Source organism: Coregonus clupeaformis, chromosome 23 (assembly GCF_020615455.1).
Source record: "Coregonus clupeaformis isolate EN_2021a chromosome 23, ASM2061545v1, whole genome shotgun sequence".
NCBI classification, from domain to species: domain Eukaryota; kingdom Metazoa; phylum Chordata; class Actinopteri; order Salmoniformes; family Salmonidae; genus Coregonus; species Coregonus clupeaformis.
Window position 1 is genome coordinate 35,310,381 of NC_059214.1, and position 72,089 is coordinate 35,382,469.

Here is a 72,089-nt window from a genome sequence, read left to right on the forward strand (position 1 = left end):
TGACCAGCTTTTCAAAGCACTTCATGGCTACAGACGGTAGTCATTTAGGCAGGTTATCTTAGTGTCTTTGGGCACAGGGACTATGGTGGTCTGCTTGAAACATGTTGGTATTACAGACTCAGTCAGGGACATGTTGAAAATGTCAGTGAAGACACTTGCCAGTTGGTCAGCATATGCTCGGAGTACACGTCCTGGTAATCTGTCTCGTGAATGTTGACCTGCTTAAAAGTCTTACTCACATCGGCTACGGAGAGCTTGATCACATAGTAATCCGGAACAGCTGGTGCTCTCATGCATGCTTCAGTGTTACTTGCCTCGAAGCGAGCATAGAAGTGATTTAGCTCATCTGGTAGGCTTGTGTCACTGGGCAGCTCGCATATGTGCTTTCTTTTGTAGTCTGTAATATTTTTCGTGCCCTGCCACATCCGACGAGTGTCAGAGCCGATGTAGTACGATTCAATCTTAGTCCGGTGTTGACTCTTTGCCTGTTTGATGGTTCGTCGGAGGGCATAGCGGGATTTCTTATAAGCGTCCGGGTTAGAGTCCCACTCCTTGAAAGCGGCAGCTCTACCCTTTAGCTCAGTGCGGATGTTGCCTGTAATCCATGGCTTCTGGTTGGGGTATGTACGTACGGTCACTGTGGGGACGACGTCATCGATGCACTTATTGATGAAGCCAGTGACTGATGTGGTGTACTCCTCAATGCTATCTGAAGAATCCCGGAACATATTCCAGTCTGTGCTAGCAAAACAGTCCTGTAGCTTAGCATCTGCATCATATGACCAATTTTTTATTAACCAAGTCACTGGTGCTTCCTGCTTAAGTTTTTGCTTATAAGCAGGAATCAGGATAGAGTAATGGTCAGATTTGCCAAATGGAGGGCGAGGGAGAGCTTTGTATGCGTCTCTGTGTGTGGAGTAAAGGTGGTCTAGAGTTTTTTTCCCTCTGGTTGCACATTTAACATGCTGGTAGAAATTAGGTAGAACAGATTTAAGTTTCCCTGCATTAAAGTCCCCGGCCACTAGGAGCGCTGCCTCTGGATGAGCGTTTTCCTGTTTACTTATGGCCTTATACAGCTCATTGAGTGCAATCTTAATGCCAGCATCGGTTTGTGGTGGTAGATGGACAGCTACGAAAAACATAGATTAAAAGTCTCTTGGTAAATAGTGTGGTCTACAGCTTATCATGAGATACTCTACCTCAGGCGAGCAAAACCTCGAGACTTCCTTAGTATTAGATTTTGTGCACCGACTGTTGTTTACAAATATACACAGACCGCCACCCCTTGTCTTACCGGAGTCAGCCGTTCTATCCTGCCGATGTAGCGTATATCCCGTCAGCTGTATGTTGTCCATGTCGTCGTTCAGCCACAACTCGTGAAACATAAGATATTACAGTTTTTAATGTCCCGTTGGTAGGATAACCGTAATCTTAGGTCGTCCAATTTGTTCTCAAATGATTGAACATTGGCTAATAGGATTGATGGAAGAGGCAGTTTACTCTCTCGCCGTCGGGTCCTTAAAAGGCACCCACGTCCACGATATCTCTGTCTCTTTCTCATGCGAATGACGGGGATTTGGGCCTTGTCAGGTGTCTGTAGGATATCCTTCGCGTCCGGCTTGTTGAAGAAAAAATATTTGTCCAATACGAGGTGAGTAATCGCTGTCCTGATATCCAGAAGCTCTTTTTGGTCGTAAGAGACGGTGGCAGAAACATTATGTACAGAATAAATTACAAATGACGCGGAAAAACACACATAATAGTACAATTGGTTAGAGGGCTGTAAAACGGCAGCCATCTTCTCCGGCGCCACTTCTTTCTGCCTGGCCTGTTGTATCAGAACTACAGTCTGATGGTGCTCTGACATCATGGTTTGGGTTTGACTAGTACTGTCTGGTTTGTCACTGTGTAGTTTGACTACAAGAATAATACATGTTAATGATTTGTAGTGCTGAGCGATAAACCAAAATGTTGGTTATTTTTCGTTTTTTAAACAACTAATTGACTGACATCGGTTAAATTAATTTAATTCCATTTCCTTCTTTTTTTTTCTGTGAGCTCAATGCGCACATTGTGTAGTTTCTCTAGAGATAAATCAGATCAAGCCCGAACTGTGCGATGTAGTAGGGAGTTGTAGTTTCCAACAGGACAAAATTTGACAGTTTAGTGCAGAGAACGTGGTAATTAAGTACAGTGACCATAATCCATTGTGCACCATTGTTTCTTTTACACCTGCTATGTTAGGTTAGTGTGGGGCAGACATGGAGAGAAGAGGAAGAAGAATGTGTGATGGAGACGGATAGAAAGAAGTTGCTTTGCAAGTCATCTGTACCTGAGAAAAAAGAAGAAATCCTTACACTGCTCTTGCTAGTATCACTGCTCTTTAGTAAGCTCTGACGAAGGCCTTGAGGCCGATACGAATAGCTTAATATAGAGCAGTGATACAAGCGAGAGCAGTGTAAGGGTTTCTTAATTTTTGTCATGTTATTAAACTATTACCATGCACCTGCAACAAAGATAGCTCAGATGTGCGAGTGCCTTTTGAATTTTGAGTTATCTGTACAATCTAAGTGATTGATAGTTGGTATTCAGCAGTCATAAAAGTATTCCTTATTTATTTTGAAGAACTACTAAAATTGTGATTTTGTCAGACAGCATAGGCAGCAGCTCTATAGAGAAACCGACCACAAACAGCCCTAATCACTCATCACTATGAATTTGAAAATACTTTCGTTAACTTGTTCTCTCTTTGCCAATAAAGACAACATCAATGTGTACTTTTTGTCATGGATTTATTAAGTTTTACACATTGCTATTGTACATAAACTATTTATAATATTGAATGTATTTGTTGTATTGAGGAACGTATGGTTTGTTCTTTTGCAAAATAAACAAGAATAACTCATTTTTTAAACTACTTATTCTGAATGGTAATTGACAAATGTCTTTAGAATAATAGTTTCTGTTAATTTACGTAGCCTACATTTGCAATTTTCAAAAATGTCCATAGATAGAGGAATAGAAGAAAAAGGAACTTTGTGTATATACGTACATGGAGGGAGCACTATTTTAACAACATTTCCGTATATACACCCGAGTGCCGCAGTGGTCTAAGGCTCTGCATCGCAATGCTAGCTGTGCCACTAGAGATCCTGGTTCGAATCCAGGCTCTGTCGTAGCCGGCCGTGACCGGCAGACCCATGGGGCGGCGCACAATTGGCCCAGCGTCGTCCAGGGTAGGGGAGGGAATGGCCGGCAGGGATGTAGCTCAGTTGGTAGAGCATGGCGTTTGCAACGCCAGGGTTGTGGGTTCGTTTCCCATGGGGGGCCAGTATGAAAACATTTAAAAAAATAATGCATGCACTCACTAACTGTAAATCACTCTGGATAAGAGCGTCTGCTAAATGACTAAAATGTAAATGTAATAAAAACCGAAAATGTACTGTCAAAAAATGTACTGTATATTTTCCATATTTTATGGACAGTTCCTTCAAAGAAATTACAGATAATACTGTATAAACACAGTGACTGTCCATTAATAGACAGATATTTGGATAAATTGGAATGTCTGTAAAAAGATTTATACAAATATCAGCTCCATCTATTAACGGACACTCTGTGTTTATACAGTGTTTTCTGTAATTTCTTTGAAGTAACTGTCCGTAAAATAATGGAAATTGTACCTGTAATTTTTTGCCATTACATTTTTTGTTTTTTTATGGATGTATTATTTATTATTTATTTATATACAGTGTATGTGGCATAGGGGACTATCAGCTCTTTCATAGCCATGGCCAGTGCTGCCCCTCCTGAAGGAATGGTAGGGGGGCTCCTTTGCTTTGTGGAGGTGATCCCTACCCTGGCTAGAGCTGGGCTAGGCTAGCCACTGAACGACACACAAACGTGAGCTTTGTGGCCCTGAGTCTACCTTAGTGCTTTGGAAGAAAGGAGGTCAAGATGGAGGAAGGAGGGGGTGAGAGGATGAAGGGGGAGGAGGTGAGGGTTTAGGAGCTAAGGTTGGCTGAGGGGGGATGGGGTAGGGTTAGTGACAAGGCTCTAGTTGTTTTCCTACAGAGGGAACAACCTTAACATTGTTGACTTGCTGTGTCAACCTCCCCCCCCCCATGTGCTGACCTGGAGTGTAGCATATTTAGTTGTTGTTTTTGTTTCATCCATAAACAGAGTAGAAGAAGGGGCGGTATAAGGAGGGAGCACAGGCACCACAACCACTTAGAGTGATGGGTTAATGAACTTTCTGCTCATTAGCCGCTTGCAAATATGTTTTCAAGTCTTCAAAGCCCTTCTACTCCGCTTTAATCCCCCTGTGAGAGTGTGCTGGTGGCTCCTAGTGCAGGTCGCTCCAAAGGTCACAATGTCACCCTGCGTTGGAGGGTGAGGTAAACAGGGGAACAATAAGCCTTGAGGTTGATCCTAAGACACTGACTGTTTGTTAATGTCCGTGGTCTTAAGAAGAAACTGTATGTTTATTTAAATGGTATCTAAAGTACATAAATCCACTACACAGCTAACAAGCCCCAATATTACAGTAAACCTAAGAACAATCTGTTGTGTACTAAGCTCAGAATTGCTCTATATAGTGATCTTGAGATCAAACACAATGGAGAACATCTGTTGAAGGTCTGCCGAAAAGCCAAAGCTGAGAAAGTATAGTATGTTTCGTACAGCCAAGGCAACTAAACCAACAGAAAACTTGTATAATATGAAATCCTTTGTAAATGCCCTCATCAACATCAAAGAGAATGCAGGTTTTGATCTCTACACTGCTGGGAAATGGAATGCCTCCTATTACACCGTATTCTGGGCAATGAATTGTCTTGAAATTAATAGTGAATAATGCGTTCAAAACACATTTTAAGAAAAAGTCATTTAGACTAATGTCTAAATGTCAACAAGGCATCTGTCAACAAGGCATCTGTCATGACCTCAACACAATGTGTTGTTGGAGTGAAGTGGGCAGGGGTAATATTTGATTTAGCTGATTGCTGAAGGTATGAGACGTGTGTGTGTATGTGTGTGTGTGTGTGTGTGAGAGAGAGCGTCTGTGTGTTTGAGCGTCTGTGTGTGTGTGTGTGTGTGTGTGTGTGTGTGTGTGTGTGTGTGTGTGTGTGTGTGTGTGTGTGTGTGTGTGTGTGTGTGTGTGTGTGTGTGTGTGTGTGTGTGTGTGCGTGCGCACGTGTGTGTGTGTACGTGTGTTTGTGACCGTGCGTGAGTGTGTATGTGCGTGCAGTTCTACATGGCCTGCAGCTCTCGCCCGGTGTTATTAACATTCCTGTTGTGGCAGCTTCGCTAATATTGAGGTACCTGACAAGACCACTAACAGCTACAGCTCTTTCCTTGCAGCCTGCCGCTGTACAGAGACACATTCCCTACGTATTCACTCAAACAGTGGCACGTTCAGTAGGCAAATGTCAAATGTTGTGGAACCTTGTAGATAGAAATGGAATGAAGAGAACTGGAACTGACATGAGTCCTTACTCTACATATCAGAGTAGGCATGTTTGTTCTACACATAACATATTTATATCTGAACGTGGCCCAGGAATGACAAAACAAAAGTGGAGGGCAGGTCTATCACTCATCACATTCACATATTGATTCTACTTTTCTCTTTTACTCTTCCTTCTTTTTCTCTATTCCTCTCTCTGTAGTTCAGTGGAATGCTGACTCATTCAGTTCAAGCAAAGTGTTTAGTTGAGCGGTCCCTCCCTCCCAGTCCCAAACATGCTATTCACCCAACAGGCCAGCGTCAGGCGTAGCTATTTAGCTCATCCACTTGGCACATTTAAAAGGATACATTTCAACCAATTATCTCCAGCAATGTTTTTGGGAATACGTGGCATGTTTTGAACGGTTTGTGCTTGTGTGTGTTTTGCTTGTGTTGTACAAGGAGATCATGCAGAAACACGCGACGCGTTGGTAGGTGTGCTGGCACGTTCTGTTTACACAAGGTAATGACACATAGTTACTCCTGTCATGTTGGCAACCTTAACTTCTGGCTCTGATAAACAGCAACAGTCAGATAAGGCTCTTTCAGGGGAACCCACTGGCTGTGATGTAATAAGGCCATGTGGCTACACGCTGCTTTATCTAGGCTCTCTCAGATCTCTGCTGTTTCCCAACGAGACCAGCCCAACCCACCATCACAACAATGACAGGGGAGCCTCAGGAATTAACCTGGTACAGTGTGTGACTGTCTCTATCAGCTGTATTACATTCAGGAAATGATGGACAGCTACTAGTACTGTTCTGACAGACAGTAGCTAATACTGTATATCCATATGGAGCAGTATAGATGGAAATTGCTATTGATATTCCTTTGTTTTGTACTTTCTGTTTTGTTGTGTACCCCTCCCCCTACTTTTATACCTAGCGGCTGCTGAATGTTGAGTGCCTGAAAGGACTCACTAAAATGATTTTGACCACAACACTGGAGAATCCGATAATGATGCAGAGTAAGCATTTATTTTAAAGTTACAAAATATTTTAAGAAACCATATTTTATTTTACATAAACTGTACAGATGACATTGATATGACTAAATGATTCTGAAACAGGAACTAAAAATATATTTTTATTAAATAGAAAAAACGGGAGAAAAATATATATAGAATTAAGATGAAAAATGAAGTGTTCCACATGTTTATTGTACAAAATAGATAGAGAAAGGAAATAATATAACTAAGAAATGAATCATCATATTGTACCCTGATACGTAGATTAGGCCTCTTATTATCAAACAGTATTGTACACAGACAGTAATGTGATGGCCTCGCCATCTTATTATAATAATAAGCTAAAATAATATTGGCCTCTTTGGTTCCATTAATAGGTCAAATAATTTTTGTACAAAAAAAACAAAAACAAATTCTATAAAATATAACTTTTCAATGGCAGTTTGTTTATTAACTAATCACGCAACTTTTCAGTGCAAATGTCTTAACAATCATTCGCTTTGGAAAAATAGAAGCGAAAGATCACGTTTCAAGTATTTGATAAGAGGAGTTAAAGACTAGGAGAGGAGGAGAAAGATCAGTTCAGTCTGGTAGAGTTGTATACGTGGGCATGGGTGGGTTACTATACATTGCATATATTACGTGGCACTTATTTATGACAGGACACTCAGTACCCCTTTGAAGGCATTTCAATATGCAAGTGCTATTAGAAGTGGGAGTGTGCATTTAAAGAGTTTAGTCTGTAAGTGCTACACTGCACCATCATGCCCTGTTGGCCCCTAACAAGAGACTCCTCCTCGTCCACTTTATCGGAACAAGCAGGGGCAGTGTGGACTCTGCGTTCTCTGGATGAAGTGTGTGTAGTAGTGCAGTGTGCACAAAGGTCCATCTTCACCTTTGAACTGAGTGATTGCCTGCAGTGGTCCAATGTCAACAACAACATGTCAACAACGTTATTGTTGTGTCGTCACCTCACTTGGACAGGAGTGTAGTCCCAGAAAGGCTTTATTCAATAATAAGCGCAGGCTGATACAGTTTCTGTAATAATTCCACCGGATCAGATGGGACAGTCATAGTGTCTTTATGACAGAGTTTATGGAAGTGCTGGGGTTTCTAATTGTATTAGCCGATGAATTGTCATTGTCAGTGCTTTTGTTTTGTCAATGTCCTGGTGTGCTTCAGTACTCAGGAGGGGGAAGAAGCCAATGTGTGGTTGGCTGATCCTGGACCTGTCAGCTTCCTTAAAGGTCCAATGCAGCCCTTTTTATCTCAATATAAAATCATTTCTGGGTAACAATTAAGTACCTTACTGTGATTGTTTGAATTAAAATGGTCAAAAAGAAACAAAAATAGCTTCTTAGCAAAGAGCATTTTCTCAAGCAAGAATTATGCTAGGACTGTCTGGGAGTGGTCTGAGTGGGGAGGGGAAACTGAAAACGACCTGTTATTGGCAGAGAGGTTTGTAACTCTCTTTCTTACTGGTCTATTAACTAATTTATCGCCTGTTCATGTCACCAGGCAGGCCAAAACTCCATCTTTTCAAAACACTCTTACTCTAAAAGGACATTATCATAATTTTTGCAATTTCACAGTATTATTACAACCTCATTGTGTGGAAATATATATAAAACACACGAAAATCATGTTTTTGACTGCACTGGGCCAATAAGCGCTTTTATTTCCATCTTCATCAGCGAAGAGATTAAGTACCATTATTTTTCATCTAAAAATGGCAAACTAGAAAAATAATATAATTTGGTGATCAACCATTCCCTTCTCTTCTCAAAACTCTGGAACCATTCTGAAGTTCTTAATATGGAATGGACAGAAACTGGCCTCGCTCAGACAGATAAATAATCCATTAATACATGTTTGTTTGTACCTGTTGGTGTGCTTCCATATAACTAAATATACAGTGGGGGAAAAAAGTATTTAGTCAGCCACCAATTGTGCAAGTTCTCCCACTTAAAAAGATGAGAGAGGCCTGTAATTTTCATCATAGGTACACGTCAACTATGACAGACAAATTGAGGAAAAAAAATCCAGAAAATCCCATTGTAGGATTTTTAATGAATTTATTTGCAAATTATGGTGGAAAATAAGTATTTGGTCACCTACAAACAAGCAAGATTTCTGGCTCTCACAGACCTGTAACTTCTTCTTTCAGAGGCTCCTCTGTCCTCCACTCGTTACCTGTATTAATGGCACCTGTTTGAACTTGTTATCAGTATAAAATACACCTGTCCACAACCTCAAACAGTCACACTCCAAACTTCACAATGGCCAAGACCAAAGAGCTGTCAAAGGACACCAAAAACAAAATTGTAGACCTGCACCAGGCTGGGAAGACTGAATCTGCAATAGGTAAGCAGCTTGGTTTGAAGAAATCAACTGTGGGAGCAATTATTAGGAAATGGAAGACATACAAGACCATTGATAATCTCCCTCGATCTGGGGCTCCACGCAAGATCTCACCCCGTGGGGTCAAAATGATCACAAGAACGGTGAGCAAAAATCCCAGAACCACACGGGGGGGACCTAGTGAATGACCTGCAGAGAGCTGGGACCAAAGTAACAAAGCCAACCATCAGTAACACACTACGCCGCCAGGGACTCAAATCCTGCAGTGCGAGACGTGTCCCCCCTGCTTAAGCCAGTACATGTCCAGGCCCGTCTGAAGTGCATTTGGATGATCCAGAAGAGGATTGGGAGAATGTCATATGGTCAGATGAAACCAAAATAGAACTTTTTGGTAAAAACTCAACTCGTCATGTTTGGAGGACAAAGAATGCTGAGTTGCATCCAAAGAACACCATACCTACTGTGAAGCATGGGGTTGGAAACATCATGCTTTGGGGCTGTTTTTCTGCAAAGGGACCAGGACGACTGATCCGTGTAAAGGAAAGAATGAATGGGGCCATGTATCGTGAGATTTTGAGTGAAACCCTCCTTCCATCAGCAAGGGCATTGAAGATGAAACGTGGCTGGGTCTTTCAGCATGACAATGATCCCAAACACACCGCCCGGGCAACGAAGGAGTGGCTTCGTAAGAAGCATTTCAAGGTCCTGGAGTGGCCTAGTCAGTCTCCAGATCTCAACCCCATAGAAAATCTTTGGAGGGGAGTTGAAAGTCTGTGTTGCCCAGCGACAGCCCCAAAACATCACTGCTCTAGAGGAGATCTGCATGGAGGAATGGGCCAAAATACCAGCAACAGTGTGTGAAAACCTTGTGAAGACTTACAGAAAACGTTTGACCTGTGTCATTGCCAACAAAGGGTATATAACAAAGTATTGAGAAACTTTTGTTATTGACCAAATACTTATTTTCCACCATCATATGCCAATAAATTCATTAAAAATCCTACAATGTGATTTTCCGGATTTTTTTTTCTCATTTTGTCTGTCATAGTTGACGTGTACCTATGATGAAAATTACAGGCCTCTCTCATCTTTTTAAGTGGGAGAACTTGCACAATTGGTGGCTGACTAAATACTTTTTTTCCCCACTGTATATATGTGTATAGTACAAAAAGGTCATTTTGTACAATACTTTTTAACTATAGTCGTTTGATTTGACTTTCAAAGTTCAAAGTTTAAAAAGTCACAGACAGTCTCAGGCACAGCCACACTCTTCCACTATCATATTGGGCACGTCTCGTTTTACTATGTTGTACTCATCGTCGAAGTACAGCATAGACATGGTGCTGAGCTTGGTGGGGATACAACAGGAGTTGACCGAGCCGGGGCTCATGCCCCTCATCCGGTACTGGTTGACCACCGCCGTGTGGAACGACGATGCTGACCCCGGTACCCCCGCCATGTACGCCGGGCAGCTCCCCTCACAGTAGTTACCGTAGTAACCCGCAGGTGCGATGATCCAGTCGTTCCAGCCAATGAGGCGGAAGTCTATGTAGAACTGCTGCCTGCAGCACAGGCCTCCACTGCTCCCGTCACACTCCAGCCCCCTCTTCCTGATGCGGTGCTTCCCTTCCACCTGCCGCGCCCGGACCACCAGGAAGGGCCTGTGTGAGGGGTCCGCTGGGTCGACTAAGATAGGAACCACGTTGGACGCCTCACAGCCTTCGCAGTGCACCTCAAGGTCCTGTCGCCGGCCGCCCTTACCAAACACAGCCCTCACGGCCTCTGACAGGGGGAAGGTGTGCCAGCCGCTGCGCTTAAGGTCCACACGTTTCTCCACCAGGGTCCACCGACCTCCTCCCCCTGGCCCTGTTCCTCCCCCGGCTCCACCTGCAGTCCCAGTCCCTGCCTCCTTGTAGTGGATCTTAACTGTGACTTTTCGTCGATGCCCTTTCTCGGAGCCGGTGGGCAGCAGCCTGAAGTAGAGCCACAGGTTGGCCTGAGACACATACAGGTTCTGGTTCCCTTCACTGGAGATGAGGAAGTAGAGGCTGGACTTAGAGGCTTGAGATGAAGCCAGCTCATCTGATCAAGAAAAGAAGAGAGGGAAATGTGGGTTTAGTGATATATAGTGATCTATACTTTACAGCACGGTTCCCCAACTATTTGGCCCCCCAAGTTTTGTGAGCACAAAAAAATATATATAATTATTGGACATAAAAGACTGTAAAAACACCAGCAAATCAGCGCCAAGTGATTTTAATTTTGGAAATCTGTTCCAAAGTATTCCCACACATAATAATATGATTGTATACAAATGTAAGCTACAGTTGAAGCCGGAAGTTTACATACACCTTAGCCAAATACATTTAAACGTAGTTTTTCACAATTCCTGACATTTAATCCTAGTAAAAATTCACTGTCTTAAGTCAGTTAGGATCACCACTTTATTTTAAGAATGTGAAATAGTAGAGAAAATTGTTTATTTCAGCTTTTATTTCTTTCATCACATTCCCAGTGGGTCAGAAGTTTACATACACTCAATTAGTATTTGGTAGCATTGCCTTTAAATTGTTTAACTTGGGTCAAACGTTTCGGGTATCCTTCCACAAGCTTCCCACAATAAGTTGGGTGAATTTTGGCCCATTCCTCCTGACAGAGCTGGTATAACTGAGTCAAGTTTGTAGGCCTCCTTGCTCGCACACGCTTTTTCAGTTCTGCCCACAAATGTTATATAGGATTGAGATCAGGGCTTTGTGTTGGCCACTCCAATACCTTGACTTTGTTGTCCTTAAGCCATTTTGCCACAACTTTGGAAGTATGCTTGGGGTCATTGTCCATTTGGAAGACCCATTTGCGACCAAGCTTTAACTTCCTGACTGATGTCTTGAGATGTTGCTTCAATATATCCACATAATTTTCCTTCCTCATGATGCTATCTATATTGTGAAGTGCACCAGTCCCTCCTGCAGCAAAGCACCCCCACAGCATGATGCTGCCATACTGTGGATATAGATACTTTTGTACCTGTTTCCTCCAGCATCTTCACAAGGTCCGTTGCTGTTGTTCTGGGATTGATTTGCACTTTTCACACCAAAGTACGTTCATCTCTAGGAGACAGAACGCGTCTCCTTCCTGAGCGGTATGATGGCTGCGTGGTCCCTTGGTGTTTATACTTGCGTACTATTGTTTGTACAGATGAACGTGGTACCTTCAAGTGTTTGGAAATTGCTCCCAAGGATGAATCAGAATTGTGGAGGTCTACAATTTGTTTTCTGAGGTCTTGGCTGATTTATTTTGATTTTCCCATGATGTCAAGCAAAGAGGCACTGAGTTTGAAGGTAGGCCTTGAAATACATCCACAGGTACACCTCCAATTGACTCAAATAATGTCAATTAGCCTATCAGAAGCTTCTAAAGCCATGACATAATTTTCTGGAATTTTCCAAGCTGTTTAAATGCATAGTCCACTTAGTGTATGTAAACTTCTGACCCACTGGAATTGTGATACAGTGAATTATAAGTGAAAGAATCTGTCTGTAAACAATTGTTGGAATAATTACTTGTCCTAACCGACTTGCCAAAACTATAGTTTGTTAACAAAAAAGTTGTGGAGTGGTTGAAAAACTAGTTTTAATGACTCCAACCTAAGTGTATGTAAACTTCCGACTTCAACTGTAAGTTTGAAATTATTATAGTTTTAGTCAAATATTATATCTTTTTGGGCTTCTTGCGGTCAATTTGCAGTCTACAAATTATTTGTAATTATGTTCCGGCCCCCTGGCCATCCGGTCAAGAAAAAAATCATCCCGAAGCTGAATCTAGTTAATGATCTCTGCTGTACAGTCAAGGATCAAGAGAATAAACTGACATGATTTTTAAGAGCAGGTTAGAAAAGTTGACAAAATTCTCAAAGTTTAACGCATAGTTTTCCAACTTGTGTCTCTGTGGGTGTCTCTGTGAATGAAAGTTATGTAACACTACATCTGAGTGTCATTTTTAAGAGGGAGAAAGAAGTGGACAAACATCCACAAGGTGCCCAAAGCAGGTAGCCAGAGAGGGAGCAGTTCAGTCAGTTCTGTCTCTGCTCTCTTCCACCACTTTCTTTTTTACACATCACATGACATTAGCCTAGTTCCTTATAGGCTGTTTCTCCTGACAGCCCAGTTCTGGGAGCAGGCCCAGTTGGCCTCAGGTCTGATTGTGAAGACAAGCGACAGAGCCAGAGATAGAGGAGAGAAGGGGAATGGAGGAGAAGAGAAGAGGGGGAACGGAGGAGGGGAGGGGGGTGGGACAAGGCCCGGGCCCCGGGGGGTTCATTGAGTTCGCTGTGAGGTGCTGTGTGTGTGTTTGTGTGTTTGTGAGGCACTGCTGTGAAAACCCCTGAGCTACCCGGAGCCTTTGAGACTGACAGCACAAAGACCCCAGTGAGGTATTAGGAGACAGCCGCGCTGCAGCCTGGCATTGAGCGCGTGGCCCTCCTAACCAAAAGCATGATGAGGCAAAAATAAAAGCCATTTACATGACACTGGCCACTTTCTAAAATGAAACAATGAAGAGATTCGAAATGTCTAAGGCATAATGGGGTTTGGGGTCGGCCATATATTTTCTTAAGCCTAATGATGTCTTCCAAATTACTGTGAAAACCGAGAAGGTTCTGTTTAAGAGTTAGCCAGGATCGTCTTCGGCTGAGCACATGTTGAAGCGGCTAAATTACTTTGTTTGCAAACTGATTAGCGTGAGTTGGTGTCAACAGCTGGCCACCAAAGATGGTCCTTTTTAAAGCGACCCTGTGCCTACAGCGTACTCCAATAACAGTGACTTTAAATTAATTTCACACAGACCTGTTCAGACTAGTTCTGCCTCGTGCTACAGTATGTCAGCTGGGAGCCAAAGTACCACACACACACACACCACGCACATGCACGCATGCACGCACACACACTCACACAAACACATACAGTGTAAACAACCATCCCTGTGGCAACAACAAAAGAACAAGGCATATTGATACCGAACCCTCAGGGTGCAGTCTCAAGAATGTAAGAAGAAAAGTATGCATCTGACGTGTAGATGTAAAGGTATTGGTTCAATAACAGTTTTCACCTGATTTAACTGCTGTCATGGTCCGAGGACAGGAGTATCTATCCTTGCCTCATTTCCTACCATGCCTTGCTGCTTGCCTCAACAGCTCCCAGTGATCAGCAGGGGCGATCCTAGGCCAGGGTGTTTCTCTATTTGTGCCCTGAGTGACACTGTGTGTAAGGCAATGAAGTGCTGAGTGGAGAAAGATGGCAGTCTGAATCTCTAACAACAAAGATACTACAGTCTGGACTGAAGCATGGTCATATGATCTTGTAAAAAAATGCGGTGGAGTGTATCTGTAGCTTTACCCCTATATCCCATCTGTGAAAAAAATACATATATTTTTTTTATGACCAATATGTTAGGCCACATTAAACTGGATGCTGAAGTGGATTGAGAATCATCATGCTAGAAAACACTTAAACTATTTACCTTTTCTTTGCTTTTCTAAAATCCCACAAAAACACATAGCCAGTCCTTGAACCAGGCTTTAGGGAGGTGAGTTCAGGAAGGAGGTGAGGTGAGGGAGGAGGTTACGGAGGAGACCAGTTAAACAAGGAGGTGTGCTGCCTGACTGAGTGTGACTGGGGTCAATGTGCTCCTGGGCCAGGCAGGGTTAGGGCAGGGGAGGGGAGGTGAGGGTGATATCTGGGTTGGCCTCTCTCTCTCTGGATGGAGCTAGCACTGCTGGAGCTACAGCTGCCTAAGCGTGTCCCCACCTGTGGCACCAACACAACAACAGGGCAGGCAGACAGGCAGGTAGATAGGTAGGCAGGTGGGCAATCAGGCAGACAAAAAGGCAGGCAGGGAGAAAGAGAGAGAGAGAGAGAGAGAGAGAGAGAGAGAGAGAGAGAGAGAGAGAGAGAGAGAGAGAGAGAGAGAGAGAGAGAGACAGACAGACAGACAGACAGACAGACAGACAGACAGACAGACAGACAGACAGACAGACAGACAGACAGACAGACAGACAGACAGACAGACAGACAGACAGACAGACAGACAGACAGACAGACAGACAGACAGACAGACAGACAGACAGACAGACAGACAGACAGACAGACAGACAGACAGACAGAGACACGGACGGACAACAGGCAGGCAAGCAGATAAATAGGCAGGCAGACAGGTAGGCAGTAGTGATGGGGGGGAAATGGGACTATTTATATCATTACTTTGACTCCAAGTATTGATTTGTAAAAAATATGTATTTATTTATTTTTGCTAGGTAGCATTAGCTAACGCTAGTTGGCTGGACCTGCGCCAAAACGATGGTATTTTTCATCCTATAGCTTCTTCTCCATCTTCATTTTAAATAGTAAGCCAACATGTTTTCAGCCATTTTGTTTACATGACTGATCATAACTCATTTTCTCATGCTCTCTCATGTTTCTCTGCAGCAGACATACTGTATAGCGAGCAATACTGAATGTCTGGAACATCAAATCGCAATAAAATCGCAGTATTGAGTCACAATACATATAAAATCATTTGAATCGTGAGAATTGCAATACATATCGTATTGGCACCTAAGTATCGTGATGATATCGTATTGTGAGATCACTGGCAATTCCTAGCCCTAGTAGGCAGTTAGGTAGGTAGGCAGGTAGTTAGACAGGCAGGCAGACAAACAGGCAGGCAGGCAGGCAGGCAAAGAAATTGGTAAGCAGACAGGCAGGCAGGTCAGGCAGGCCAGGTAGCCAGACAAACAGGCAGGCAGGAAGACAGACAGACAGACAGACAGGCAGACAGACATGCAGACAGACAGACAGACAGGCCGACAGGCAGTGTGTGTGTGTGTGTGTGTGTGTGTGTGTGTGTGTGTGTGTGTGTGTGTGTACGCATGCATGTAGCAGGGTGCTATGCTCATTACTCAAAGTCTGTGTCGACAGAGACCAAATGCCGCGGAGCAACGTTGTGCTGACATGAGCCTTGCCTCGCAGTCAGACACACACAAACACACACACGGCTCTGACAGGCATCCCTTAGGCTGCTGGAGCACAGCGCTCAGCTCAGCACTCCAGCAATTCCCACACAGGGAAATAGGAGAGGAGAGGGGAAAAGAGCAGAGCAGGTCAGGGTGAGCCCCAGAGAGCCCCATAGAGCCCCATAAAGCCCCATAGAGCTGGACTTTTGGCCAGTAGTTAGTAAGCTGCTTTGCTGGTAGTGGTGGAGGAGTGAGTTTGAAGTTGTACTTAAAAAGCTTAACTCTTGATGGTTTAATAAAAGCTTTGAAAATCAGTTACACATGCATAATGATGTATGAGCAAGGGGTGAATCTACAGTCAGTCAGAGCACCTGACACACACACACACACACTTGGATTGAGTGTGTGTGTGGAGCGGCCTGGAGCAGCTTCAGACAGGGCATGATTGACGTGTCTTCATGAAAGACTGTACCAGAGTAAACCAAGCAGCCAGCCCTATAGGCCTGTGAGGGCAACATCCCAAATGGCACCCTATTCCCTATATAAAGCTCTGGTCAAAATTGGTGTACTATTTAGGGAATAGGGTGCCATTTGGGACACAACCCAAGGACTGGGCCAGAGTTAATGACATCCAATAATGAAGTCCTCATTTGTGTCTTGGACCGGAGTCACAGGGAGTTCAACAGGTCCAAGCGGCTATACCAACGACAATCGAGATGCACACATCTCCCCCTGCACTCCGCTCCGCTCCCGTGGTTACGGGACATTGAATCCCTCCACCAAAGCGAGGGTACGCGGGACTGTGTCATAAGAGATGGGTGGTTGGCACTGTTCCTTACCTGGAACCTTGGCAGCAAGCCTCAGCCTCTGCTCTGCTAGGCGGTCATGAGACTGAATGCTGACTAAGAGATAAGAGCTATAGCTGGCTCGCTCTAGAGAGGACAGCGTCCCACACCTTCATACAACACTTTTTTGCCTGATACTTTGCAGACATCCAGTAATGCCCACCACAAACTCCCCCTAGGTCCCTACAAGCCATCCAGTAATGTCCACCACAAACTCTCCTAGGTCCCTACCAGCCATCCAGTAATGTCCACCACAAACTCCCCCTAGGTCCCTACCAGCCATCCAGTAATGTCCACCACAAACTCCCCTAGGTCCCTACCAGCCATTCTGTAACGCCCACCACAAACTTCCCTAGGCCCCTACCAGCCATCCAGTAATGCGCACCAGAAACTCCCATAGGCCCCTACCTACACACCTTGATCTTTGACAGTGACATCATCATTAAAGTCCCTCTGCTTGGGTCCCGGCCTGTGCCTGGGCCTGGTCTAGCTGCCTCTCTCCAGGCCGATCTAGGGGCCTTGTCCCTCTCTCCATGCCCTTGCTGGCAGCCTGGGCTCTGGGGGTGAGTGCCAGCTGGCCTGAAGGCAGAGGGGGTCTAGAGAGCAGGGAGCAAAGCCAGTTCCATGGCACAATGCTGCACAAAGGCTCAAAGGTATCGTGTATAATGGAAAAAAGCAAAGAGGCCTGGTTGGATGAACCTTTATATGACAAAAGCATTCTTTAGAAAACTGAGATATGGGCACACCATACACCCCCTCCCCCCTCCTCCATCTCTCCATCCCCCGAACCCACGACCGGCGACTCAAATGTCTCATGCATTATTCTGAGCGTTTTCTTTTGTTTTCTCATGCTTTTTGTTCTGAATGTTGACATATTGGGTTTAGCAAGAATGCACAGTGCTCTCCCAATAATTGCCTTGCTTTTGTTCCCTTGTCATGAGTGTGCTCACATCATTCCTATTCAGTGGCGACCCGTCATTCAGGGCAGGTGGGGCAGAGCCCCACCTGTTTTGAGCCCCACATTTTAGCAAAAAAAATATATATATATATATATAATTTTTTTTTTTTTGCCTTGCCTGTTTTGCATCTTATTTTGGCATTAATACGTGTCACATATCAGTTTGCAAACAATGTAAAAAAATGAATATATCATTGACTTAATAAAGCTGCATACAAACATGGTCTCTTTTTGGTTTTCTTGAGTAAAGCAGCTCCACAATGCAGGTGTTTCAGCCTAGCTCAGTGCTTTCTGTGGTGGTGGGGTAAACCAGCAGAAAATAGGAGCATTGCGCCGTGATTGTCTCAGTGTTCTGTCACTCATGGGGACACTATGTCACCGCCAAGTATAAGTCCTTAGTAAGGGTAGACATCGAAAATTCAAGCCCTTTGGGTCCTGCCATAGAGTTACATTAGAAGTGCCCTTCCAAGAAGGCTCAATGTCATTCGCCACAGATATAATGATGTCAAATCACGTTATATGTACAGTAGCTTTGATTGGACTGATCATGTCAACATCTTACTTTCATAATCTTAGCTAGCAGTCATCATCATGAATCAAGTCGACAATCTACTGGCAAATCCTTTTTAATCCTTGTCATATGAAGAGAAATAACGAAGAGAAATTATAGATAAAACGTAAACATCACACAACAAGTTGGAAATCGCAAATTCAACAATGAGTGGTTTGGAAGGAATCGGTGACAGTGGCTAACTGCAAGCATTGCAACTGGGAAGTCGGGAATAAATGAGCTCAGACTGGGAAAATATGTTTTGAACGGTCATCCAACTCAGAATTGTAAATCCGGCCTCTTTCTCTTTCTTTGATGACAAAATTTGCCCACGAAGGACCGCCGCGCCACCTTCCTGTTCAAGTGAGCACATCACATCAAGATGAGTCCAAAAATGTCTTATATGCTGCTGCATAAATGATGTAATATGCCAGGGAGATATGTATACTGTAACTAAGAAAGTAATACTAAGTGACTGTTGTGTAGTAAGCTGTTAGTAGCCCATGTACCTCACCCTAATAATTTTGTATATTTTCACCTCTTAATTTCGCCTACTGTTCTGACTCAGTGGTGCATGTGTAGCCTATAACCTGTTTTTGAGAAATGTAATCATCGAATATTGTAAGAGCTTTCATTGTCTGCTTATATGCCCCCTTTATTTATCCTACGGTTCTGACTTGGTGTACAGGGAGAACACTGTAAGAACGGCCCATGTTCTGAATTCTGTTGCTGTACATTTCAAAAGTGCTGACCAAATAGTTATTTTGACTACGTCTGTCCTGGCTCGCTCATTAATGTCTTAATCGAAATTTCGGATTGCCTCTTATCTGCTTGTCGTCCCCTTATGCCATAGTTTGTACATCTCAATTGTCAGTAGAAACCACATTTGTTTAAGCAAGTCAGCCATATCAGCTATGTTTTTTTAAAGGCAGTAAATGAGGCTGAATGAACTGTTTCACTGCCAGACAAGGCTCCGCTGATAGCCAGGTGTAGCAGTGGTAAGGTGTTGGGACTGCTGTTGGGACTCTGCTGTTGGGACAGCTTTATGTAGGCCCTAACAGTTTGTGGGCACCGTTTGTCACCATTATAGTGCAATTAATGTATTGTTTAGTATTGTGTTGTTTAGTGGCTTTGTTGGCATGCATCCCACAATAAAAATGTTTTCCCCACCAAGATTTACATGCTAGAATCGCCATTGTTCCTATTGGAGGGCGACAGCTAGGAACCCATCCAGGCTGAATGTATACTGTGTGCTACAGCATTGCACTGTGGGACCGGCATCTCACTTTGTTTCTTAATGGTATGCTTTCACTGCTAAACAAACAAACATCTAAAAATATTATGTTCTCACCGCACTAACCTGGCAATTATTGGTTTCAGTTGTTAACAGACAATATATTTGAGTGTGTGTGTGTGTGTCTCTCTGTGTGTCTCGCTCTCTCTGTGTGTGTGTGTGTGTGTGTGTGTGTGTGTGTGTGTGTGTGTGTGTATGTTTGTGTGTACATGAAGGGGGAAAGGAGGGGTTTCTCTTTGGACCCTTAAGACTTAGCTACATACACATTTTTAGAAAGTTCGATAAATGGCCAATTGAGGGGGTTTTCCCTTAAAATAGAGCTCTATGCCTAAGCACGTTTTACTGCTGAAATGGGACTCAGGGTTCTTTACTATTCCCTAGACAACACATGGGGGTCATTTAAGGTTTGATTCTATAATGAGTTGTTGAATGAATGAATGAATGAATGAATAAATTAATGAATGCATGCAAGTTGAATAATGTTATGCGTCATGTTGACTTAGTGAAAGACAGTTGTAAAGCACTTGAATTTTAAGGAAATAGTATCTTTGAAACAGAAAACGAAAATTAAAGGCATTGGCTATAATAGACTACACATATCTGGGTTGAGAACTTTACGAAACCCACTAAATCCCATCAGATGAGGCATTCGATCTCGTTTATGAGGCAATTATATCGTGATTATGTAGGGTTGTAGCCTGCGCAATTATGGCTGTCCTGATATGAATAGTAATTCCTCGAATCCTCGGAGTGGAAAACGTGCTAAATGCTACTACTACACCTTTTGAAATGTAGTCATGACTCAGGAAAATAAAGGGAGAGAAATGAGAGTTAGATAAATGCTCTGATTATTGATAATTAGGCTACCTGATTCTGCGAAGCTGATTATCTCCGACGTCTCTTGCACCTCGTTACTGTAGGCAGCCTGTCCATCAAGGTTGGGGATCTCAACCCTTCCGTCTTCTCGTAGTTTACCGGCGTGAAGCCGCCTCAGCGCTGTCACCATCGCCGCTTTCGGGATAGGATGAGTGATGTTGGGTCTTTCTCTCATTTGTAGCCTGTTCAAGATGTGCCTCTTGACTGCTTCCAATAAGTCTATATCCACCCTTTCTGACGCCTCCGGCATTCCGCACGAAGCGCACGACTCCTGGGCGACGGTTTGAGTCTCTGCCCCAGTTGTGCCCGTACCCGTAACCGTTGTGCCCAAAGTACAGCGGATGGAAAGTATGCAAGCCATTAAACAAGCCAATGTGAGATTATATCTTCTCATTTTCTCTTTTTGAGACTGGAATTCCCAAGCACGCTGGAGAGGAAGAATTTTGGTTATTGAATACAGAGAGCAAAGAAAGAGGGTTAGGCTACTTCACAAGTTTTCCATCCCGGTAAATATCCACCCCTGGGCCACCGGGAATAGTTTACACATGGAACTATGATTGATGCACACGTTAGGGTAATCCAAAACAGTCCATGTGGTTTTTGTATTCCAAAGAGGTTGCTGTCAAGAGCAAATTGATTATTCCATATTTTCTTATTTGCTTCCTCTCGAGCCCTGTAAAGCTTGGGTCCTTTTTGTGAAGTGCACTACAGTCCAGTTCTCCTCTAAAGCACAATTCCAGAGGTGTTGGTTCTTGACCGGCGTTCTTGACCGGCGAATTCGAAATGATCACAGTGTGTTGGAGGCTAACTGAATGGCACTACCGCGTCTGGCATGCCATTACTTCAAACTTAACAAAACGAATTATTACATTCCATAACCTTTGCAAACCACATTTAGTATCTCACCGGTACGCGGGCTTTGTATCCGTCGATCAGGAGGCGAAACGTCTGATGTGAAGTCCCGAATATGAGGTTACCACTGCCTTTACATTAAAATCACTCCTATAAACGCAACTTTAGGAATCCAACTAAATTGCAATCCAATTCATACCCAACTCATCCCTAGATCACTGTCTTGTTTGTCTACTGGTGAGTTTGAGTAGACTACCTTATGCGCTTGTGTATGGGACGACTCTGCGTCCTGAAAGAGATGCTGCTATCTTTACAATTTTCTCCTTTGCAATCACAACACGGAGCCCACCGCACACGGAAAGTTTTTATACAGGAGTTGAAACCACGTGGGGAGTTCCACCAACAGGACGCAAGGGATTATACACCGCTGCTAAAACTATCTGGAAGGAAAGCATAGCGCAGGATGGAGAGAGGAAGACTTTCCTATGGTTACAATAAAAAGCACTAGAATACAGTAGTGACACCTTTTAACCCCAAATATCAATTTCTACATTATAATTTTACACTTCATTACCTCATAATTTATTTATTTATTATTATAAGCCTAAAACAGATTGTCATTTTTAATAAATATGGAGCTATTTCGGCAATGGAAGGATTTTATATATATGTTGGTATTACGGTATCTGAAACAAACAAACAGATGAAACGAACAAATATAAACACGGACGCACGTAACACACACACACAATGTGTTTTAACCGTCACATTTTTGTAAGGTACTCACAAGTTCCGACATTGAACGACTCGGTTTTGTATGTAGATAACCCATGATAGGCAAATTACTTGACTGCAATGGGATACCGCTCATAATGCAGTGTCCATACTGAAAGATGCGTGCCATCTGTGCGCTTTTACACACGAGGAAAAACGAAATAAACAGCGCCACCTTTTGTTGAAACACTTTCACTACACTATTGAGCCATTAATCTGAAACCTCAGTTAATTCTATTTGAGGAAAGTGCCAAGACGCCGATCAGAAAGCAAAGGCTGTCTAAATATATCAACACGTCCTGACCTTGATGTAGGTTAGTGGGGCAAGTGAACTGTCGCATTAGCCAACGTTCAAGCGTGGTCGTGGATTAGGCAACAGTATAGTTATTTTTCCAGGCAGCTTTGTTAGATAGTCACATAGGGACATAGGCCTGTGTGTGTGTGTGTTTCTCTGTTTCTGTGTTTTGTACGTAGATAACTCGGGACTTACAGATAAACTTAGGAAATTTACTGCAATGGGATACTGTTCATAATGCAGTGTTCATACTGAAAGGCCCGTGCCATCTGTGCGCTTTTATGCACAGGGAAAAATAAAATAAACAGTGCCACCCATTGCGTAAACATCCACTACACTGTTGAGTCATTAATCTGAAAACTCTCTGTTCATTATTTTTGAGGAAAGTGCCAAGATGACGACCAGAAAGCAAGGGCTGTTAGACCTTGATGTACAGTACCAATCAAAAGTTTGGACACACCTACTCATTCAAGGGTTTTTCTTTATTTGTACTATTTCTCACATTGTAGAATAATAATGAAGACATCAAAACTTAGAAATAAGACATATGGAATCATGTAGAAACCAAAAAAGTGTTTAACAAATCAAAATATATTTTATATTTGAGATTCTTTAATTTGCCACCCTTTGCCTTGATGACAGCTTTGCACACTCTTGGCATTCTCTCAACCAGCTTCACCTGGAATGCTTTTCCAACAGTCTTGAAGGAGTTCCCACATATGCTGAGCACTTGTTAGCTGCTTTTCCTTCACTCTGCCGTCCGACTCATCCCAAACCATCTCAAATTGGGTTGAGGTCGGGGGATTGTGGAAGTCAGGTCATCTGATGCAGCACTCCATCACTCTCCTGCTTGGTAAAATAGCCCTTACACAGCCTGGAGGTGTGTTGAGTCATTGTCCTGTTGAAAAACAAATGATAGTCCCACTAAACCTAAACCAGATGGGATGGCGTATCGCTGCAGAATGCTGTGGTAGCCATGCTGGTTAAGTGTGCCTTGAATTCTAATAATCATTTATGCCATTCATGAAGCTGAACCCTATACCACTGCACAAATAGGGTCAAAGCAACATGACTCAACAGGGCTTTTGCTTCATAGGCCTACTACACTCTAAATCATGCCCATATTCAGTGGTCTTCATCATGATTGACAGAGAGAGCCTTTAGACCAGGGGTCAAAGTCATTTTGCCCATGGGGCCATTCCTGTAAAGGCTTCTCTGTAGCCACTTGACTGTGTTCATTCATTGATTGTGTGTGCACTACCAACAATCTTCGTTGGTACCTGGCGCCATCATGTGGAGTGAGAGCACATTGCATATATATGTAATATATTTTATATTTATCAGCATATGCATAACAGACAGATTTTTTAATATGAATAAATGCTTTTGACAACTCTGTGCCTTCTCATCAAGTTTTCACCATCATTGTAAAGCCCTTCCTGGTTGCACAAAACAAGCTTTCATTCCCCCGTCACAAGGGGATTTATGGATGATTTAAATCCCTTTGTTACAGTTGTCAACCCTGTTAAGGTCAACCCTGTTACTGTATTAGGCACTTAAATGAATAATCCACCCAAAACCACTCATTCCTATAATTTACAGTGTTACCTAACACTAATATGTGAGAACAATATTTTTGGGTGAACAAATGTTTCATTTTTTCGTTCTAATAAGGTTGGTAGCAACATGTGAAAACTGTTGTGGAAATCTGTTGCAGCTCAAGTTGACTACAAAACCCACATTGCAATTCTCTCTCTATGGGCTGGCAAGGTAGCTAGCTAGCAAACCTAGCTACACACAATCAATATCAGCATGTGAAGTAGCTAGTTAGCTGTAAAATCACCTAAACTAAACGTCTCCAGCTTTATATGAGAAATGTGTTAGACCCTCTGTTCAATTACAAGTTTCTCGAGGTAGGAATATCGCAGAAATATTGTAACGACCCGGTATTGTGTTCTGTGTTCGTGGGTGTGTTATTGTTCTCATGGGTGCTAGCAGGGGTTAAATATGCCAGGACAGACAGAAAGATTGGGGGGTATGATGGGTAATCCCGCAGGGTTTTGAAATGCATAAATAGGGGCTACTGTCTCATCTCTCTCTCTTTCTATTCGGGGTCCTGACCTGCTCCTATGAGTCTGCCACTTAACATGACATTGTGTATTTGCGTACGTTCTGAATTTAGCGGCGTGGGCTGTGGCCTGAACAATAGCCCAGTTTAGGAATAAACCTGTGTTCTGCCCTGCACACCTGGTGTCCGTCTCCTTTTCCTTTATAACCCAACCCGGGTCATTACAATATGATCAATGGCTCATTCGAGAGAAGACAACCTACCGCGTTATGACATCGGCCAGTATTGAAATCTGACATGTATGATAGACGTTTTCGCGATCTAAAAGTCGTTATCCTATTAACTTCCAGAGTAGTGAGAGCAGCTTTATCTCAACGCTACCTCATACCTGCCAAATTTCTGTCTGTATGAACAGCAATTTCTCAGATACACATGAAAACATGAATTGACCCAGGGAACCGATAGAACATTGCTCAGAGATGCACAAAAACAATATAATATTCAAAATGGGTGAATCTTTACTTTAACAGGAACTTTCTATAGTCCTTTTTTAATTTAACCTGTTGAAATGGGAAAACATGTTTTTTATGAAGTTGAACATTTGTTCTTTATGACAGAATGTTAAAATTAAGTGAAATAAAACTGGGTTTTTTACTACTCAAGGGCACCTAATTGGTGGAATGACCAACAAGCTCTCACAGTGTCATTGCAGAATCTGATGTTTTACCATTAACATACATTTCGAAGGTTAAGTTTAGGCATTCATTCCAAATTGTTAAGGTAAGAGTTAAGGTTTGGGATAGGGTTAAAATCCCAAAATTCTAAACGAGTGCCTAGCACTGGGATTGAACACTCGACACTCGACCCTCGGAGCCAGAGCTTACGCTCATACGCCACCCCCTTCCACACCCTACTTGATGGTAATAGCTCTCACCATTGCCCTTACTGACCGGTTTTCAGTGGTGTAAAGTACTTAAGTAAAAATACTTTAAAGTACTACTTAAGTAGTTTTATGGGGTATCTGTACTTTACTATTTATTTACTGACAACCTTTACTTTTACTCCACTACATTCCTAAAGAAAATACAAATCTAAAACATAACACTTCGGAATATAGGTGTCACGACTTCGGCCGAGGCCGCCTCCCCTCCTTGTTCGGGCAGGCTTCGGCGTTCGTCGTCACCGGCTTACTAACCACTGCCGCCCCAATCATCATCACATTTGTCTTGTCTTGTCATTCACACACACCTGGTTCTAATCCCCTCATTAGTCTGTGTATAAGTGTTCCCTCTGCCCCCTTGTCCTTGTGGGTGATTGTTAGTTGTGAGAGTAGTATAGCTCGGTGGAGCTACTCGTACATTTTGTTGCCAGGGTAGATTTTCCCCTGTGCCTATATTTTATTGGATTCTACCGTTACAGTGTATTGCCAGGGATTAGAGTTTCCCCTGTGCCTGTTTCGTTGATCGCTATTTGAGCGCATTTATGTGTCAACAAAGGAATAAACTCTGTATTCGGTGATTACCCTCCTGCGCCTAACTCCTTTCATCACACTCATCACAATAGGTTAAAAATAAAATAAAAAATAATCTGCTAAATAGATTTGCTGAATTGTTTTCTTAAATCTGAATGATTATTCAGCTGAATTAACAAAGATTAAGATATGTACAGTATATTTGGGACTCAGTAAAAATTATGTGGACTAATAACACCTTAGCAGGGGAACGCTATGCAGCTGCATCACCCCCCCGCTTTGTGATACATTTCCATAGAATATATCGAGTTTTCTTTTAAATAGTTTACAAAATGCCATCCCTCTCTCTCTGGGTCAGAGGTCAAAGGTCAGAGGTCAGCCAGTGTCATCTGCCACACAGATATGACCGTATGTCCAACTAAGGGCTTTCCCCCCAGCACCAGTAGCAAATCAGGCAGGTTTTGTGCTATGCTCTCATGGCTCTCCTCTGGTTTACCTGAACCATCCTCCTCCATATCCTCACAGCTCCACTGCTTACTGAAGGCCTCCTGGTTCTCAAAGGTCAGACAGTTCTCGATCCGCTGAGCGTCCTTCCTACTTAGACCATTACAATAGTCCCCCACTTCAGTGAATAGCTTCTCCGAGCTACTAAACGTCTCCAGCTCTATAGTGCCCTCTGTCTCTGAGGAGGATGGGAAGCATTTGTTCTTGAACGGCCGTATCTTGCTGTCCAGGCTATTTCTGATGGTGGTGCTGGGGGTCAGGGTGGTGCTGGTGGTGGTGGTCACGGCAGGCTGGTAGTTGGGGCCCAGGCCGGCACAGCAGTGGTAGATCCTGTGGGGAGGTGGGTTGGAGCCGGGTAGCACGGCTAGCTTACCCCAGGTCTGGGTGGTGAAGCTGTACCTGTGGATGAAAAGCATCTGCAAAATTACATATCTTATATTATTATATTATATATTCAGTGTAGCTTGCTTCAGCAAGCACACTCTAGATCTTTCTCTTACTTCTGACTTATAGTTATTACTATTATTTATTATTATTTCCCACGGGGGGCCAGTATGAAAATGTATGCACTCACTAACTGTAGGTCGCTCTGGATAAGAGCGTCTGCTAAATGACTAAAATGTAAAATGTAAATTTAGGACACTATTTCTCTTACACCGTTTAAGATAGAAACGCCATTCAAAATGTGTAGAGTGACTTAGGTCTGAATGGTGAAGCTGTACCTCCATAGACAGCTCCTGGGGGTGTGCTGGCTCTCTCCTCCTCCAAACAGAAGCATGCTGTCCCGGTAGACCAATGCTGAGTGGCCCACCAGCTTAGAGGGGCCTGACCTGTATAACACATCCACAGGACAGACAGGAAGGAAGGAAAAACAACACAACGCATGGTTAAACAACCGACACAATTCGTCTATTGTTAGGTTTTTTGCTTTGTATGGAAAAGATAACATCATTTAGATTGTTGATTTACTCCATGTGCTGTGTGTACATAAACTGCACAATAGATCCAAATGATTTATTCAAATGTAACAATTGAAAGTGAATGACGATAGCTAATTTTCCCCCAACATCAGACAGCCCCTAACTTCGGACACTTTCTAGCGGTTGGAGGACTAAATCACCTCGAGCTCAACATTTAAATGGACTGGAAAAGAACGGTAAGTTTTGCGACTAATGACACCCTTCTAGCTAGCTGACCACCGATTTTCAGTGCAATTTATGTAAGTTAAGTTAGGTTTTGAGAGTTTTCAAAAAAGTTATATATGTACACATTTTGTGGAACACGCTGCATATTGTAAAATTAGACTGCGCGACAGACCACACATCATTTAATATCCAACTTTTTACCTCTGAAATATAGCTAACGGATTTTCTAATGTTGCTAGCTTAGTTGCTAAATGTTGATAGAACTGGAAAAAGGAAAGAAATTGTAAGCGTTAGATAATACATATCACGAAAACAGCTGAATGTTGTCAAGCTTTACCGTATCAAAATTGGAGTCCTATGACGGAGGCGTTTTGCACAATCTGCAAAAATGTATTTGGAACTTCGAACCATGAACTTTTTTACACATCACTGTTGGCTATGTTTCATCTTACAACAGCTACATAGAGGCAGTATTTAGTCAAATGTTACAATGTATGCATCAATATTAATCTAATTGGGACACAAATTTTCATTACAGAAAACATCAAACAAAAAACGTGGGTACACTTTCAGTTATTGTGAAACTTTCAGCACCTTTCAATGCCTTAGCTTTGAAATGTAAATGTTTATACATATTCAGATTGAGTTATCTTTCTAAAATGTGTATAGTATGCAAAGTTATTTAGCTACATGTATTAACACCACAGCATGGAGAAAGTCAAGAGGAAGCAGTGGAGTGAGGTGGACATGTTCCATGCCATGGAGGACTGCGGGGCAGGGATGGCTATCCGCCAGGCTGCCAAGGTTAGGCATCTTTTGTTTTTAGGAGATTACCATGTGTATGTGAATTTGATCTGCTAGTAACAGTTTTCTTTTCTTATCTACCAAGGTGCATGGTGTACCTCGGCAGACCCTGGCGGACAGGCTGAGCGGCCGGGTGACCCATGGTTGTTGCAGTGGACCACCCACATTGCTTGCACCAGAGGATGAAAATTCTCTGGTGCAGTACTGTATCTACTGCCCCAGCCATGGGATCCCCTTCACCAGACAGAAGCTGATGAAATACGCCGACAAAATACGCAGGTATTTGGTGTTTTATGTGTTTATGTATGTATACCCTGAGAGTATTTGGTGTTTTATGTGTTTATGTATGTGTTCTCGCATACCCCGATAGCATCTGGTCAGCGGGGTGGTGGCACAGGAATCCTCATCTCTCCCAAGTGGACATTCTCTCTTTCTCCCCTGACCCATCTGTCTATCTCCTCATTTGAATTCCATGCTGTCACAGTCACTAGCCCATTCAAGCTTAACATCCTTATCATTTATCGCCCTCCAGGTTCCCTTGGAGAGTTCATCAATGAGCTTGACGCCTTGATAAGTTCCTTTCCTGAGGATGGCTCACCCCTCATAGTTCTGGGTGACTTTAACCTCCCTACGTCTACCTTTGACTACTTTCTCTCTGCCTCCTTTCCACTCCTCTCCTCTTTTGACCTCACCCTCTCACCGTCCCCCCCTACTCACAAGGCAGGCAATACGCTTGACCTCATCTTTACTAGATGCTGTTCTTCTACTAATCTCACTGCAACTCCCCTCCAAGTCTCCGACCACTACTTTGTATCCTTTTCTCTCTCGCTCTCCTCCAACACTACTCACTCTGCCCCTACTCAGATGGTAATGCGCCGTCACAACCTTCGCTCTCTCTCTCCCGCTACTCTCTCCTCTTCCATCCTATCATCTCTTCCCTCTGCTCAACCCTTCTCCCTCCAATCTCCTGATTCTGCCTCCTCAACCCTCCTCTCCTCCCTTTCTGCATCCTTTGACTCTCTATGTCCCCTATCCTCCCGGCCGGCTCGGTCCTCCCCTCCTGCTCCGTGGCTTGACGACTCATTGCGAGCTCACAGAACAGGGCTCCGGGCAGCTGAGCGGAAATGGAGGAAAACTAGACTCCCTGCGGACCTGGCATCTTTTCACTCCCTCCTCTCTACATTTTCTTCCTCTGTTTCTGCTGCTAAAGCTACCTTATACCACTCTAAATTCCAAGCATCTGCCTCTAAACCTAGGAAGCTCTTTGCCACCTTCTCCTCCCTGCTGAATCCTCCTCCCCCTCCTCCCCCCCCTCCTCCCTCTCTGTGGATGACTTCGTCAACCATTTTGAAAAGAAGGTTGACGACATCCAATCCTCGTTTGTTAAGTCAAATGACACCGCTGGTCCTGCTCAAACTGCCCTAGCCTATGCTTTGACTTCTTTCTCCCCTCTCTCTCCAGATGAAATCTTGCGACTTGTGACGGCCGGCCGCCCAACATCCTGCCCGCTTGACCCTATCCCCTCCTCTCTTCTCCAGACCATTTCCGGAGACCTTCTCCCTTACCTCACCTCGCTCATCAACTCATCCTTGACCCCTGGCCATGTCCCTTCCGTCTTCAAGAGAGCGAGAATTGCATCCCTTCTCAAAAAACCTACACTCGATCCCTCCGATGTCAACAACTACAGACCAGTATCCCTTCTTTCTTTTCTCTCCAAAACTCTTGAGCGTGCCGTCTTTAGTCAACTCTCTTGCTATCTCTCTCAGAATGACCTTCTTGATCCAAACCAGTCAGGTTTCAAGACTGGTCATTCAACTGAGACTGCTCTTCTCTGTGTCACGGATGCTCTCCGCACTGCTAAAGCTAACTCTCTCTCCTCTGCTCTTGTCCTTCTAGACCAGGGGTGTCAAACTCATTTTAGCTCAGGGGCCACATGGAGGAAAATCTATTCCCAAGTGGGCCGGACCGGTAAAATCATGGTATATATAACTTAAAAACAACAACTTCAGATTGTTTTCTTTGTTTTAATACTATCAACATAAAACATAAAGCTGGAGCCTGAGGACAGTGTGTCCAAAATAGTACAAGCACAACATCACTATTAATCATAAAACACCTGAAGTTTATTTGAAAATTCAAAAGAAAAAGAACACACAAACACACAATGCCTCAGTGATTCACAGAAGTATATCACAGATCACAGAACTATATCAGGGTGTCTCTTGCAGCACTTTAAGTGGGGTTGCATAGTTTATTTGACTCCTGATACCTGGCATCTTTTAGCTTTCACCAGCGCATCAATATCAGGCGTCACATCCTGAGTGGCAGCCAACTTCAGGATGTGATTCAAGTGCTTGTGCGTGAGCCTTGAGCGCAGCTTTGTTTTATTTATGCTCATTACAGAGAACTTGCTCACAAAGATATGTGGTTCCAAACATGCACAACAGTTTTGCAGCGAGGGCTGTCAAGTTGGGGTAACCTGGCAAGAGATTCTGATAAAATGTGTCCAAGCCAGCTGCTTTTTTCCCGATAATTGAGGGCGCACCATCTGTAGCCAGGCTGACAGCGCGGGAACTGTCCACTCCGACCCTGTCCAGCGCGCCGACGAGTGCAGTGAAAATATCAGCTGCTGTCGTTGTATCTGTCATCGGCACCAACTCCACGAACTCCTCCGTGACGGTCAATGTGTCATCAACTCCGCGGATGAAAATGGCCAGTTGTGCAACATCTGTAATGTCCGTGCTTTCATCAATTGCAACCGAAAACGCAATAAATGACTTTACTTTTTGCTTCAACTGGCTGTCCAAATCCACTGAAAGATCGGAAATCCTGTCTGCAACTGTGTTTCTTGTCAGGCTGATATTTGCAAAAGCCTGGTGCTTTTCAGGGCACACAATCTCTGCTGCCTTCATCATGCATGTTTTTACAAATTCACCCTCACTTAATGGTTTTGAAGCCACTGCGATTTCATTAGCAATGAGGTAGCTAGCTTTCACTGCAGCGTCACTGATGTCTCGGCTGTGAGTAAACACAGACTGCTGTTTCTTCAGACCCACCAACAGTTCATTCACCTTCTCTCATCTCCGCTGTCCTTGAAAGTTGTCATATTTGTCGGCATGAAGACTCACATAGTGGCGACGAAGGTTATATTCTTTCAGCACTGCAACATGCTGTGAACACACCAAACATACAGCTTTCCCATTCAATTCCGTGAATAAATAGAAGGATGACAATTTTTCTTGGAACACTCTGCACTCTGCGTCCACTTTTCTCTTTTTTGACAGAGACATATTGGGGCAATGAGGGTGCCAAAGCACATAATGTTAAAAGTAGAAGCCGTAATAAATATCGCGGGCAAAACAAAGTAGCTCATCCGGACTGGCTGCACTTGCTTGACCTATTTGCTCTGCCCCGGTATAAACAGTTTGCTTGCTTAACACAATTGCTATTGCGCCATCCAGTGGACACAATTGGAACAGCAGTTTCTTTTATTGTAAAATTGCAGCTCATTTTTATACTTTACAAAATCATCTCGCGGGCCGGATTAAACCCGTTTGCGGGCCTGATCCGGCCCGCGGGCCGGACGTTTGACACTATCTGCTGCCTTTGATACTGTGAACCATCAGATCCTCCTCTCCACCCTCTCCGAGTTGGGCATCTCCGGCGCGGCTCACTCTTCGATTGGGTCCTACCTGACAGGTCGCTCCTTCCAGGTAGCGTGGCGAGAATCTGTCTCCGCACCACGTGCTCTCACCACTGGTGTCCCCCAGGGCTCAGTTCTAGGCCCTCTCCTATTCTCGCTATACACCAAGTCACTTGGCTCTGTCATATCCTCACATGGCCTCTCCTATCATTGCTACGCAGACGACACACAATTAATCTTCTCCTTTCCCCCTTCTGATAACCAGGTGGCGAATCGCATCTCTGCATGTCTGGCAGACATATCAGTGTGGATGACGGATCACCACCTCAAGCTGAACCTCGGCAAGACGGAGCTGCTCTTCCTCCCGGGGAAGGACTGCCCGTTCCATGATCTCGCCATCACGGTTGACAACTCCGTTGTGTCCTCCTCCCAGAGTGCAAAGAGCCTTGGCGTGACCCTGGACAACACCCTGTCGTTCTCCGCTAACATCAAGGCGGTGACCCGATCCTGTAGGTTCATGCTCTACAACATTCGCAGAGTACGACCCTGCCTTACACAGGAAGCGGCACAGGTCCTAATCCAGGCACTTGTCATCTCCCGTCTGGATTACTGCAACTCGCTGTTGGCTGGGCTCCCTGCCTGTGCCATTAAACCCCTACAACTCATCCAGAACGCTGCAGCCTGTCTGGTGTTCAACCTTCCCAAGTTCTCTCACGTCACTCCGCTCCTCTGCACACTCCACTGGCTTCCAGTTGAAGCTCGCATCTGCTACAAGACCATGGTGCTTGCCTACGGAGCTGTGAGGGGAACGGCACCTCCGTACCTTCAGGCTCTGATCAGTCCCTACACCCAAACGAGGGCATTGTGTTCATCCACCTCTGGCCTGCTGGCCCCCCTACCTCTGCGGAAGCACAGTTCCCGCTCAGCCCAGTCAAAACTGTTCGCTGCTCTGGCACCCCAATGGTGGAACAAGCTCCCTCACGACGCCAGGACAGCGGAGTCACTCACCACCTTCCGGAGACACTTGAAACCCCACCTCTTTAAGGAATACCTGGGATAGGATAAAGTAATCCTTCTACCCCCCCTTACCCCACCCCCAAAAAAAATCTATCATAAGGTGAATGCACCAATTTGTAAGTCGCTCTGGATAAGAGCGTCTGCTAAATGACGAAAATGTAAATGTAAATGTATTTTTTTTTTTTATGTATGTAGATTGGTGGACTGACTGTTCTCAATGTGTGTGAGGTAAATGTGGCTGTGTATGGTGATGCCAAAACAAACATTTTCATCCTGGTTGGACAATTATATATTCTATTCTATTATAGGTTTCGGCACCCAGGGGAAACAATCCCACCACTGGGGAGGAGGTGGTGGGAAATGTTCAGGAGGAGGCACAAGAACCTGAGCATGAGGAGGCTGGACACCCTGGACAGGGAGAGAGCTGAGTGTGCCACACATCCGACGATGGACACCTTCTTCACTTCTTATGAGAAGCACTTGGAGGAGAGTGGGTTGAGGGAGAAACCCAGACAAATCTATAACTGCGATGAGTCTGGGTTTCGTAGCGACCAGAGCAGGCACAAAGTGCTGGCTCCCCGGGGCGCAGAACACGTGTACCAGCAGGCTCCGGGGACCAAGGAGCACATCACAGTGCTGGCATGCTTCAATGCAGCTGGGGAGGACATCCCCCCATTTATCATCTACCCCAAGTGTTTCCCCGGTGGCCACTACACACTGGGAGTCCCCCCCCAAGCCTTGTATGGACGGTCAAACAGTGGCTACATTGAAGGGGACCTGTTCAGGAAGTGGTTTCAGCACTTCATTAAGCATGCAGTGAAGGAGCGCCTTCTCCTTCTCCTCTTCGATGGGCACAAGAGCCACATGGACCTGGAGGTCTCTCTTTACATATCTACAGTCCATAGCACCAGCCCTCAAGTAATCTCCACCTCCTCCAAAACTTCTGCAGCTTCCTCCAGAGGTATTGATGTAAAAAAGTAGAAAAGGGTTTTTATGCAACATGCTCTGTCTAACACTACTTTTTCTCAAACTGCAGCACAGAAAAGGAAGAGAAAAGCTCCACTGGTCACGCCACCCATGGCACCACTCTCAGGTACTTCATAATCTGTTTTTCTCTCTCTCTCTCAGTTGTATCAATTACTATTGTTGTTGAATAACTTCTACATTTTGCAAAACCATATTAATCGATTTTTATTATTATTTAATTTTTTATAAAAGAAGACACCACCTGCTGTGCTCGCTGCGGGGAGCATGATCCGCCTGCAAGCTCCCCTCAGATCCAAGGTGCCATGGATGTGCTGTGACTTCTGTCAGCACTGGTTCCACTGCAGGTGTGTGCAGTGGGATCCAGAGGTAGCGGTGGAGCTGGATTTTTATTGTGATTTTTGTGACAATATAGGGATGGAGGTCGAGATGTAATTGTTTGTTTTGTTTGTGTACTATATGAAATTATTTATTTGTACAAAAAAATGTATGTCTAAAATATAATATATATATATTTATTCAATCCATCTTGTGTATTTCTTCCTTTACTTTCCAAGTGCATCTCTGCAACACAAACTCCAACAGTGTTTTCATTGTTTATGTCAATATACATAACTGAAATTAAAGTTTTATTTGATGTAAATTATTAAAACTTATATTTTAGTATTCAACTGTTATCTACTTTCTCAAAACATAAGATTAATCTGTAAAACAAACGATGAGACATTATTTGGTTACAACACTGAATATGTTGGTGTAGAACCATTTCTTAAGAGTCCACTGGAGGGCGCACCGGGCTACGCAATGAAAAGTTGACAGGCAAGTCATAATTTTTTACCAGAAGCTAGCCAACTAGTCAACTATCTAGTAAACATTTCGGATACGAGGTTGGTGTCTCTTTTTTCAATAAAATTAAACGGATATATCTTGTAATTGAACAAAATAGTAAGGTGGTCGATAACTGGGGACCGTATGCCGATAATATGGGACATATTTGTTTTGCTAAACCGCTTATCAAAAAGCTGATAATAGTAGTATTTCCACTGAAATGTCAAACATGCTAATTGCTAACCTGTTAGCTAACATTTTTACGACACCACTTTGATGGCTTGATCACAAGATAACACTGTTGAAGGTAATATATTTCTTAAACGCTGTTGAATATGCCGATAATACGGGGTTCCACACTAGAGGTTTGTGAGAGGTTAATGCTACAGGTTAAGCAAATTAATCTGGTGACTAGGCGCCAGATAACATTGTCTGGTTTCAGCTGTTTTGCATTTCCTGTTGAGAGTAGAAACGCTGAACAAATTGCCACAAAAAACAACTGAGCCCATAAAGAGAAATTATAATTTACATGTTATTGCCCTCCATAAGGCTATTGAGGTTGTCAGTGCCTGAAGCAGACCTGGGTCAAATACATGATTTCAAATACTTTCAAATACTTGACGGGAGCTTGATTTAGCTTGCCCAGTACAATGGAACCAATGGAATAGTCCTAAAGGTGTCAGTGCCTGAACCCTTGAAAACTATTTTCATAGATCTGCAGTATCCAGTGAAACCCCAGAGGCAGAGAGAGAGAGAGAGAGAGAGAGAGAGAGAGAGAGAGAGAGATCACTCACGTGGCTTTGAGACAGCTCCAGGAATGACTGGTATAGTTCCATCTCCACAGATCCCTCTGCTCCCTCAGGCCTCTCAGACCCCCGAACAGGTACATGCAGTCCAGGTGGGTCATGGCAGAGTGGCTGTGTCTGGGACCAGGACCCACCTCCGTCTGGGTACAGTCCAGCAGGGACCACAACATAGTGTCTGACACACACATGGATGGACACACACACACACAAGCATTGTTAAGTGAAGTGTTGGTAAATTATAAACTTATTACAGTCATGACATCATTATTGTTTTCTCTGGAAATGGGACAGCAATGTGTTGTTATTAAATGATAATCACGAAAACCAAATGATCTATCCATAGAAAACGTTTAACTCACCAAATTCTAACTTCCAGAACTCCTGTGATGAGGCTCTCATGTCAATGTATCCTCCGTAGATGTACATGGCAGAGCTAAACACCACGGCACTGTGGCCCTTCCTGTTGACTGGCACCTGGTTCTGTTAACATGTTAGCATATGGATGGCCATGAGGGATGTCATCAATATCAGTAACAAGGCGTGGGAACCCTACCCGATCAGCTACTACTATTCATCATGCTATGGGCCAGTTTATAGAGCTGCCATATGCTGTTGTTACATTTAGTTAATCAATAGATTTTGTTTTTCATTCATTTCAGTTAAAAGCATACTTGATATGAGAGGGTATGCAAATTAATATGTACTGTTCTTTTAATAATTTATAGTGGTGCAAGCTGTGGAAAATGAGCATGGTTACATTATCACTCTCAATTTCCCTAGTATGTGGAGTGTTTACTATTACAATACATACCTGAGGGGGGTTCCTTTCCTGCCAGGACACCCACTGCTCTTTCACTGCAAGAGATACGAGAAAGGACACTGAAAACTGTGCAGAACTCAGAAACAAAGGCAGTATGGCAGCTTTTCTTTGGAGTCACTCCCTATGAGAACTGTGAACTAGTACCAACTTATTATGTTGTCAGGTAGGATTTTAAATGTCAGATACAAGTTTGAACATGTTTTAGCACCCCTTTCTTGTGAGGAGTAGATGCGTTTTGGATGTTGTTGGATCATTATGGTTGTGTCAGTAGTTATTGAGGTGTATGTTGACCACAGTGGAATTTACCAATATCAAACAACCAGAGGGGGGTTTTCCATATAGTGTACGCAGAATCAATCATTCCACCGAAGACATACAGAACACCCTGTAAAGATAATGTATTTACAATCAACATCGAGCTACATGAAGCCGACCATGTACAGCAATGCTAAGCAGTCTGAGATACAATGACATTGATATTACCTTGATATAACCATACATATGACATAGATAAAACCCTACCTGATAGGCCACCATGGAATGTTCCTGAAGCGCCTCAGGTGCTGCCTCACAGCTACAGTCCAACTCTGTCCACTCATTGCATACTAGATAGACAGTGGTTAGGTCCATACCTACAGTCCTAATGTGTAATAACATCACTGTATAACACTGTTATAACGATTGAATCACAGTCTGCATAACTGACATAAACAGATTGTAGCAGACCAGGTCATAATATAAAGAAAGCTATAATAATTATGACTTAGAAAAAGTATAGTGTATCTGACACTTACTAATCTTGGAAGGAACCCAGAAGAAAATCTTGCATGCATGCTGGCCAGCTATGTTAACAGTCTGTCAACAGAGACTAGTCACTTACCAACATTATACCTCCAGAAGTCCCTGAGCGAGTGGCTCTCCCTCCCTCCCAACACAAAGACACTGCCCCCGTAGGAGCAGCAGGCGTGCTTGTAGCGGTTACATGGTGCAGGGCCACTCTGAGGCAGTACGGTCCACAGGCTGGGGCTGCTACTGCTCCTCCGGCTCATACTAGGGAATCCTCAATCTCGGCTGTCATTGGGGTGCTATTCTCCTCAGGAAAAACCACTGACGACTGCATGGTGAAGAACAGGGCACAGCAACACTAGTTGTCAACCACTACGGGTGTCATTTGACTGTTCTCCTCATTTGTTGTCTTTGGAAAGAGATTAAATGCACACAGTGAATAAAGCTTTAACCAAAACAGTCAGTGTGAATTCGAATTCCTCTGCAGTTGCAAGTTTAAAAAAAATCTATGAACTATTATCCTCAGGAAAAACTGACAGTGAGGTTTGTGATGTCATTCTTGTCTCTGAGGGGAATGGACAAGTTCCCTGGATTATGAATGGCTTCTCTGTCCCCAGGTGTGACACCTGATATAACAGACAATGCACTGCAACCCCAACCACCCCCGGCAACACCATAGGTCAGGACACAAAGTCGGCCACCACCACACTCCATTATGTTGCCAACATATGGCAGACAGTCCTACACAGACACAGTTGCCATGACAGCATTTGTTGTTGCTGCTGGAGTATGCTTATGTGCTCATCTGACACCCTCTATAGGCAGAGCACCTGACTCTGAGTAAACTACAGAGCCCCTGACTCTGTGGGCAATTCAGTGGGAAACCCCTCCCTTTGCAGGCAACATATTCATTATTATAACTCCTCACACTCTTATGACTATATAATAGCCTGAGCCTATATCTGTTATGTTGTCTTGCCAACTTTGTCAGGCCAAACATAGACAGCACAATTACATCTGGGACCAGGCTAACTGTATAAAAGTACTTCTTCATATAATCAGAACAGTCAGCTACATACCCAAAAAGAGACATTTGTATTAGTACTTTGTATGGTTTTTGTGAATTTATAATACATTTGTATATTAATTTGTGGTGCATGCATATGTATTCACCCCCTTTGCTATGAAGCCCCTAAATTAGATCTGGTGCAACCAATTACCTTCAGAAGTCACATAATTAGTTAAATAAAGTCCACCTGTGTGCAATCTAAGTGTCAAAACATCTGCAACACCACTAAGCAAGGGGCACCACCAAGCAAGCGGCACCATGAAGACCAAGGAGCTCTCCAAACAGGTCAGGGACAAAGTTCTGGAGAAGTACAGATCAGGGTTCGGTTATAAAAAAATATCAGAAACTTTGAACATCCCACGGAGCACCATTAAATCCATTATTAAAAAATTGAAAGAATATGGCACCACAAAAAACCTGCCAAGAGAGGGCCGCCCACCATAACTCACGGACCAGGCAAGGAGGGCATTAATCAGAGAGGCAACAAAGAGACCAAAGATAACACTGAAGGAGCTGCAAAGCTCCACAGCGGAGATTGGAGTATCTGTCCATAGGACCACTTTAAGCCGTACACTCCACAGAGCTGGGCTTTATGGAAGAGTGGCCAGAAAAAAGCCATTGCTTAAAGAAAAAAATACGCAAACAAGTTTGGTGTTCGCTAAAAGGCATGTGGGAGACTCCTCAAACATATGGAAGAAGGTACTCTGGTCAAATGAGACTAAAATTGAGCTTTTTGGCCATCAAGGAAAACGCTATGTCTGGCGCAAACCCAACATCACCCCGAGAACACCATCCCCACAGTGAAGCATGGTAGTGGCAGCATCATGCTGTGTGGATGTTTTTCATCGGCAGGGACTGGGAAACTGGTCAGAATTGACGGAATGATGGATGGTGCTAAATACAGGGAAATTCTTGAGGGAAACCTGTTTCAGTCTTCCAGAGATTTGAGACTGGGACGGAGGTTCACCTTCCAGCAGGACAATGACCCTAAACGTACTGCTAAAGCAACACTCTAGTGGTTTAAGGGGAAACATTTAAATGTCTTGGAATGGCCTAGTCAAAGCCCAGACCTCAATCCAATTGAGAATCTGTGGTATGACTTAAAGATTGCTGTACACCAGCAGAACCCATCCAACTTAAAGGAGCTGGAGCAGTTTTGCCTTGAAGAATGGGCAAAAATCCCAGTGGCTACATTTACATTTACATTTTACATTAGATGTGCCAAACTCATAGAGACATACCCCAAGAGACTTGCAGCTGTAATTGCTGCAAAAGGGTGAATAGTTATGCACACACAAGTTTTCTGTTTTTTTTTTGTCTTATTTCTTGTTTGTTTCACACAAAAAAATAAAGTGGTAGGCATGTTGTGTAAATCAAATGATACAAACCCCCAAAACATCCATTTTAATTCCAGGTTGTAAGTCAACAAAATAGAAAAAATGCCTATGGAGGTGAATACTTTTGCAAGCCACTGTAACCAAACATTCTTTGTGACAAAACCATCAGAAGAGTTGAAAATGTGACGGAATCCCATTTACATTTTATTTTTTATTTAGTACATGGGAATTTAACTTTTTATGCAGATTTTAGAATATTCGCATGAAAATCTGTCACCAATTGGATGCAAACCTAGCTACAATGTGTGGGCATAGCCAGGCGTTGCAATTGGAGGATGCATTTTATGCATATTCTATAATGATATTCAATAGGCTACAAACTTTGAGAAATGATGATTGGGCACTCCTGCACCTAAAAAAATTGACTACACCACTGGTCCCCTGCCCAATTTCATTGTGGGGGTCAACAAGCAACTCCTCTACTTCTACATTTTGAAAACAGTTTGCAACATACAGTAAGTGGAAGGCTACGTGGAAGTCCGCCCAACCCCTTCAAAGTTTTTTGGGGGGGATTTTTTTTTTTTAGGAAACATAACTAACTTCCTGCATTTCTACACATTTTGCAACGGGGCAGAGAAAAATGTGCTGTTTAAAAGTAACTGTCCAGTGAAAGTCTCACTTACATATTATGTTAACTCATACCCAAATAATGTTGTTGACTCATCCTATACTCATATTTGTGTCCAAAGCATAAATTGGAGGAAAAAAAAAAACTTCAAAAACTTGTATACCAAACAGACCGTTTAAAAAATGCTTGGTATTTCCTCATAGAGGATGACGTGGATGAGCTGGCCAATCAGCGGTCTACTTGCATTAATATTTTTATGACCGGTATGCGTCCACACCATTCCATTGCTGGGATACGCCCACACCATTCCAACACAGAAAATATGCTTTTTAAAGGTCATGAACAGTCAAAATCTTTCATGAAATTTGATGATATTTGAAGGAAACCAGATCAAAGTATGATGGCCAAAGTATGCGTTGCATCGTGCTAAGAACAGCCCTTAGCCGTGGTATATTGGCCATATAGCACAAACCCCCGAGGTGCCTTATTGCTATTATAAACTGGTTACCAACGTAATTAGAACAGTAAAAATGAATTATTTGTCATACCCGTGGTCAATGATCTGATATACCACGGCTGGTCTGCTGCTGCTCGTTTCAACTGTTCTGCCTGCGGCTATGGAACCCTGACCTGTTCACCGGACGTACTACCTTGTCCCGGACATGCTGTTTTTGACTCTTTCTCTCTCTACCGCACCAGCTGTCTCGATCTCTGAATGCTTGGCTATGAAAAGCCAACTGACATGTACTCCTGAGGTACTGACCTGTTGCACCCTCTACAATCACTGTGATTATAATTTGACCTTGCTAGTCATCTATGAACATTTGAACATCTTGAAGAACAATCTGGCCTTAATGGCCATGTACTCTTATAATCTCCACCCGGCACAGCCAGAAGAGGACTGGCCACCCCTCAGAGTCTGGTTCCTCCCTAGGTTTTTTCCTAGGTTCCTGCCTTTCCGGGGAGTTTTTCCTAGCCACCGTGCTTCTACATCTGCATTGCATGCTGTTTTGGGTTTTAGGTTGGGTTTCTCTATAGCACTTTGTGACATCTGCTGATATAAAAAGGGCTTTAAATTTGATTGACATACTGTACCACACCAACAAATGCTGAAGAACATACGCACATCCAGGTACTTTCCGCAGATGCTGGAGTTGTAGGCAAACTCATGGAAAACAGAAAGGAAAACGCTGCACACCGCTGCTCACGCTCCCAGGTGATTTTATTTATAACAACGTTTCGACCCTAAGGTTTTCATCAGGCATCGATATCCCAGGTGGGGGTGGAAGGTCCTGTGCAGCGTTTTCCTTTCTGTTTTCGATATACCACACCCCCTCTGGCCATATTGCTTAAATATATAATTGATGAAGTTTCAATGTTGTTTGAGTTGCTTTGTGTATCACCAAATTTGCTTGAGATCATTGATACTGCAACACTGCTCACTGCATTCAAGTTGCTTTACATAGGCATTTCAAAGAGCTGTCAGTCAAGGCGAACTCATTAATATTATCTCCCCACCCACTCAGCCTGTCTTTTCAAACTTCCTGGTAGTTGCCATGAGAGAAAAATACTTTTCAGGATGACTGTTCAGGACCTTTAACATACTTAATGACAATTTTTTTTGGGAAGGAAAACTATTTCACTCATATCGTAATTAATTCTAGGTCATATTTTATAGAAATATGGAAACACTGGACAGTTACTTTAGAAGGTCGACTTTGGGCAAAACCCCAAAATAACTGCTTTAAACTGTATAACTGATAAATGTACCATCATATCAGGTCATTTAATGGTTACATTTTTGGGGAGAATAAGATATTTGGCTACTGCAGTGCCATTTCTTACCGATCTCTGCAGCTTCTGTCCAAAAACAAATCCTGTGAAATGACATCAACACAAACTGGAGGAGTTACTGGCTAGCTACAAGTGGCTATCTTAGCTAATGAACTAGCTAGGTCGGTCACAGCCTTCATGACCAGATTGACACATCGATGAACCACCAAAGGCACAACTAAGTTCTGTTTGAAAATTGAGACCGTTTTTCGTGCCCAAAGTCGACCGTTAAAGCTCATTTCCTGCAATTCTACACATTTTGCCATTGCTTATGACATGTTAATATGCTATCTGGGGGGCCCCCAACCTCAAGGTTGTTTTTGTGTTCTAAAAATAAAGTAGGTAATTGGGAGCAGTACCTACCTTCTTGAATTAAGAATGTAGATATTTTCAAATATGTTCATGCCTGTGTGAAGGCCTACCCTATGTGAACAGGAAATTATAGTTAATTCCTTCACTGATATTCTATTCTATTCTTCTATCTGAACTGTTTTCAAGTGATTTTCTGAAGGCTTCCATTTCTCAGTTCCATCGACTAGCCTACCCTGATTAGAAAGGTTTGGATTAAGAAAGGTGCATTGCAATGTTATTACAAACTACAAAGCACAAACTATTATTACATTGTTATTACGAAATCGAAGGACTGGTTAGATCACGGAAAAATACAAGTTTGGAGGAGAACGTCGAGGAGGGGGCAAGTGACCATTATTTCAGCTCTCAGCGCCCGCTATTTCGGCACTATGCACATGTTTCTTACCACATTCTTCCTACTGACTTTACAGGCAACTACAACCTAGTCAGTAAAATTAAAACTACGCCTACATCTCAAGATGTAGCCTAGGATACTTATTCTACACATCTCCTTTGCCTAGGCTACTACATTAAATTAAGTATATTTTCCAGAAGAGAAACGCACAAGTGACAAAAGTTTAGCAACAATGTGAGCACGGGTCACTGGCCATAAACGTTTCACTGTGTAAGATAAGATCAAGAGACGATTTGCAATTTCTTACTCAATTAGAATAATTGTTGCTTTCATTGTGGCAATATATCATTATAAAACCCTCACGAAAAATAAACCAAAACCACTATTTCAATAGCAAATAAAAACGTAATGTCTTCTATTTTCCTTTTAGGCTACATAGCCTACACAGCCAAAGCTGAACTCACTTATTGCATCGTTGAATAGCCTATACATTGAGAGTTTAAATTTACATCATAGAAGACTAAATTACCTGTCAGATATCCGATATCTCACCCGTTCCTGTGATCATCCAGGCTTTGAAGAGCATTTCAGAAGGAGGGGCATATTGTGGTTTGAGCAGGAAGTGTGGCTGTTTCTCTGTATTGAAAAATGAGAAACCCCCAACACTGGAGAAAGCACGTGATAGTAGACTACTATTTTCACTTACATATTTTAGTCAAATGTAAATGTTTGCCTGTCAGTGTAATATGCATGTCCACTTTATTACTATAGGCTACTATGACATAATAAGCATTTTGTCACGTATGCCACTAGTACATCACTAATCCATTGTCATTAAAATTGCAAAGCATAACATGCCCATATTATGCCAACACTGGAAAAACATTATTTTACTGTATATTACAGTGAACTTTGAGCTAACATAATTCAGTAAAAATGGATGCATAAAATGCCCATATTATGTTACCTCAAAATTCACTGTAATATACAGAAAAGTAATGTTTTTCCTATATTTTAGCTGGCATAATATGGTCATGTTATGCTTTGCAATGTTAATGACAATGGATTAGTGATGTACTAGTGGCAGAAGTTAGAAAATGTTTACCAACCAATTTTACTAAAAAGGTCACTGTAATATAGAATAACCAGTTATATTAACCCATATTTTAAATTGGCATAATATGGACATCGTATGGTAAACAATGGTCATCACACTGGATTAATGACATATAAAAAAATTAACACATATCAAGCTCACCTATACTGAAAAAATGAAACATGGGACCAACACTTTACATTGCGTTAATATTTTTGTTCATGACCGTAAACACATCTTGCTTTTACAATAGAACATTTCCTAAACAGCACCACCATTAGGCTACTGCAGCCTCTGCTGCCTCACTCTAGCGTGATATCAAGGTAACTTTTGATAAGTCGCGAAAATGAAATAATCGATTTGGTATAATTTTGATAATGGAAGATTTAAAAAGTGTCCTTCAAACTGTTTGCTTGGGACGATTTGTAGCTATCGTCTCTACAGTGAGGGAAAAAAGTATTTGATCCCCTGCTGATTTTGTACGTTTTCCCACTGACAAAGAAATGATCAGTCTATAATTTTAATGGTAGGTTTATTTGAACAGTGAGAGACAGAATAACAACAACAGAATCCAGAAAAATGAATGTCAAAAATGCATTTGCATTTTAATGAGGGAAATAAGTATTTGACCCCCTCTCAATCAGAAAGATTTCTGTCTCACAGGTGTCTTTTATACAGGTAACTAGCTGAGATTAGGAGCACACTCTTAAAGGGAGTGCTCCTAATCTCAGTTTGTTACCTGTATAAAAGACACCTGTCCACAGAAGCAATCAATCAATCAGATTCCAAACTCTCCACCATGGCTAAGACCAAGGAGCTCTCCAAGGATGTCAGGAACAAGATTGTAGACCTACACAAGGCTGGAATGGGCTACAAGACCAATCACCAAGCAGCTTGGTGAGAAGGTGACAACAGTTGGTGCGATAATTCGCAAATGGAAGAAACACAAAATACCTGTCAATCTCCCTCGGCCTGGGGCTCCATGCAAGATCTCACCTCGTGGAGTTGCAATTATCATGAGAACGGTGAGGAATCAGCCCAGAACTACACGGGAGGATCTTGTCAATGATCTCAAGGCAGCTGGGACCATAGTCACCAAGAAAACAATTGGTAACACACTACGCTGTGAAGGACTGAAGTCCTACAGCGCCCGCAAGGTCCCCCTGCTCAAGAAAGTACATATACATGCCCGTCTGAAGTTTGCCAATGAACATCTGAATGATTCAGAGGAGAACTGGGTGAAAGTGTTGTGGTCAGATGAGACCAAAATGGAGCTCATTGGCATTAACTCAACTCGTCGTGTTTGGAGGAGGAGGAATGCTGCCTATGACCCCAAGAACACCATCACCACCGTCAATCATGGAGTTGGAAACATTATGCTTTGGGGGTGTTTTTCTGCTAAGGGGACAGGACAACTTTACCGCATCAAAGGGACGATGGACGGGGCCATGTACCGTCAAATCTTGGTTGAGAACCTCCTTCCCTCAGCCAGGGCATTGAAAATGGGTCGTGGATGGGTATTCCAGCATGACAATGACCCAAAACACACGGTCAAGGCAACAAAGGAGTAGCTCAAGAAGAAGTACATTAAGGTCCTGGAGTGGCCTAGCCAGTCTCCAGACCTTAATCCCATAGAAAATATGTGGAGGGAGCTGAAGGTTCGAGTTGCCAAACGTCAGCCTCGAAACCTTAATGACTTGGAGAAGATCTGCAAAGAGGAGTGGGACAAAATCCCTCCTGAGATGTGTACAAACCTGGTGGCCAACTACAAGAAACGTCTGACCTCTGTGATTGCAAACAAGGGTTTTTCCACCAAGTACATTTACATTTCATTCATTTAGCAGACGCTCTTATCCAGAGCGACTTACAGTTAGTGAGTGCATAAATTTTTCTTTTTATATACTGGAATCGAACACACAACCCTGGCGTTGCAAATGCCATGCTCTACCAACTGAGGTACATCCCTGCCGGCCATTCCCTCCCCTACCCTGGACGACGCTGGGCCAATTGTGCGCCGCCCCATGGGTCTCCCGGTCGCGGCCGGCTACGACAGAGCCTGGATTCGAACCAGGATCTCTAGTGGCACTGCGCCACTCGGGATAGGCCTAAATAATGTTGTATCATAGGGACACCTGTTGATAAGAATAAACAGAATAGAACAGAATATGTACACTGCATATATAAAACCTTAAGAACACCTGCTCTTTCCATGACAGACTGACCAGGTGAATCCAGGTGAACGCTATGATCCCTTATTGATGTCACTTGTTAAATCCACTTCAATCAGTGTAGATCAGGGGTGTCAAACGTACGGCGAGATGATTTTGAAAAAATAAAAAAAATAAAAAAAATAAAATAATAATTGGTAAAGTATAAAAATGCGCTGCAATTTTTCAATAAAATAAACTGCTGTTCCAATTGCGTCCACTGGATGGCGCAATAGCAATTGTGTTAAGCAAGCAAACTGTTTATACCGGGGCAGAGCAAGTAGGTCAAGCACGTGCAGCCAATGAGCTACTTTGTTTTGCCCGCGATATTTATTACGGCTTCTACTTTTAACATTATGTGCTTTGGCACCCTCATTGCCCCAATATCTCTGTCAAAAAAGAGAAAAGTGGACGCAGAGTGCAGAGTGTTCCAAGAAAAATGGTCATCCTATTTAATCACGGAATTGAATGGGAAAGCTGTATGTTTGGTGTGTTCAGAGCATGTTGCAGTACTGAAAGAATATAACCTTCGTCGCCACTATGTGAGTCTTCATGCCGACAAATATGACAACTTTCAAGGACAGCGGAGATGAGAGAAGGTGAATGAACTGTTGGCGGGTCTGAAGAAGCAGCAGTCTGTGTTTACTCACAGCCGAGACATCAGTGACGCTGCAGTGAAAGCTAGCTACCTCATTGCTAATGAAATCGCAGTGGCTTCAAAACCATTTAGTGAGGGTGAATTTGTAAAAACATGCATGATGAAGGCAGCGGAGATTGTGTGCCCTGAAAATCGGCAGGCTTTTGCAAATATCAGCCTGACAAGAAACACAGTTGCAGACAGGATTTCCGATCTTTCAGTGGATTTGGACAGCCAGTTGAAGCAAAAAGTAAAGTCATTTATTGCGTTTTCGGTTGCAATTGATGAAAGCACGGACATTACAGATGTTGCACAACTGGCCATTTTTTCATCCGCGGATTTGATGACACATTGACCGTCACTGAGGAGTTCGTGGAGTTGGTGCCGATGACAGATACAACGACAGCAGCTGATATTTTTACCGCACTCGTCGGCGCGCTGGACAGGGTCGGAGTGGACTGGTCCCGCGCTGTCAGCCTGGCTACAGATGGTGCGCCCTCAATGATCAGGAAAAAAGCAGGCGTTGTGACAAAGTTCAGAGAGAAAGTGCAATCTGCAAATGGAGGACGTGATTTTTAGACTTTTCACTGTATTTTGCACCAGGAGGCTTTGTGTTGCAAGTCATTAAAGATGGATAACGTCATGAAGGTGGTCATCCAAACTGTTAATTTCATCCGATCCAGAAGCCTGAATCACCGTCAGTTTGACAGCCTTCTCAGAGAGAAAGACCACATCTATGGCCTGCCATACCACACTGAGGTAAGATGGTTAAGCCGAGGTGCTGTGCTGAGGCGTTTCTTTGATTTACGAGAAGAAATTGAACAGTTCATGGAAGAAAAGGGCAAACCAGTGTTAGAATTTCATTCCGCAGAATGGATGCCGGACCTTGCATTTATGGTGGATGTTACAGAGCACCTGAATAACTTGAACAAACAGCTGCAAGGGCGCAACAAAGTTGTCACGCAGTATTATGACAGCATACGTTCTTTCAAGTTGAAGCTGTCATTGTGGGAGACGCAACTTGCCGGTGGTGATGCAGCTCACTTCCCCTGTCTGAAAAATGTGTGCGCGACCCAACATGTGGCAGACATGAAGCGGTTCAAAGATAAAATAACGGGACTGTTACGGGAGTTTGAGCAACGCTTTCAGATTTATATTTATATGTTTTTATGTTGATGTGCTATTGTTTTTAATTGATTTTATTTTATTTGTATATTTAACCTATTCTTGACTCTGTGGTTCTTGCACTTGTTTGGGGAACAGGATTTCATTATTTTTATCTACATTTCTGCCTGAGAAATGACACCCTGATATAGTTCTGTGATCTGTGATATACTTATGTGAATCACTGAGGCATTGTGTGTTTGTGTGTTCTTTGTCCTCAGAACTTTCAAATAACGTGAGGTGTTTTATGATTAATAGTGATGTTGTGCTTTTGGACACTGTCCTCAGGCTCCAGCTTTATGTTTATATGTTTTTATGTTGATGTGCTATTGTTTTTAATTGATTTTATTTTATTTGTATATTTAACCTATTCTTGACTCTGTGGTTCTTGCACTTGTTTGGGGAACAGGATTTCATTATTTTTATCTACATTTCTGCCTGAGAAATGACACCCTGATATAGTTCTGTGATCTGTGAAACAGTTCTGTTAATCACTGAGGCATTGTGTGTTTGTGTGTTCTTTTTTCTTTAGAATTTTCAAATAAACTTGACGTGTTTTATGATTAATAGTGATGTTGTGCTTGTACTATTTTGGACACACTGTCCTCAGGCTCCAGCTTTATGTTGTATGTTGATCGTATTAAAACAAAGAAAACAATCTGAAGTTGTTGTTTTTAAGTTATATATACCATGATTTTTCCGGTCCGGCCCACTTGGGAATAGATTTTCCTCCATGTGGCCCCTGAGCTAAAATGAGTTTGACACCCCTGGTGTAGATGAAGGGGAGGAGACAGGTTAAGTACTAAGTCATGTTTTGCAGTGGGGTCAAATACTTATTTCCCTCACTGTATCTGTGCATGACAGTGCAGCAGACTCAGTTCCCCTACCAGAAAACACGTTATACCGTAAAGTGATGTGCATTCACGCACAAATGCAGATGTCTTGACCTCGTTTGCGAGTGTCGGCTCACTTGATCGCAGCCTCAATATGTCGGGGCATGGACTCTACATGTTGTTGAAAGCGTTCCACAGGGATGTTGGCCCATGTGGACTCCAATGCTTCCCACAGTTGTGTCAAGTTGGCTGGATGTCCTTTGGTTGGTGGACACGGGAAACTGTTGAGCATGAAAAACCCAGCAGCATTGCAGTTCTTGACACAAACGGTGCGCCTGTCACCTACTACCATACCCCATTCAAAGGCACTTACATCTTTTGGCACACATAAACAATCCCTGTTTCAGTTGTCTCAAGGCTTAAAAATCATTCTTTAACCTGTCTCCTCCCCTTCATCTACACTGATTGAAGTGGATTTAACAAGTGACATCAATAAGGGATCATAGCGTTCACCTGGATTCACCTGGTCAGTCTGTCATGGAAAGAGCAGGTGTTCTTAAGGTTTTATATATGCAGTGTACATATTCTGTTCTATTCTGTTTATTCTTATCAACAGGTGGCCCTATGATACAACATTATTTAGGCCTATCACCAGCAGCAAGACATCCTACACATCTTATTTAAACCTCTGTCAAATGTAATCCATAAAGAAAACCAGACAAAATATAACTGAGAACTGATTCTGTGTTCATACATTTACACAAACGAAAGACAACTAGGCCTATGTATGAAAATCAGTATTCATACAAGGTGCAGTGTACCTATTCAAATGCTTTCAAACGCACCCCTCTCTTCCATAAAGTAGCTCACTGCCCTAACACAGATGGATTGCTGAAAGGAGAGAGTTATCCCATAGCTTTCTTCGATCCATGTCACTCCCAGTCAGAGATGAGCCTACTACTTCAAGTAAGGCGGGAAGTAAGGATGCATTTAACAGTATTTGACGAGGCCATTTGGAGTGCCAGCGCCAGAGAGCTGTTGTCGACATCATATCCTGTCGTGTTTCCGGCTCCCTGCACGTCCGGAAAGGGGGGGTTTGAGTTGCAGCAGACGGTCGGTCTGTGTTGGAACAGTGGAAGTCGGCAGCTCTATGCCTCGCTATTCACCATTAATGCACTCATCAAGATAGCAGCAAGAAAAGGGGAAACGTCAAAATCTTGCTTTGGTAAGCTTTCATAAATATCTCATGAATAAATATATATTTATTACAGAGCATTTCTATGTAGCCATAGGGCTACGTCTCTGCTCTTACAGAGTGAGGAAAGGAAGGAAGGGAGTGAAGGACAACCCGCCTCGACTGGTAGGTAGCCTAACTACAATCTTTAGATTTGCAGACTATGGGCATAAATGCTCATATTTGTGACTCCTCTTTGAAACGACCATAATACAATTATTCCAAGTGGTAGGGCCTTTACCAGTTGCACTTGTCCAATTGAAAGCATACTCCCTGAGGTAACGGGGATGTGGCACGAGGATAATAGAAGTCCTTTGGAGACCGGCATTATTTTTATACATTGTTGCACTTGGCGGTATAATGGACTAGTAAAACAACAATGTTGCTTTAATATTGTTATTGTATCAAGGCCTAATCAACGATCATTGATGGTTAGGCTGTATCACTGCGATCTTTTCTTATGTTTATTTATTTTCTGTTAGTCAGCTGTTTTGATTAATGTAATTTAAATCATATTAAATCCTAGTATTTAATCCTAGAATGTAATCTGATCCCTGGCCATGACCCACACACATAAAAATAAACATTTCCATTTCACACCTAACACTTATACAGGTTACACACTTGTAGATGTGTGAAACAGGACAAATATAAGCATCCCCTATTTGACCTTTTTAATGTTTTAATTATTTTACTTAAGATACAGTAGGCCTATTAGATAGGCTACATATTAGATACAGTAAGAGTGTGTTAGGCTGCTGTATCTCTGATGGCTTCCCCAGAAACAATGTTTCATTTAGCTCGCCCACCATGGATTATCCTAACAGACCATTTTGTAGGTAATTACACTGTTAAAACATTGTCTTTTAGGCTAATATGACGTTAGGACTACATCAACCAGAGAATATGCATAGGAGGATACTTCACATCTTGTTCCTTATTTGCCTTATGCATGTAAACAACACTGTGCTGCCGACATGGTTTTGTACCATGCATACATTGATTTTACAGATGTCTGATGAGATGGACACACCCAAGGTAGCTCACATGCATGTGTGTTTAGTAAAATCTGACCGGTCAGAAAAACTATATTTTCCCATAACATTTTGTCTGTACATTAGGACACACTTATCATGCATGAGTTAGTATCTTGTCTCTTTAAAAAAGGAATGACATGTATGTACTGCCCTGTCAAAATAGTTCACCAGGTCAACAGAGGAAGGTTACTAAGGCCAATAAGTAATGGCATTTTAATTTGTTACCAAAACCGATGCATGTATGGTCCTTGGACTGAATTCTATTAGGTGTTGAAATTATTTGTTTTAAACATGTAGGCTAATAACACATCCTTCCTGCTGATGCTCAACAACAATCATGTCATGTAGCCTTTATGAAGTTTATAAATTACTTAAATATTGCCTTTTTGTTTTAATTTGAATGCTGCATGTCTGTTATTCTGCTACTTCTTACTGTTGTTCTTTGAATTGGGTGTAACCTTTATATGTGGCCTTTATCACATGACAGCACCCTTATCACCAGGGTGTGGGAGGGGCACACACACACACACACACACACACACACACACACACACACACACATACACACACACACACACTTTCCTCTCTCTCCAGCGTTCTGACCATACTGTGCTGTGATATGTTAACATAAGACACTGGCCGTGCAACTTAATATTATGAAGGTGTTCCTAATGTTTGGTAAACTCAGTGTAAATTAAATAAAAATAGCCTAGTACACACACCAAAACTTTTCAAATGTTCAAATCAAAAGGTTATTGCACAGAAAAACGTGGACAGTCAGGTGCATCACAAATTCAGAACCGCTGGACAGCAACATAATAAACTAAAGCACTGATCATTGAGAACGAGATCAGAATGACTGCTAAGGCTTGATCCATAAATTAAATCATGAAATAGGTAGCCTAGCCTACAAAATTAAAACACACATATGTTTAAATCAAAAGGCCTGATTATAATGACATCAATAAAGCAGCCACATACCGAGTCCCCGGTGCCGACACATTCAGAAATCAAAAGATGGTTTAGTATTTAGTTTAAAAGCTCTGATGAAGGCCAAGAGAACAAGAAACACTTTTCAGTGAGAAAACAGAAATCCACTTTGGGTAAAGAAAATATAGAAAATAGTTATGTTTTCAAAGATGTACACTCTTAGGGGGGAAAAAAGGTGCTATCTAGAACCTAAAAGGGTTATTCGACTGGCCCAATAGGAGAACCCTTTGAATAACCCTATTTGGTCCAGTTAGAACCCTTTCCACAGAGGGTTCTACATGGAACCAAAAATGATAATACCTGGAGCCAAAAAGTGTTCTCCTATGGGGACAGCCGAAGAACCCTTTTGGAACCCTTTTTCTAAGAGTGTTGTAGCCTACGATGCAATACTCCCGGGTGGCGCAGTGGTCTAAGGCACTGCATCTCAGTGCTTGAGGCGTCACTACATACCCCCTGGTTCAATTCCAGGCTGTATCACAAATGGCCGTGATTGGGAGTCCCATAGGGCAGCGCACAATTGGCCCAGCGTTGTCCGGGTTTGGCCGGAGTAGGCCGTCATCGTAAATAAGAATTTGTTCTTAACTGACTTGCCTAGTTAAATAAAGGTAAAATAAAAAATAAAATAAAAATGTAAGGAGAAGAAAAACGACTTAGCCTACATTTGAACACCACCGCAGAAGCTTTGGGCATCTTCCCAATTAAGTAGCCTAGTTTGGCTACTTGAAGAGAACTAGGGCCTATCACTCGCAGCCCACATCTTCCAATGCATTGTTGAAACGTGTGCGTCGAATTCTACTAGATGAAGACCCAAAATGAGACTAACATCCTGGCATTTAAACCATACTTGATTTTTCGAAATGTCGTATGCTATTAAACATTCTATTTTCGCATACTGAGAATGCATCATGCGTGATTGCGTTGTTTCCCGCTATTCGTTGATTTCGGTAGCACATCTCCATATCTAATTGATCAGCTATTGTCAAAGCCGAAATCAGTATGACATCCCGGCATTTAAAGTATACTCGATTTTAGAAATGTCGCATGGTATAAAACATTTTTTTTCTCGCACACTCAAACGGCCTACTATTTAGGACGCAAGTGTGGGTATTCGGACACGGCCAGTGAGCTGTGCAATAGTAACATCCCCATATTAAGCTCTCTGCGCCTCAGGGTGGACCAAGTCCTAGTTTCATTCTCTCTCTTGAGGAATAGAGCATGAACAAGATCCACCCATTTTGATTATATTATGCGTTCCTCTGTTCTGTCATGTGTTAGTGCCACATTTAACTCTCGAGTGCAGCCAGTTAACCTTAACATTTACCTTGTTAAGTGAAACTGCTGACTAAAGTATATCCTCCATCAACTGGACCAGTTGTTGTTGGCTGTTAACACATTCCTGACAATATTGCAAAAGAAATCACAGGAAATAATAATTTCAAAATCAAGGGAATCAAATCAAGGGAATCACAAGGAAATGAATGATGCTGAAGTGTAGTAGCCTAGATATTCCATATGTAAACATAGGCCTGTTTGTACAGCTGGTGTTGCCTTGTGCTTCCATTCCTTGTGCTCTTTCAATTTCAGAATGGCACCCAAAATAAGGTTGTATTCAGAGCATTCTTCTCTCTTTGAAGGCAGAATGTAGAGACCGCCCTATCAGATCCTAATTCAGGTCCCCTTAACAAGATAACATGTCGTTTTACAGTAGGAGTCCTGTCTAGTCTTAATTCACATCTTTTTCAAGTTGAACTTCAGATGACCAGACCAGTATGTCTGACTCTGAATGTGAAGGCATTCACATTCTCCTTCCCACAGCTGGAGTGTTCGTGTTAGGTGTCTTTGACCCTAACTGAATAAACAGTTTTGTTAATAACCCATTAAAGTCAACAGACTTTCGTTAAGTGAAGTTCTGAGAGATTCTGAATGTCTTATGACAAGGATTATTAATGGGTAATGATGGGGGGTATGCATGGTGGTCATAAATGAATACTTTCTCCTATGACAAAAAAGTGGCATGCAAGGCCTTGACTGTCTGATGCTGTTCTGTCTCAGTGAGACTGCTTTATTTCCCTCACTGATTGTGAAGGACTGTCAGCATCTTTGTTTCTGTGGAGAAAGGTCCTGAAAATGGTACTGGACTGGCCCTGAATTCTTTCTCTCCCCCGAGCCCTAAGACACTCACTCAGGCTGTGGATGTTTATGTGACTGTCTCAGAGTTACCCAAGGCCCTTTCGTTTAAAATGGAATCCCTCTGGTTACTTCCTGTTACTGGGAGCTGTCAAAAAGAATATGACAAGTATTATCTGATGTAGCAGGAGAGCCGAAAATATGGGTTTCCTTCAGGGTTCTTTCTTTCCAGTTTAACCTGACAACAGTTCAGTTAGCCTATCTCCGCTCCGATCCAAGACAGAGAACCTCATGCACTATTTCATTATCTTCCTAGTGATTTTAGCTGACTGTCTCTGGCCTGGCCTCCTGTCCTGTCTTCTCGAAAATCATTCAGAATGTAATGACATCTGAGTAAGAAGAGGACCATCTGCTAATGATGTTGGCAGTGGAGGTTGAGCTAGACAGGCACAGACATACAGCCTTTCTATATAACTTGGGAAAAGCTCATTTTCTCAGTCAGTTTAGGATAAAGAGAGACTGATCCTCATGCCATCAATCGTCTGCTCTGGGTCAGAGGCAATGCTGTATATTCTGTTGTGAGAGTCAGGTCCTATCACTGACCTCCTGGTGATGAATGCCTTGTTGGCTGGCTTCCCCTTGTGCCTACTGGAGAGAAGGGAGAGGAGTTGAAGTAGTGGGAGCCAGCCACACCTGGGTTCAAATACTATTTGAAATTCAAAATACTTTAGGTGTGCTTGATTGACTATGCCTGTTGTAATGGAGCCAATGGAAAAGTCCCAAAAGTTCCAAGCCCCACCTGCCTGGTATTCCAGGTAGACTAAAGCTTGTCTCTGTTTTTGACTGAAGCCGGGGATGTCTTCACGAAATGCTTGTTTTCTCACTGCATGTCCTAGCAAGCCCTGGGAGGTGGCTGGTCCCCTCCTGTTGTAATGGAGCCAATGGAAAAGTCCCAAAAGTTGCAAGCGCCACCTGCCTGGTTTTACAGGTAGACTAAAGCAAACGCTCAAAGTATTGGAAAGATTTCAAATAGCGTAGTATTTGAGACCAGGTCTGGGTGGTAGTGGGTACCAGCCCTTCACCCTCCCTGGACTATAACATGTCCACAAGCAGGGCCTCTCTAGGGAGGCTGGGCTGAGGGAGGCTCTCCTCTCGCCATAACCCACCCCTGTCTGTCACCGAGTAAGCTCCTCCAGCTCTGCTCAACTTCACCCAGAGCCCAGACCCACTCATAGTCTGCTGACTTTGACAAGGAAAAAAAGGGCTCTTATAGCTTCTCTTTTTGGCCCTGCTTAACTTATGTATCTGCCAGCTAGTTTGTGGTTTTTGTATCCCTCTTGCCTTCTTTACCCCTCTACCTTTCCTTTCTCTCCTTCCTTCCACATCTTTCACTCGCTCTCTCTGACTGAAGCTGGGGATGTCTTTACGAAATGCATGTTTTCTCACTGCATGTCCCAGCAAGCCCTGGGAGGTGTCTGGTCCCCCTGAGCTTGTGCATCTAACACAGGAAGTTAAGCCAAAAGCATAGGCTCACTACCATAGGAACAGGCTTTGATAATAATCTGACATGTCCTCCTTAGGCCTAAATGGAATGCAATCCAATGTATGGATTCTATGTGTTTAACCTTTTTGTGATTATTTTAATTTTAACACCAATAACACCAAGCAAAATGACTACAAATGTAAACAGGACTATATTCTGCCTTACAACTAAGTACAGACTACAGTGAGAAGCTAGCTATGCATTCTTCATATATATCTTTCAAGACATGGGCCTTATTCTGAAGTAGGTCGGTCCGGACCGTCGTTGCAAAGGTTATTCTTATCCCCTCCTTCTCTTACATACTCTACTGTAGTACAGATTACATAAGGCCATGTTCTGGTCCTCTGTAGCTCAATGTGGTCCTCTGTAGCTCAATTGGTAGACCATGGCGCTTGTAACGCCAGGGTAGTGGGTTCGATCCCCGGGACCACCCATACGTAAAAATGTATGCACACATGACTGTAAGTCGCTTTGGATAAAAGCGTCTGCTTAATGGCATATTATTATATTATTATTCTGTTTTTAGGAAACAAGGCTTGCTGTAGCTCTACCACAGGCCCATACCATACTACTCTAATTTCTCAATGAAGAACAATGTCCCACGGTCTCATAGCCTAGGCCTAACTCTGCCATCAGTCTGTCCCTGACTGTGTTCTCTGTTGAGGTAAGTCTTAATAATCACATTTATGTGGCTAGGTATGTTATGCTGTCTCTCTCTGTGCCCGCTGTGCATGATAGTGTCTCTCTGTGCCTGCCTGTGCTCTATTGAGGTAGTAGGCCTACATCTCATTAGACTAACTCAGGCTGTGTGTGTCAGTGTCTCTGACTGCCTGCCTGTGTTGGGGGACACTGCTCGAGGGCCTCTCAGGCTGATTACAGTACATGCCACTGCAGATGTGTGGCATTCTCCCACTCATGTCGAGCGCCAGCTGGTAATCTCTCTATCATGGTAATGGAACTGTGGGTTATGTTGCCAGAGCTGCACTAGCAGCGTGTGATATGGCTGTAGTGGGAGATAGACAGAGAGCCAGGGGTCTGGGGTCTGTTCAGTGCTTAGAGGGCCCCGGCCGTGTCAGGAGTTGGATGAGGGGCTGATATGTTTATCGCCATCGCCATTGCTCTGACTAGGAGGTTTTGATTCAAGGCCACTATGGCCACATAGCATCTGAGTCAGAAGGATGTGAGTGGGATGTGTAGGACAGATATGAGCGTCGCCATCACTCTGATCACTGTCGTTTGATTCCAGGCCACCACATAAAAGCATATATATATCTGTTAGCATATCATTTATCATAGCATATAATTTAGCATAGCATATCATTTACCGTAGTATAGCATTTAGCATAGTATATAGCATAGCAGATAACATCTGTTAGCATCTTCTTCCTGGTTATTCTACCACTATGTTGAGCTCCAAGCTCCTCTCTGGAGATCCCAAAGATCCCCTTGCGTCCTTCACTCTAGGCAGCCAGGCACCCCTGATCCCTGAGAGGGAGTTGAGATGAAGTGGGACCTGCCCTGTCTCCATGGTAACCTATTGATTGGAGCCTAGGGGCCACTGTGTGAGTGTGTGTGTGTGGGGGGGGGACAAGACAACTAGGAGAGGAGGATGCCGTTTATTTATTGGAAATAATGGAGAGTGAGCTGTAAATTAATACTAAAGATCAATAAATGTACCCGGGTCTCTAATGTAAGGAAAGGAAAGAAATAGAAAAGCTGAGAGGGTGCTTAGGAGTTGTATGAGTGTGTGGTAGCAGTATGGGATTGGGAGGGAGTGAGTATTTGAGGAATGTAAGAGGGTGTCATTGGGAGGTTCCCTGTATCCCCTGTATAAGTGAACACCCCCTAATCATCCCCAGATGGACTGGATACTGAACCCCAACTGAAAGACTACTCCTCTCTGATGTCATCAAAAAATTACATATGGTGTTTTTACTCTACATATTCCAGAACATTGTGCATAGCTATATGGTCCTCTAAAACCTATAAACATACAGTTGAAGTCGGAAGTTTACATACACCTTAGCCAAATACATTTAAACTCAGTAAAAATTCCCTGTCTTAGGTCAGTTAGGATCACTACTTTATTTTAAGAATGTGAAATGTCTGAATAATACTAGAGAGAATGATTTATTTCAGCTTTTATTTCTTTCATCACATTCCCAGTGGGTCAGAAGTTTACATACACTCAATTAGTATTTGGTAGCATTGCCTTTAAATTGTTTAACTTGGGTCAAACGTTTCGGGTAGTCTTCCACGAGTGGGTGAATTTTGTCCCATTTGTCCTGGCAGAGCTGGTGTAACTGAGTCAGGTTCATAAGCCTCCTTGCTCGCACACACTTTTTCAGTTCTGCCCACAAATGTTCTATAGGATTGAGGTCAGGGCTTTGTGATGGCCACTCCAATACCTTGACTTTGTAGTCCTTAAGCCATTTTGCCACAACTTTGGAAGTATGCTTGGGGTCATTGTCCATTTGGAAGACCCATTTGCGACCAAGCTTTAACATCCTGACTGATGTCTTGAGATGTTGCTTCAATATATCCACATAATCTTCCTTGCTCATGATGCCATCTATTTTGTGAAGTGCACCAGTCCCTCCTGCAGCAAAGCACCCCCACAGCATCATGCTGCCACCCCCGTGCTTCACGGTTGGGATGGTGTTCTTCGGCTTGCAAGCGTCCCCCTTTTTCCTCCAAACATAACGATGGTCATTATGGCCAAACAGTTCTATTTTTGTTTCATCAGACCAGAGGACATTTCTCCAGAAAGTACGATCTTTGTCGCCATCTGCAGTTGCAAACCGTGGTCTGGCTTTTTTGCTGTTGTTCTGGCATTGATTTGCACTTTTCGCACCAAAGTACGTTCATTTCTAGGAGACAGAACGCATCTCCTTCCTGAGCGGTATGACGGCTGCGTGGTCCCATGGTGTCTATACTTGCATACTATTGTTTGTACAGATGAACGTGGTACCTTCAGGTGTTTGGAAATTGCTCCCAAGGATGAACCAGACTTGTGGAGGTCTACAATTATTTTTCCTAGTTCTTGGCTGATTTCTTTTGATTTTCCCATGATGTCAAGCAAAGAGGCACTGAGTTTGAAGGTAGGCCTTGAAATACATCCACAGGTACACCTCCAATTGACTCAAATGATGTCAATTAGCCTATCAGAAGCTTCTAAAGCCATGATATAATTTTCTGGAATTTTCCAAGCTGTTTAAAGGCACAGCTTAGTGTATGTAAACTTCTGACCCACTGGAATTGTGATACAGTGAATTATAAGTGAAATAATCTGTCTGTAAACAATTGTTGGAAAAATTACTTGTGTCATGCACAAAGTAGATGTCCTAACCGACTTGCCAAAACTATAGTTTGTTAACAAGAAATGTGTGGATTGGTTGAAAAACTAGTTTTAATGACTCCTAAGTGTATGTAAACTTCCGACTTCAACTGTAAGTAAAAATGTGTTAGATCAGCCCTTATATAAACTCAGCAAAAAAAGAATCGTCCCTGTTTTAGGACCCTGTCTTTCAAAGATAATTCGTAAAAATCAGAATAACTTCACAGATCTTAATTGTAAAGGGTTTAAACACTGTTTCCCAGGATTGTTCAATGAACCATAAACAATTAATGAACATGCACCTGTGGAACAGTCGTTAAGACAGACGGTAGGCAATAAAGGTCACAGTTATGAAACCTTAGGACACTAAAGAGGCCTTTCTACTGACTCTGAAAAACACCAAAAGAAAGATGCCCAGGGTCCCTGCTCATCTGCCTGAATGTGCCTTAGGCATGAGGACTGCAGATGTGGCCAGGGCAATAAATTGAATGTCCGTACTGTGAGACGCCTAAGACAGCGCTACAGGGAGACAGGACGGACAGCTGATCGTCCTGGCAGTGGCAGACCACGTGTAACAACACCTGCACAGAATCGGTTTATCTGAACATCACACCTGCAGGCAGGTACAGGATGGCAACAACAACTGCCCGAGTTACACCAGGAATGCACAATCCCTCCATCAGTGCTCAGACTGTCCGCAATAGGCTGAGAGAGGATGGACTGAGGGCTTGTAGGCCTGTTGTAAGGCAGGTCCTCACCAGACATCACTGGCAACAACGTCGCCTATGGGCACAAACCCACCGTCGCTGGACCAGACAGGACTGGCAAAAAGTGCTCTTCACTGACGAGTCACGGTTTTGTCTCACCAGGGGTGATGGTCGGATTCACGTTTATCTTCGAAGGAATGAGCGTTACACCGAGGCCTTTACTCTGGTGCGGGATTGATTTGGAGGTGGATGGTCCGTCATGGTCTGGGGCGGTGTGTCACAGCATCATCGGACTGAGATTGTTGTCATTGCAGGCAATCTCAACGCTGTGCGTTACAGGGAAGACATCCTCCTCCCTCATGTGATACCCTTCCTGCAGGCTCATCCTGACATGACCCTCCAGCATGACAATGCCACCAGCCATACTGCTCGTTCTGTGCGTGATTTCCTGCAAGACGGGAATGTCAGTGTTCTGCCATGGCCAGCGAAGTGCCCGGATCTCAATCCCATTGAGCACGTCTGGGACCTGTTGGATCGGAGGGTGAGGGCTAGGGCCATTCCCCCCAGAAATGTCAGGGAACTTGCATGTGCCTTGGTGGAAGAGTGGGGTAACATCTCACATCAAGAACTGGCAAATCTAGTGCAGTCCATGAGGAGGAGATGCACTGCAGTACTTAATGCAGCTGGTGGCCACACCAGATACTGACTGTTACTTTTGATTTTGACCCCCCCTTTGTTCAGGGACACATTATTCAATTTCTGTTAGTCACATGTCTGTGGAACTTGTTCAGTTTGTGTCTCAGTTGTTGAATCTTGTTATGTTCATAGAAATATTAACACATGTTAAGTTTGCTGAAAATAAACTGAGTTGACAGTGAGAGGACGTTTCATTTTTTTGCTGAGTTTATGATCTATTCTAGGGAACGCCCTCCACACGTGCATTTATGAATGTAGCGAATTAGGGGTGTTAAGAATTCAGAAGAGTGAATGTACTACTAAGCGACTAGGGAGGTTGGACCAGGCTTGAAACAGAGACCCAGCACCCTGCTGCCCAAATTTGTCAAAGAGTCCTCTGTGTGTTCCTCTGCTTGGGATGGTTAGTATGCATTGTGGGGTGTCTGGCAGCTCGGATTGGGGAGCTGCCTTACCTCACAAATTAGCCACAGAATCTGCATTTTAACTGAATGGACCTTACATACTGTTTCAAATATGATATTTAAAGGAAGTAAACATTGAAAAATTGCAATAAAAATAAAAATCAATCCCTCTCTCTGCTTCTCCATTATTCATAAGCCATCTGATGATAAACAAGGGGTGCGTCCCAATAATATTTCCTTTCTCCTGAAGTGTGCACTCGTTCACTACTTCCTACAAATCTAAAAGCATTGGATTGGTCGAGGCATGGGCGTTTAACCATATTTCTTATACCAGTCAATTCCTTTCAAATCATTGAAGGGACGTGAAGAAGTGCACACTTTGGGAGGAAGGAGGTAATTGGGATATAACCAGAGTCTGTGAGTATTCCCCTGAGCTCTCTGTCCCTCTGTGCAGGGTGCTGCTTAGGTTACAGAGGAAATCCCCTTCCCCCTAAACACCTGCCTTGTGACTTCAACTGTAAGAGCCCACTCTGGCCACAATCAATGCAACACTAGTCCATAAGCTATCTACCATACTTATTCTAGAGAAAGACTAGAAGGGAACTTGCTGCTCGTACCATTCACTGTGTGGAAATAGGGTAAAGAAAACAATAGCTTTTTGTGTGTCTCTCTCATCAGTGAGGAATTATGGTTGACAGTTGCATGTTAACAGGTGATGAGGAACTGGCTAGTCCTGGTACTGTTTTAGAGGGAAGTGAGAAGTGAGCTCGTCCAGAGGAAGTGCATACTGTAGCTTGATTGAGAGCCAGGGTTTTAGAAAGGGGAAGGGAGGCCTGCTGGGGGATGTTTTCTGGGCTTGCAATAATTTACATATTAGTCATTTAGCAGACGCTCTTATCCAGAGCGACTTACAGGAGCAATTAGGGTTAAGTGCCTTGATCAAGGGCACATCGACAGATTTTTCACCTAGTCAGCTTGGGGATTAGAACCAGCGACCTTTCGGTTACTGGCACAACGCTCTTAACCACTAAGCTACCTGCAATCCCCCTGTTTTCCCCATCACATTTTTCAGAAAGTCCCCAACTGGCCTTTAAGGTGAAGGCAGGGAGAGTCATGCCAGACAACTGCATTCTGAACACTTTACCAGAGAATATGTTGAAATCAAACAGCAGTTACAGTATGCTAACATACTGGTCCCATCACGGCTCATGTTTTGAAACTCAAGTTTTATAGCTTCAACTTATTTTTAATGATTATGGAAGGAAGGAAGGAAGGACTGACCAAGAGAGGGACTGACCAAGATTTGTTGAAGACGTCGTAGCATGACTAACTGAATGAATAACTGATCTGTTGTTGATCAAGTTACGTTATAAATTCAATCAGATTGTTTTCCAGTACTGTACTTCTATTTCAGTCAGTGTGTTATTGATGAGTCACAGTATAAAATTACATTTGTAAATGGCAGGATATGTTCTGTATCACATTAATATGGACCTGACTCTGGCCTCTGAAACCCATAATTTCAGTCAATGTTCTGTTAGGTTGACTACTGTTTAATTGCAGTAACCTGTACACCATGTCGCCTGTCACCTGACTTTACCCTGACTGATCTAACCTGGCATGTCTCTAGCAGCAGTCACCTGCTCTGCTCCTCGTCCCTTCCTCCTGCCCCTCCTCCCCCCAGTGTCCCGGGCTGAGCTCCTATCCTGACGTGTGCCTTGATTGGCCCCAGCCCTCCCCTCCCCCTTATCGCCTCTGCTGTGGAGAGGGTTTGAGGTCACCCTGATCAAGCACTTCTCATCCAACAATGCACTGATCTACAGATAAGTATTTGTAGTGTACAGAGTAGTACACATGCAGAGGAGTCCTGACTGAGGCCTGTTTCTATCCTACACTGCATATTATACATTACACTGCAATAAATAGGCCTACTGGATAGGCCATGGGAGGCTAAAGGCTGAGCCAGGAATTTCCCAGTGTCGCACTGTTGTGGGCTATTCGATGTCGGAATGTGCCAGGACTGTGTAGAGAACATGGCACTGCCTAGCGGGCTCTTCTCTGCTGCTATATGGACTCACTGAGCTGTCTGTTGTATGTGATCTGGAAGGGTGGAAGACAGTGGAGAACAATGTCTGCCTGGCCCTGTGCCTGGCTGTGCTGTATGGACTCACTGTATCGTCTGTGTGCAGAACATAGGCTTCCTTCTGCCTGCTATATGGACTCAGTGTATTGTCTGGGGAATCCTAATGAATTCCTGCAGCCTGGCTGTACGCTCCAGTCATTTATATTTCAGCAGCTCCTAGCTGTCAGACACAGACCGACCAGGCAGATAGGCCTAGTACAGCCTTACAACCCTCTACTGTACTATGCTGTGTATATAGGTCAGGTAGAAAGCAGTGTTTTCTGCTGGGGCCGGGGACGCAGGGCTGCCCTCCATTTAACCTTAGCGTAGACTTTAATTGACTGGCCCTGAAGTTAGAGGAAATGAAGGAAGATCCCATGACTCCGACTCATTCTCGATGGGCCTCTCATCTCATTCACAAGCCATCTTAGTTTTTTTTCTTCAATGAGCCTACAATGACAATGACATTATCCATAATGATACTGTAATAATACTGTAATGTAGTGTAGATTAGGGAGTAGCATTGGATTGGTACAACATTTTAAATTGAGACCTAACTGAAAGTGAATGAGTGATAAACTAGGCTGAGCGGTTCCGCTTCTCTTGCTCGGTCTCATTGTGTGTTAGATGGAAGTAACACATTTACTGTACCTCCTGTTTTAAAGTGCTGAGCTCGTCACTCAGCAGGTTCAGGCTGCAGAAACCCGGTGTGTCCTTCCTGTCCGCTCAGGGCTGCCTCTGTCGGCCTCTACGTCGCCATGGTTACTAGAAACAAAGACAGGACATTACACGGGCAGACCCGTTTTTTCTTGTCAGGAAGATCCAGGGTGACCAGGCCTCCGCTCCTCCCTTCATCCCCCCAGTTAGTGGTTTTACCTTGATGAAGCTATTTGTTTTCTGCTGTAGACATATCATAGCTTACCTGTGGCCAAGTGTGCAGGAAAAACACTTGAGTGTCCAGGTTTGTTGATCGATATACTCTACAGTAATGAAAAATGTTGTTTGCTTTAAATTCACGATCAAGATTATACCTCTCTATCCCGGATGCCATTTATTTGACTTGACTTTACAGTCAAACAGTAATGTGCACACCCAGTGAAACACTGTTTGAGTGTGTTTATGTCGAGCTGACAGGTTTGCTGGTATGGAGGATCAGACAAGAAGACATTCTCATGAAGCTGGGAAAGCTCTGGGTTTCCGAAGACAGAAATCCCCTGAGGCAGGATGAGAACCGGGGACTAGCAAAGTTTCCACCCCTCTAAACAGAAACTCTCAGCCAGATTCGGGCAAGTCTATAGGCTAAATGTCCCCTCTCGAATATGATCAGTGATGAAAAATCAGCGTGATGGAACTTTAGTTGTCACATCCCACAGTCCGTCAACAGATGTCACTGGGCAATTCCACAGTAATGGAATAAATTTTTCTCGCTTTAAAATATCTTTGAAATCAATGGTTTTTGTTTGGTATACATTTTAAAGTGGAAAATCAGAGTCTCAGCGTAATTCCGTTACCATGGATTTGCCCTACTACCATTTATGTTATGTGCATCAGTCCATGAGAGATTACCTGTACAGGTGTGGGGTGAAGGTTGTCATGGTAACCAGCTAAGCTTGGCCATGGCCGTGCCTGGAGGGAGGGGTAGAGTGGAGAGAGTTTCAGTAGACTACTATGCTACACCGAAACAGGAAGAACAGGGCTTGGTCCCTTCCTGGACAAAGCCTTCACAACAGCGTGAAGGGAGAGGTTACAGGATGTTACAGGATACAGTTAATTTTCCAGCTCCAATTAATCATCATTACAGTGACTGTATGAGGGGAGTTGCTTGGAGATTACTTCACATGTGTGTGTGGTCAATGTGTGTTGGAGAGTTGCCTAAAAAATAATAATCTGCTATTTCCATGACTTTCTGTTGATAACTCACAGTTCGAACACTTCTCTAAGAAGTTCTAAACCTGTTCTCGCTGAAGCTCAAAGGCCATGATTGTTAAAATATATGGCAGACGATATGTTATTAAACTGCTTTGTCAAGGGCTATCAAGTTGGCCAGAGCAATTATAATTTAACCCACTGAACTAGGTTGACAAAATGTCCCTAGGCACTAAAAGTCACCTGAAAGCAATTGTACAGTTTTCTGTGTATGCAGATCTATTGCCCTGCCCTGAAGGTATCTTACTGCTTCCTTTGAGGTTTTCTATGAGTTAGGCTGTCCTTAAAATAGGGATTTATCATGGTTCAAAATCCCACCCTACAGTAGGCATGTGTTTGATCGGTGGTATTGCCCTTTAGATGGTGAACCCCACTAAGTGAGCTATTAAAGTCTGCTGTGAGATTCATGACCAGCCTATTTGGCAGTGTGGGGATGAGGTTTGGGACTGGCTGCAACGTAGACTGGTTTGGTTTCACAAGCTCGGTTCAACTATGTGTAAGGTTTTGTGAGTGCTTTTCATCTAACAGGTTGACCATCAGTTTTAGTAGGCTCTGTGATTGACTGGGCAGTGTGTGTGTACAGTGTGTAGGACTGTTGCTGTGTGTATTATCTGGATTGTATGTGTGTGTGTGTGTGTGTGTGTGTGTGTGTGTGTGTGTGTGTGTTCACTGACTGACTGTTGTACTTTCTGTCTCTACAGGTGGTTTCAGTGAGTGTTTGGACATAGTGACGGTGTGTGTGTGACAGATACCAGCGATGGCTGCCAGTAAGAGTAAGACCCAGAGTTCTCTGGCCTTGCACAAGGTCATCATGGTGGGGAGTGGTGGTGTGGGCAAGTCCGCCCTCACACTGCAGTTCATGTATGACGAGGTGAGAGCACGACACACATACTTGTTAGGGCTGGGAATTTCCAGGGACCTCACGATACGATATTATCACGATACTTAGGTGCCGATACGATATGATTTTATTGCGATTCGATGTTCTAAACATATTGCTCACCATATGTCTGCTGCAGAAGGACAAGTGAGAACCATGAGAAAACGAGTTTTGATCAGTCATGGAAATAAGTGCTGAAAACAAATTGGCTCCCTATTTAAAATGAATATGGAGAACAAGCTATGAAGGAAAAATACTAGCGTTTTGGTGCAGGTACAGCAAACTAGCGTAAAAAATAATATTGCGATATTGTCAAAACGATACGTTATATCGTCAAAAATAATATCCCGATATTTAACTGTATCGACTTTCCCTCATCACTAATGCTTGTTCCTTTTTGTCATATGTTAATGTTTCAAAGCTGTATTGTGTAGAAGCTTAGTTTTCTAACTTGATACACCTAATCTTCTTGACGATGCCTCCCAGCTTATTTCCACATTACACTCTGTGAAGTACTGTAGTGACTGATGAATCATTCTGACAGTTCTGTGCTTCCTCCTCCTAGTTTGTGGAGGACTATGAGCCCACCAAGGCAGACAGCTACAGGAAGAAGGTGGTGCTAGACGGAGAGGAGGTCCAGATCGACATCCTCGACACGGCTGGACAGGAGGACTATGCTGCCATCAGAGACAACTACTTCAGGAGCGGAGAGGGCTTTCTGCTAGTCTTCTCCATCACAGAACACGAGTCCTTCACAGCTACTGCAGAGTTCAGGTTGGTCCCATGACTAACTCCTCATGTATCCTAACATGGCATTAAAGGCAGCCTAATGTGAATCAGACTGAACACTCACTATGACAGTAATGAAAGAAGACTTGGAAGCTATGATTTGCTTGCGTGTGTGTGTGTTTGCCTGCGATATAGACCTATGTTTGAAATAATTTCCATGACTTCTTGATTGTAAGACCATACACCTCTATTCCCTTTTCCCTATGTTTGTCCTTTGCACCTGACCTCAATAGTTGCCTCTGGATCCAGATAAAGTATTTGTAATGCGTGTAATGTGTGTGTTTTAGGGAGCAGATACTGCGGGTGAAGGCGGAGGAGGATAAGATTCCTCTGTTGGTTGTGGGGAACAAGTCTGACTTGGAGGACCGCAGACAGGTCTCTGTAGACGAGGCCCGAGCCAAGGCAGAGGAGTGGGGGGTGCAGTATGTAGAGACATCAGCCAAGACACGAGCCAACGTCGACAAGGTACAGTCTGTGTGTGTGTGTGTGTGTGTGTGTGTGTGTGTGTGTGTGTGTGTGTGTAATTACTGCAGACAATTATGTTCTATATGCCATTTTCAAGGTGATAAAGTGATACAGAAATAGTGGTGGACTATCACTTTGATAATTGTCTGTTCAGGTAAATGTGTGTGTTAACATTGTTTATTTTCAATTCTCAAGGTATTCTTTGACCTGATGCGGGAGGTGCGAGGCAAGAAAATGTCGGAAAACAAGGACAAAAACGGCAAGGGAAAGAACAAGAATAAGAACAAGAAGAGCTTCAAAGAGCGATGCTGTTTACTCTGAACCCAACATGGACCTTTACAACACAAAACGCCACAATCTATCGTTACGCTGAGGAACCAACCAGCTCAGAATCACATCAGAGCATCCATCCTCACGTTGAGTCAAAAGTTTTAGATTAGTTTTTAATCTGGCCATAGTAGTGTTGTTTAGCAGGTATGGGGTCAGTTCCATTTCAACTCTGTCAATTCCGGAAGTAAACTAAAATTACAGTTCCAATTTTGCTCATTGCTTTTCTAGAAGTGAAATGGAATTGAACCCAACCCAGGTGTTTACCACATTCTCAACCACTGTTTTTGCATCTAAAACTTAAGGTTAGATAGATAGCTTGACTGTTTATTGTTTTTAAAGGAAGGTGACCATTGTTCTTCTACTCTGTGACTTGAACTGCAACGCCTGATAACAACCCAATGACCAAACTGCCTCCAACACTAACTTCAGTCTGCTTGGATCTTGTTCTGTCTATCTCAATAGATCTGTCCTTTATGATCAACTTATGATTATACCATTTATTTTAATCAAGAATGGGACTTGGGACATTTTTGTCTAGAATGGGAATGGATCTGTGAATGGGGATTGTTTCAGTCAAGCACAGAAATGTAGCGTAACTCATTTAAATGCTTTTCACTGATGTCTATGTGGTCATGGATATCAACACTAAGCTGTGTTTCTTATTGAAAAAAATAATATTTTCTAGTTAGAATTGGGAACTAAGACTGAACTTGTCATTGTTTCCTCTACAATAGGATAAAGCAATTGTCAATCAAGAAGGCTCATTGCCTAAGGATTCAAAGCACGTGATATTATTAGGGCCAGGAGTTTCTCCGGGTCAGTTTACATTATCAGGAAAAACTCCTGGCCCTAGTCTAAGATGGATGTTGAGGTGTGAAGTTGTAAGAGTTTACTAACCAGAGGTCCTGTGGCAGTTAGCAGGTAGTGTTTCTGGAGCCACCTACTGGCACTTATTGGGCACTTCCTGGTAAATACAGGAACTGAAATGGAGCTTCTGCCACATCTGTTAGTCCATGCAATATGGGTCAGTTGGCACCATAAGAGGAGAGTGAGATTTAAGTACACTCTGTGTTGCCATTAACTATCAGCCAGTCACCTTCAGCTTTGGGTTATTCATATTTATACTTGTTATGGATTGTATTCTAATGCGTTTGTAGAAAGTGCACTACATTGTTGCCAATACCTTAAAAAATAAGAACTCTTCAAACTTCCCATGCTGGAGAATGCTAAAGCGGTTTCTGCCAACACCATTAAGAATATCATGATATAGGCTACCAACTCACTACCAAATCACCCCTCTCTATATAAATAATGTTTGTTTATTAACTGAGTGTATGAATGTATGTATGTATGTGCTTCAGACAACAGTTGATACTTCTGGATCATTTGTGTCTGTGTGAAATAACTTGGGTCATGTTCATTAGGCACCAAATGGAACAAAACGGACTGGCACAGGGAGGGACTACCTGGACATGTCCAATAGGAAATTGTCATTTTCGTTTTCAGCTATAAACATTTAAAAACGTATTGTGCCCTAATGAACGCTACTCTGGTGATTGTTGGATCAGTCACTCTGTTCTGCCCTACAACAGTAAAGTAACATTTCCAACAACCACTGTCCTAATCATTCTGCGCTTTTATAACAACGTGTGACACTACTGTTTTCTTTTAAAGCTAGTCTATTGTTGCTAGGTTTTTCACCTTATTTTCTGAACAAAAAATACTTCAAAATATGTTGCCAAATAAATGCTTTTTTTCTTTGTAAAGTTGGTGGTCTTCTTTCGCAATGTAAAAGGGTCAATCATGAAATATATTGGATTCAACTTGTTAGAATTAGACAATGTTGTCTTTGTTGATATGTGTTGAATGTATATTTTGAAATGCCTACTTGTCTTTCAGTACATGATACATCTCATATTTCCTTCAGAATTCTAGTGTAAAGTAATGTATTGGTAGGGAAACAAACATGTCATACAGTATCTTCTACAGGTCATTCACAGTACATGTAGATCTTGCTTTAGATCAGGGGTGTCAAACTCATTTTAGCTCAGGGGCCACATGGAGGAAAATCTATTCCCAAGTGGGCCGGACCGGAAAAATCATGGTATATATAACTTAAAAACAACAACTTCAGATTGTTTTCTTTGTTTTAATACGATCAACATACAACATAAAGCTGGAGCCTGAGGACAGTGTGTCCAAAATAGTACAAGCACAACATCACTATTAATCATAAAACACGTCAAGTTTATTTGAAAATTCTAAAGAAAAAGAACACACAAACACACAATGCCTCAGTGATTAACAGAACTGTTTCACAGATCACAGAACTATATCAGGGTGTCATTTCTCAGGCAGAAATGTAGATAAAAATAATGAAATCCTGTTCCCCAAACAAGTGCAAGAACCACAGAGTCAAGAATAGGTTAAATATACAAATAAAATAAAATCAATTAAAAACAATAGCACATCAACATAAAAACATATAAACATAAAGCTGGAGCCTGAGGACAGTGTCCAAAAGCACAACATCACTATTAATCATAAAACACCTCAAGTTATTTGAAAGTTCTGAGGACAAAGAACACACAAACACACAATGCCTCAGTGATTCACAGAAGTATATCACAGATCACAGAACTATATCAGGGTGTCATTTCTCAGGCAGAAATGTAGATAAAAATAATGAAATCCTGTTCCCCAAACAAGTGCAAGAACCACAGAGTCAAGAATAGGTTAAATATACAAATAAAATAAAAACAATTAAAAACAATAGCACATCAACATAAAAACATATAAACATAAAGCTGGAGCCTGAGGACAGTGTCCAAAAGCACAACATCACTATTAATCATAAAACACCTCAAGTTATTTGAAAGTTCTGAGGACAAAGAACACACAAACACACAATGCCTCAGCGATTCACAGAAGTATATCACAGATCACAGAACTATATCAGGGTGTCATTTCTCAGGCAGAAATGTAGATAAAAATAATGAAATCCTGTTCCCCAAACAAGTGCAAGAACCACAGAGTCAAGAATAGGTTAAATATACAAATAAAATAAAATCAATTAAAAACAATAGCACATCAACATAAAAACATATAAACATAAATCTGAAAGCGTTGCTCAAACTCCCGTAACAGTCCCGTTATTTTATCTTTGAACCGCTTCATGTCTGCCACATGTTGGGTCGCGCACACATTTTTCAGACAGGGGAAGTGAGCTGCATCACCACAGGCTTTGTTGCGCCCTTGCAGCTGTTTGTTCAAGTTATTCAGGTGCTCTGTAACATCCACCATAAATGCAAGGTCCTGCATCCATTCTGCGGAATGAAATTCTAACACTGGTTTGCCCTTTTCTTCCATGAACTGTTCAATTTCTTCTCGTAAATCAAAGAAACGCCTCAGCACAGCACCTCGGCTTAACCATCTTACCTCAGTGTGGTATGGCAGGCCATAGATGTGGTCTTTCTCTCTGAGAAGGCTGTCAAACTGACGGTGATTCAGGCTTCTGGATCGGATGAAATTAACAGTTTGGATGCACTTTCTCTCGGAACTTTGTCACAACGCCTGCTTTTTTCCCGATCATTGAGGGCGCACCATCTATAGCCAGGCTGACAGCGCGGGACCAGTCCACTCCGACCCTGTCCAGCGCGCCGACGAATGCGGTAAAAATATCAGCTGCTGTCGTTGTATCTGTCATCGGCACCAACTCCACGAACTCCTCGGTGACGGTCAATGTGTCATCAACTCCGCGGATGAAAATGGCCAGTTGTGCAACATCTGTAATGTCCGTGCTTTCATCAATTGCAACCGAAACGCAATAAATGACTTTACTTTTGCTTCAACTGGCTGTCCAAATCCACTGAAAGATCGGAAATCCTGTCTGCAACTGTGTTTCTTGTCAGGCTGATATTTGCAAAAGCCTGCCGCTTTTCAGGGCACACAATCTCCGCTGCCTTCATCATGCATGTTTTTACAAATTCACCCTCACTAAATGGTTTTGAAGCCACTGCGATTTCATTAGCAATGAGGTAGCTAGCTTTCACTGCAGCGTCACTGATGTCTCGGCTGTGAGTAAACACAGACTGCTGTTTCTTCAGACCCGCCAACAGTTCATTCACCTTCTCTCATCTCCGCTGTCCTTGAAAGTTGTCATATTTGTCGGCATGAAGACTCACATAGTGGCGACGAAGGTTATATTCTATCAGCACTGCAACATGCTCTGAACACACCAAACATACAGCTTTCCCATTCAATTCTGTGAATAAATAGGATGACCATTTTTCTTGGAACACTCTGCACTCTGCGTCCACTTTTCTCTTTTTTGACAGAGACATATTGGGGCAATGAGGGTGCCAAAGCACATCATGTTAAAAGTAGAAGCCGTAATAAATATCGCGGGCAAAACAAAGTAGCTCATTGGCTGCACGTGCTTGACCTACTTGCTCTGCCCCGGTATAAACAGTTTGCCTGCTTAACACAATTGCTATTGCGCCATCCAGTGGACGCAATTGGAAAAGCAGTTTCTTTTATTGAAAAATTGCAGCGCATTTTTATACTTTACAAAAAAAATAAAATCATCTCGCGGGCCGGATTAAACCCGTTTGCGGGCCTGATCCGGCCCGCGGGCCGGACGTTTGACACCCCTGCTTTAGATGCAAAAAGTGTATAGGAATTAATGGGTAAACATATTGGTGCCATTAAGCATTTATATTAACCCTAAAAGCACCAACAGGGGGACAATTTTGACCCAAAGGGGTAAAAAAAAGTTTATTTCGAAACCATTTGTTTTATCCTTCTGAAATTGTAGGACTTTGTCAAACAACTAG

General features: G+C 43.0%; 3 protein-coding genes across 5 annotated transcripts; 1 reads left to right on the top strand and 2 right to left on the bottom strand.

Moving 5' to 3' along the window:
• Nucleotides 1-9,982: 9,982 nt before the first annotated feature.
• LOC121536319 (inhibin beta B chain) lies at nucleotides 9,983-21,537 on the bottom strand. The gene is made up of 2 exons (XM_041843595.2): nucleotides 20,355-21,537; nucleotides 9,983-10,916 (listed from the first exon to the last, which is right to left on the bottom strand). Exons 1-2 carry the CDS (start codon nucleotides 20,755-20,757, stop codon nucleotides 10,087-10,089), a joined length of 1,233 nt encoding a protein of 410 aa, XP_041699529.2. The 5' UTR covers nucleotides 20,758-21,537; the 3' UTR covers nucleotides 9,983-10,086.
• Nucleotides 21,538-25,861: 4,324 nt separating this feature from the next.
• On the bottom strand, nucleotides 25,862-43,420 carry si:dkey-3d4.3 (actin-fragmin kinase). 2 transcript variants are annotated; one of them, XM_041844721.2, is made up of 9 exons: nucleotides 43,263-43,420; nucleotides 37,255-37,488; nucleotides 36,897-36,979; nucleotides 36,681-36,759; nucleotides 36,366-36,409; nucleotides 35,914-36,034; nucleotides 35,543-35,729; nucleotides 27,050-27,157; nucleotides 25,862-26,726 (listed from the first exon to the last, which is right to left on the bottom strand). In XM_041844721.2, exons 2-9 carry the CDS (start codon nucleotides 37,421-37,423, stop codon nucleotides 26,192-26,194), a joined length of 1,326 nt encoding a protein of 441 aa, XP_041700655.1. In that variant the 5' UTR covers nucleotides 37,424-37,488; nucleotides 43,263-43,420; the 3' UTR covers nucleotides 25,862-26,191. The 2 variants fall into 2 exon arrangements, with proteins under 2 accessions (XP_041700655.1, XP_041700656.1); XM_041844722.2 differs by lacking the exon at nucleotides 43,263-43,420 and having other exon boundaries at nucleotides 36,897-37,014; nucleotides 37,255-37,304.
• A 6,328-nt stretch (nucleotides 43,421-49,748) lies between these two features.
• Nucleotides 49,749-69,020, top strand: ralba (v-ral simian leukemia viral oncogene homolog Ba (ras related)). 2 transcript variants are annotated; one of them, XM_041844720.2, is made up of 6 exons: nucleotides 49,749-49,895; nucleotides 56,128-56,265; nucleotides 65,492-65,661; nucleotides 66,236-66,444; nucleotides 66,747-66,924; nucleotides 67,120-69,020. In XM_041844720.2, exons 3-6 carry the CDS (start codon nucleotides 65,548-65,550, stop codon nucleotides 67,243-67,245), a joined length of 627 nt encoding a protein of 208 aa, XP_041700654.1. In that variant the 5' UTR covers nucleotides 49,749-49,895; nucleotides 56,128-56,265; nucleotides 65,492-65,547; the 3' UTR covers nucleotides 67,246-69,020. The 2 variants fall into 2 exon arrangements, with proteins under 2 accessions (XP_041700654.1, XP_041700653.1); XM_041844719.2 differs by lacking the exon at nucleotides 56,128-56,265.
• The last annotated feature ends 3,069 nt before the right edge of the window (nucleotides 69,021-72,089 follow it).

Bases quoted from the DNA above. Each gene is read 5' to 3' on its own strand.
- LOC121536319 (XM_041843595.2), bottom strand. From the start codon at position 20,757: ATGAGAAGATATAATCTCACATTGGCTTGTTTAATGGCTTGCATACTT. The intron at 10,917-20,354 runs GTAGCCTAATTA...TTTCTTGATCAG, and splicing joins AATCAGCTTCGCAGAATCAG to ATGAGCTGGCTTCATCTCAA.
- si:dkey-3d4.3 (XM_041844721.2), bottom strand. From the start codon at position 37,423: ATGAGCCGGAGGAGCAGTAGCAGCCCCAGCCTGTGGACCGTACTGCCT. The intron at 36,035-36,365 runs GTATGTATTGTA...ACATGTTAACAG, and splicing joins AGGAAAGGAACCCCCCTCAG to AACCAGGTGCCAGTCAACAG. The intron at 26,727-27,049 runs GTACAGCTTCAC...TTTCATCCACAG, and splicing joins CCCAGGAGCTGTCTATGGAG to GTACAGCTTCACCACCCAGA.
- ralba (XM_041844720.2), top strand. From the start codon at position 65,548: ATGGCTGCCAGTAAGAGTAAGACCCAGAGTTCTCTGGCCTTGCACAAG. The intron at 65,662-66,235 runs GTGAGAGCACGA...TCCTCCTCCTAG, and splicing joins TGCAGTTCATGTATGACGAG to TTTGTGGAGGACTATGAGCC. The intron at 66,445-66,746 runs GTTGGTCCCATG...TGTGTGTTTTAG, and splicing joins ACAGCTACTGCAGAGTTCAG to GGAGCAGATACTGCGGGTGA.